At 41.4% G+C, this 72,089-nt stretch overlaps 1 long non-coding RNA gene across 2 annotated transcripts; it reads left to right on the plus strand.

The window, feature by feature from the left end:
* Nucleotides 1–22,518: 22,518 nt before the first annotated feature.
* LOC142072053 (uncharacterized) lies at nt 22,519–50,351 on the plus strand. 2 transcript variants are annotated; one of them, XR_012668326.1, is made up of 5 exons: nt 22,519–22,747; nt 23,263–23,434; nt 28,975–29,019; nt 30,729–30,854; nt 49,858–50,351. It is a non-coding gene; the product is annotated as an uncharacterized LOC142072053 (long non-coding RNA). The 2 variants fall into 2 exon arrangements; XR_012668327.1 differs by lacking the exon at nt 28,975–29,019.
* Nucleotides 50,352–72,089: the final 21,738 nt, after the last annotated feature.

Consider the following 72,089-nt stretch of genomic DNA (forward strand, 5'->3'; position numbering starts at 1 on the left):
CATGGGAGCAGTGCTGCCATGGGCATTGCTGGTCATGCAGCCATTAGTGCCCTATTACGGGCGCCGGGACAGAGGGTTTAGAGGTGATCTGTGCAGACATGGCAGGTGGCGCCATAGTGCTGCTTGGTGCCGAGCACCTCTTTGGCTCCATGGATGCCATGGTAGAGGGCTTTACCGTGCCCTGTGAGGCGTCCTCAGGGCTTGCCTGCTTCTGGTCCCTTGCTCTGTGAGAACTTCCATTGCTAGAGGTACCCAGAGTCTCTGAATCCAATGTGCTCGGTGCCGTTGGTACAGAGGTGGACTTGACCAGTGCGGATTGCTTCTTTTTGGCTGATTCCCTCTGAGAAGTTTGAACTTTCTTCTTAATGGCCTTTTTGGATAAAGGCTCCGGGTGAGGGGCAGTAGGAGCAGGTCTTCTGTCAGAGGCTGCTGATGGAGACCGCTGGTCCAGAGGGGTCCAAGACTTGGGGTGCGAGGCCGGTCGCAATGATTTCTCCATCATGAGCCGTTTCAGTTGGAGATCTCTTGCCTTCCTTGTTCTGGCTGTGAGATTGTGACAATGGGGACACTTTTACGTTATGTGGGTCTCTCCTAGACACCAAACTCACTGAGTGTGTCCATCAGAGACCGGGATAGAAAGTCTGCACATCAGACAACATTTGAAACCCAGTAATCTGGGCATGCCAGATAAGTCTGTCTCTGAAACGTAACAGGAGGACAGACTGTCTATTTAAATCTAATTTTCTACAGGGGGTAGATAAGTAGAGAAAAGGGATTTTTTAAAAAAAAGAAATATAGGGAGGGTAACTATCTAATTATTTGTTATGCTATCACTACACTATAAACTAACGAACTCTGATCTATCTAACGAGAAAGACAGGGCACTGCTGATCACTCTGACTCAAGCCAAAGGTGGTAGAGAAGGAATTGGGGGACGGTTGGCTGCACACTGCTATGTAACCCTCTGAGCAGAAAAACAGTATCAACAGCAACTATGGTCAAACTGTTGCCATTGACTTCAGAGTTGCAGGTTTGTGCCCTTCCATCTGTAGTTTCATGACTGAATTTAAAAAGAAAACACTACAGATGTACCACTCTTTTGCACAATAAAGGCAGGGTTTTTTTTGGGCGGGGGAGGATGTGTGTGTGTGGGAGGGTAGAATTTATATTGTCAAAACTATTTAGCATTATTTATTAATTTGTCTGAGTCTTTTCTGAATCTCCATTTTTATCCTTTGCCTGAATATTGATGAAAAATGAAAACCAAACACCTGCAAAAATGTAATGGCCTTAATAGACGTAATAAACCCTTTGGTTTTCTAGAAAGATGACGGATAGAATTCTAGATAAGTAGGTTTTCTAGTTGGAAGGCATTGCTCTGTAGTGGAAAAAGCATGGGGCTAGAACTTTTGATACCTGGTTTCTATTCCCAGCTCTGACACTGACTTGCTGGTTGACCATGGGCAAGTTTTTTTACATCTCCGGTGCCTGTGCTTCCTCATGTGTCAAATGGGCCTGATGATATCTGACCTCCTTTGTAAAGTGCTTTGAGATCCATTGAGGAAAAGTGCTATATATGACCGGATATTATTTCCTTTGTACTAGTGTGTATTTGAAAACAGACACCTGGTTTATGAAGTGAAGTAAAATTCCAGTGTGTGTAACATAAAGTGTCTTTCTGTAACAGAGTAACTCAAATTACACAAAGTGCTTTTGAATTCTGATGTGCAAAACTAATCGCTACTTTGTACAGACATAGAAACCAAGAGAGCAAAGCTGTCAAAAATTCCACACCATCCCTCTCACAATGGCTCAACACAGCAATCAAACTTCCATTTCCAAGCCATGTCCAAGTGATATCAGATAAGAAAAGACTCAATATGACAAACTGATTTGTTAAGTATCAAGACTCCTTCCCTGACCTCCCCCTCTCCAAATCACTATAGATCAGTCTTAGCAACATCTTTTCCAGTTAAATTCTGTTATCCGCCTCTGGAAACTGCTTGGCTCAGATCCAGAGTAAATGCATCAGTCCATTTGACTTTTATTACCCACAAAATGAATCTGAACAATATGCAGCCTCCAAACACTAAGCTTGTCTTCATCTTTTGTACCTTAAGTTCCTCAGAGAAATACACTGGATATAAAATTTTAAGTGGCGCTCTAGGTTTTCCCTGAGCCCCCAAACTCATACTGCTTTTAAACAAACCTACTGTGCCTACAAGTCTCAGGAGTTTGTTGGTACTAACAAAAACCACTTTGCACCCCACAGCAAAGGAAATTTCCACTACATGCATCTGACAAAGTGGGGAGAGGGATAGCTCAGTGGTTTGAGCATTGGCCTGCTAAACCCAGGGTTGTGAGTTCAATCCTTGAGGGGGCCATTTAGGGATCTGGGGCAAAAATTAGGGATTGGTCCTGCTTTGAGCAGGGGGTTGGATTAGATGACCTCCTGAGGTCCCTTCCAACCCTGATATTCTATGAAAGCTTATGCTCCGTACATCTGTTAGTCTATAAGGTACCACAGGACTCTTTGCTGCTTTTACAGAACCAGACTAACATGGCTACCCCTCTGATACTTTGCACACCACAGTTCACTGGCTTCGTAACAGCCCCTTGTAGTAAGTATGATAATTAATCCTTTCAATAGCCATTTAGACCAAACTGTCCACAGGGAAAGGTTTTTCTTAATCATAGATCATAGAATCATAGAATATCAGGGTTGGAAGGGACCTCAGGAGGTCATCTAGTCCAACCCCCTGCTCAGAGCAGGACCAATCCCCAATTAGCAGGACCAATCCCCAATTCTTACCAGAATACAGAGCATCATTTAGACCCAAAATAGGTTTCATGTACTGAGTGAGTTTCCTTTGAAGGTAGAGACAATATCCTATAAAGCAAGCTTGGGGAAAGAAAGGTTTCCCCTGTACTCAGTTAAGCAAAAATTGACCCAAGCACAGGAGATTGGTGCAGGGCCCTTTGCGTTACTTACACCCTCTTCTGCCCCTGAACTGGAGCTGGTGGTAAGCTACGGACTCTGTAAGGGTTAACTGGCTCAGCAGTGCCAGCATGCTCAGTACGGTGTGATCAGCAGCTCAGCAACTTTAGCTTGTCATTAAGCCAGGGCCCGGGCCTTTGAGTGTTATTGACTTGGCACCTCCAGCTGCATTTACGCACAGGCCTCTGTGAGTTGACTGAAGCAACTGCTAGTTGCTAGGAGACTGCCAGGCACAGGCCTTTGTGAAAGTCCTGGCTCAGCATTGGTACCGTGCTGGGCTGATACAAGAGTGCAGATTTCTGTGGAGCTACAAGCTCATCACCAATGGCCAAAGTAGATCAAAGCAGAAACAAGTAGCCCAACAATTTTGTTGGTTGTATGAAAAGGGGAAGAAGTGTGCCCCAGAAAAGTGACAGCAGCAATAAAAACTAATGCCTACTTCTTGATTTTAGGGAAAGAAACCCACAGTCCTAAAGATGTAGACTTTTTCCCAACATGCACTGGAGATAGCTTGAGCTGGTTCTCTCTCTGATCAGAAAGTGAACTCAATTTTTTATTATTAACAAACCTATACAGAGTTCTTGTAGCAGTGTTGGTCTCGGGATATTGGCAAGACAAGGTGGGTGAGGCAATAACTTCTACTGGATTAATTTCTGTTGGACCTGAAGAAGAGCGCTGTGTAGCTTGAAAGCTCGTCTCTCTCTCACCAACAGAAGGTGGTCCAATAAAAGCTATTACCTCACCCACCTTGCCAAATCTATACGGACACATATTGTACTTTCACCTCAGATTAATCTCTCCATGTGAATCCCAGAGTGTTCGTATGCTGTTAAGTATTTAACAAGGCCCTCTGGAATAATGACTATGTAAACTTCCCTTTCATAACTGAGCTCCAATTCCACTAAATGAATGAAATCTATTATAGTGAAACTTCAGCACTTTAAAACTGCAACAGTGACATTATTTTCTCCCTAAGCACCTCCTTTTGGATAGCCTGTTGCTTATGACAAAAGCACAACACTCACTGCTTAGGTATAATGAAAGCTGGTCCAAATTTCGCCAGCCAAACAGTTTTACGACAGAAAATGCTGTTTTGCCAAAATCAAAGCTTCCCGTGGGAACCTGCTCATTGACAAAATTACATTAAAGAAAAACAAAATGAAAAGCATTTTGGTAAGGTCAAAACATTCCTTTTTGACTTTTTCCACAATGGAAAAAAAAGTCTTCTTTTCAAAATGACTTCATAAAAAAACATTAAACCTCAAAGTTAAAAAATGTTTGGACTTACCCAAAATAATGGATTTTTTTTTTTGGTGGTAATTTTGTTGGGAGAAATTTATAAATTCTGTTTTCAATCTCATTTGGAGTGTGACAAATTTTGAAGTTGCAGAATTTCCCATGAAATGGAAATTTCAGTTCCCACACCTCTCTACTAGTTACATCTAACAACATAAGGTTGCTAATGTAAGATGGTAAGTTATTAACTGCAAAGTCACCCCTTAACATTAACATGTCACTAAGCTGGCTGGCTAATGGACTGATACGACAAGCACCAGGCATCTTTCCACCATCCAGTGAGGAAAGTCTGGTGTGCTTAGTATCAAAAGGGGATAACATTCAGTTTTTTGTGTACTACACCTTTACATGTTGAGGCATTGCCCTGTCTGCTTCCATTTTGTCTTTCAATTCAGATGCAGCATGTTACTGAGTGAGTCATATTCACTCCCATGGTGACTACCTATTTGAGGTAGATTCTGTCATCCTCACTTACTAACTTCAGTGAGAGTAAGATACTGAGGGAGGGTGGAAGAATCTTGTCCTTTTTATTTGCAGTAAAGAAAAATGAACACTACACATTTTCCTGTGTATGGGGATAAAAATCTCAACATTGTTCTTGTTATTAGTGAAGGGAGAACCTCAGAGGGGCCAAAGTTTGGCTCAGTTTGCTGTAGATCAAACAGTGAAGTTTGTCTCTTACTAATTCCATCATTTCAGGAATAGGTGTTTTCAAAAAGATTCTCGGTTTACTCACTAGTTAGCACTTAAAGGGGAAGGACTAGTATTTATAGGCATCTGATAGAAATAGTTTAACAAGAAAAAAGAAGGGTATCATTCTGAGGATATAGCAATGTTCAGTCTTCGGTTGCTCTCTCAATGCTTTCCATTGTGACATCTCCATTCTCCCTTTCACACCAATCTTAACTCAGGTCCACCTGTAGCCCTAGTAGATCCAATGTCTTTATGCAGTTCGCAAAAAGAAAAGGAGTACTTGTGGCACCTTAGTACTCCTTTTCTTTTTGCGAATACAGACTAACACGGCTGTTACTCTGAAACCTGTCATTATGGAGTTCAACAGTAGTGACAGCTTAAAAGGAAAAAATTAAGACATTCTCATTGTGATCATTTGAAAAGATACATAACCCTAGAGGCTCCCTGCTACTTTTTAGAGACTCCATCAACCAGCAAAAACTAAATAAATAGCATTGGGTCATCCAACTTAAATATAATGAAAACTGGCCTAGCTGATTCTACGTTTATGGCTATCAACAGGAACACTCCCATTGACTTCAATGGGAATTGGAGTACATTCATAATAGCAAGGCTATAAAAATATGGCAGAAGTCTTGTGTTGCACCCTTTACCCCACAACTATAGGGAGTCTTATATTGCAAGTGGTCAGGGATTTGTCCAGCATATCTGTTGTTATAGGATCACACACACCTATGGTGCTATATAAATCTTCAGTATTACGTAGGAATTTGGTTGCTTTTTTATAGACTTCAGATGGAAGCAAAAAAAAAAGATACTGACAGCTTTATTGGAACATTAACATTCTCCAGATGGTATCTGATAAGAGAAGGTCACAAATACATTTAGGTAATGATGGCTGATGCCCAGAGGACCATCTGTTAGTAGCCTGCTGCGTGGATTAGTTGGACTCTTAAGCCTGACACTTGTAATGGTAGTTAAATTAACTAAATTCCATTCTGTTGAATGGCCCTAATTCACTGTTAGACAACAAAATACTTCTTCACATTTAAAAACTGGCTACATTTGTTGTGGACATCTATTTGTATTTATGTATGGAAATGCACTTTTTTAAAGGGGATAGGCGGCATTTAAACCTTTATTGCAAGATTGCCTGCAGAATCATTAGTCCATTCCATTGAAATAGCAAGAGTGACAGTTTGCTGACAAAAGATTTTTAAAAAAGTTATTTCAATTTTATCTTCTGTTTTGCACAATCAGCAAACAGGTGATAATCCAGGCACTGTACTGTAAGTAAAGACTAGCAAAACAGCCTTTTCAGAGTGAAGGAAAAACTTCTACTTCATATTGCAAAACAATGAAGTTAATTATTGCCTGGTTAATTGGAAGGTTCAGGGGGACTATTGCTACATATTTTTTATAATGTGTAGAAAGTATTTCTTCCTCAGGCCTTAAGATGGATTTCCTCATTCATCTCATTTTATTAGAGACACTCTTGAAGCATCTTTGACAAAACGGGATTTTTTTTACCATATTATCAAAGTTCATGGAGAGCTCTCTCTTGTTATAGATGACGGGGAGGTGGAGTTTTACTATAGCTAGCTGATTAGTTTTAGTGGGCAAGATCCTTCAGGCTTGAACTGTGAACCTCTGTTCTACTCAAAGTTCTTTTTAAGTATTTATATAGTCCCCATTACCATAGTATCTGAAATCTTCATAGTCTGCATTTATCCATCCTCACACAGATACCCCTGTGATGTAGGGCAGTACTATTTTCTCTACTTTACAGATGGAAAATGGAGTCACCGAGATCATGACTCACCCAAGATCATGCAGGACATCTATGACAGAACAAGTTGAACTTTGTTTCAGCAGCCCAAGCAAGGACTGTTGTATTAATTTAAATGGAATATATGGGCCAAAGATGTTAAGATAAGCCAACCGGTCACTGTCTAGCAGTTTGGTATACAGAGAACTCAACATGCATAGTACACAGCAAAACACCTTTTCATAAAAGGTTAAAAGGGTAGATAAGATACAGAAAAGGGGGAAAAATGTTTACATTTTAAATTTTACATTTAAAATGTAAAATATTAATTAAGGCTTTCATTTCAACATCCCTTGTTCCCTTCCCCTTTATCTGTACAGTCTGTAGAAGCTGTGTGTGTGTGAGTGGGGGGGGGGGGCAGCGGAATTGTCTTTGACATTCTTTTAGATAGTATTAAAGATGATAATAACTGTCCTTTCGGAGAAGAGAGAAAAGAGTTTAGTAGAAATGGGCTGGAGCTGGCATCACAATCTGACCCTGTTTCCTAGAGAAAAAAAACAAACACAGATAGAAAAAGATACAGCACACAGCTTCTGTCTCCACTGCTGATTTCCACTTGCAACTTTACCGCTGGACAAGCAGAGGCACACCTCCCAGTCAAATTAGCCCCTCCAAGACCCAGCAAACTTGTACCAGGATAGGGCAGTTCGGGGCATTTCTGCTCACAGGCTTACAGCAGCATTGCAAAATATGCAGTCTTGGCCAGCTTAAGCCAGACTTATTAGACAGACAGTAACAGGGGATGGATAAGAAAGTGTGGGGAAAGAAAAGAACACATGGGATGAGTGGCAAAGTCTCACATCCCAGGTGGTATCTGAGATTTAGCCAGAACTGATGGAGGTGGGAATGTCATCTGCCTCCCTCTCTCTGGCTTGGCCTGGCCAGGACATCTTTCAGGATCATGAAGAAGGGGGTCCAGATTCCCTTGAGAGAGTGGAGATGGCAGCCATGATGATGAAGCTTGCTCAAGTAGCCAATTTTTCCTCCCAAAGTCTTGCGCAGGGGGAGGTGGTGGTATTTGTTTTTTAAAAGGACCTCAGAAAGGAGTGATGGGTTGAATAACCTCATTGTTTTGTCCACCAGTTTGGTGTCAGATGTGAAGCCTGTTTTGGTTCATTAATTTCCAGTCCCACATTTTTTGTGTTTATGAGGCATGATCTCAACACCATCCTTGAGTTTTATCAGAGGGCCTTTTGGTTTGGACTAATCCAATCTGTCTCTTTTTTTTTTTTTTTGCACCTTTTCTCATCAACATTTGGTATTACAGGTCATCATAACATCTTATGAACTTACACTCATTCTACAGTTGAGCTCACAGCATGGGGTCTATAAATTTACTTCACCATCACAAGAGGACTTTAACCATTGGACTATCCTGTGGTAGTTCAGTATCTTAATACCTAACTCCTATACAGGATTTTTCCTCATTAGATCACAAAATACTTTGGCTCATGGTGTCACCCACCTCCAAACATGTCTTTTCTGAGCCATTCGGTTCTAGCAAGGAAGCAAGCATCTTCTTCAGTATCAGAACACTGGGAACAGATTATAGCTGCTTCCTGCACAAGTACATAGAAGAATGGAGAGGATCTAGGTGCTCAGTCTTCTCGTAATGCAGGGGCTGACACAATTTAACCCTTAGAGTGTCTCAGTTTCTCCACTTGGACCCTAGCACCTTCTGGCTTGATGCAAAGCTGACAGTCAGTGGTAGTGACTCATGTTGACTTGGGGCTGTGAACCAGAAAGAATTCACCTCAAAAGAAGTATGTGGACTCAAGTAAGGACTGTAGGCTATGGCTCATTGTGTCTTCTTTAAGTCCCAGATTCTGCAGCTGCTTAAGTTCCATTTACTTTAATGTTGAATACAAGTGCTATGCCGAGGAAAGATGCTTTCCAGAATCAGGACCCAACCTGGAGAATCCTTTCCTAGTTTGGTTGTTTTTAGAATTACGTCAATGTCTGGCTCCATTCCCTCCTCTTCCTCCCCCCTCCCCCTCAACTTGGCCTTTTTATGGGAAATATTTAAAGATCAGATAACAGGATTTTGCTTTACAAAAAACAAAATGAATAATCTAAGATTGCACTGATGGAAGAGCATTAGAAAATTTAATAAAAAGCACACACTCATCCATTTAACAGAAATTGAAATCATTACCTTTGAAATGTGATGCAGAGAATTTTCTCCAGTTGGCTACACACTTTGGTTCTGATCTATGGAAGTGTTCAGCTATTAAATTAACTACAGTACAGCTCCCCTATTCTTGTCTGACTTCATTAAAAATCATATTGTGTATTAAGGGATAAAATATGAAAGATTAATATTAAAGCTACCTTAATACATAAGGTCTAATTGTATAAAAATTAAGAACTTGATCTGATTTAGTATATTTTGTGTCAAAAGAACTTTATGTATATGATCTTGTTGAATGCATTCTATTTTATGAACCCTAAAGTTTACTGCTGGCTAAGTTCTACCCATATTACCTGACCCTCCCTTATCTCTATAATATCCTGGGTCCAACTTGGCTACCCCATCATCATAAATTCTATAAGAACATACTTGTATGTTAATCCCTTTGACTCCAGTGGGGATTTTGAGTTTATATCACCTGACAGCATATGCCCTTAAATTTTGAAAGTGTGCCGATTCATCTGACATTAAGTCCTTGGTTTTCTAACATGTTCAGTCAGGCTATTGGTTCTGCTCCTGAAGTTTTGGAGGTGTCAGTAATTGCAAGCACATTTAAAAAAAAGTGCATGTGGGGTGGGATTCTCAGAAGTGCTCTTCATTGGGGAAACATTGCTCCCAATGAAGTCAATGGGAATGCATCCGATGAAGTGAGCTGTAGCTCACGAAAGCTCATGCTCAAATAAATTGGTTAGTCTCTAAGGTGCCACAAGTACTCCTTTTCTCTTTGCAAAGACAGACTAACACGGCTGTTACTCTGAAAAATGGGAATTTTATCACTGATGTAAAAAGGGAGGACAGTTAGACCAACACAGAGCCCTTTTCAAAATCCTACCATAAATTCCTACCTCATTTGGGGGCACAGTCATGAATTTAGACACATTAGTACTAAAATCCATGTCTATAGTTATTTGTACTTGTAAAACTGAAGGAACAAAGGTTGCAGGACATTTTTCCAGAACTGGTTACTAATTAGCTTAGATTTCGAGAGGTGTGCACAGGCAAGGTATGTAACTTTTATCCATTCACTGGGCATCCCCTTTCAATTTAGGTCATAGTTACTATTAAACAGATTAATAAAGCAAACTAAAAAGGCAACATCAGTTAAGCAAAGCTTGTTCCTTCTTTCATACGAAGCTTTGTGCAGGCAAAAATGTAATGCACATCAAAGCTAATTTAGTGTGTCCTTGAAGCTCACTTATACAGGTGCAACTCACTAAGAGTCATGAAGTGCATCTGTGCCAGTGAGGGAAAAATTGGGCATTGGGTGTTTTACTTTTTCCAATAAGAAAAAAAGAGAAAGTACAGCATTTTCCTACATTTCAGAGATGGTGGCCGGATTCTCAGTTGCTGCAAAAGGGAACAGAGACAGAGGCTACCCCATTAAGTTTGGTGGTTTAATTATTCTATCCCTACCTTGGTTTGAGATTGTCAGTAGAGTAAATATATTGTTTTCAAATCACTGGTATGTACAAGATCATTGCCTCCCCAATGTACAGATTTGTGGTTTGTTACTATATCATTTTCAAGAGGATTGAGCCTATTATCTGCAAGCTTTCTCTCTCAGTTAAAGAGAAGGATCCGTTCCACATCTGAACTCTGTATATGAGAGACACAGACAGACAAAATGACTCCTGTAGCAATTCAAGTGCTGTAAGTAAAAGCTAAGGCTATGCATCTTAATTAGAAATGGGTCCAACTCAAGGTTCTCCCCCAGGTGTGGATCCAAAACTTTCCCAAAATTGGGGAAAAGTTAAGATCAGATCTCACTGCTAATTCTGTTATGGCTCATATTTGCATTTGGACTTCTTTTGAGTCAGTTTTTTTCCATTAATCAGTGAAATGGCAGATGTCTTTGAGCCAACTCTGCTTATGAATAAAGGCAAGTCAACTTTTTGGTGTGAACATTTTCACAAAAAATTGACCCGCTTTATGGTGAAGTTTGAAACAGGCAAAATTTGACACTGAACCATGTCTACTTGTACTTCCTGTATCACTAAAAATGACCAAGAATGGTGATAGGTAGAAGTGGGAGTGTGCGCGGTGGACAGACCGCCATGTGGAGAAGGTAATGATACCATGTTTGTCGTGACCATGTGGGGGGCTATTAGGATCACTCTGGATCTTGTCTTGTCAAACATGTGGGCTAGGAGGGGGTTAGGAGGGAAGGTGTATATTAGGGGAGCATTCCACTTGATGAGGAAGGCATTGCCCAGAGAGTGTGGACCGAATCCTGGCGTGGAGCAAAACTGAGCGCATTTGGTATTTTTGTGCAGGGCTTGCAAAAAGATCTATTGTTGGAAACCCCGATGTACAAAAAATGTCTAGGAGTACTCATGAATTCAGCTGTCACTTGTGGTCCTAATAGAAGTTCCTGCTCAGGATATCAACTGTGGTATTCTGACAACCATGTAGGTATGGTGCTGTAATATGGACATTGTACTTGATGCACCATTACCAGAGTCTCATGGCTTCCACACAGAGGGAGAGTGGATCAGGCTCCTCCTTGTCTGTTTATATAACACATAAGCCACATTGTTGGTGAGGATCGGCACCATCTTGTCTTTGGTTATTAGTAAGAAGTGAGAGCAAGTGTTCTGAACCTCTTGCAGTTCTAGCAGGTTTATATGAAGATGGGACTCCATTGTGGACCATCAGCACTGTATAGCGTGTGGTTTCAGATGTGCTCCCCAACCTAGAAGGGATGAATCCATGGTCATGGTGAGCAATGGTGTATTCTGTAGGAAGGGCACCTCCCTGCCAATGTTGTCTGGATTGTTCCACCATAAAAGGGAGTCTTTGATTGTACCTGGCATGGTAAGGCATGTGTTTATACTATGCCTATGTGGGACATAATTTGTCTGGAACCAGGCTCATAGACACCACGTATGTAGTCTTGCATGTCAGTTGACAAAGGTCATGGTGGCCATGTTGCTTACAATTTGTAGGCAAGTTCTGACAGACACTTACAGGCTGTTTCACGCCATGGAGATCAAGTTGGTTAAAGTCAAAAATGATTTTGTTGGTAGGGATGCAGTTGCCTCAAGAGAGTTGAGGTCCACCCCAATAAATTACAGATGTTGAACTGGTGTCAGTAGATCTGTGTATGTTGATCTGAAGGCCTAACCTGGTAAATAGAGTTATTGGTTGTTCGGTGGACTCTATGGCTGTCTGCAGTGTTGGTACTTTCAGCAGACAATCGTCCAAGTAGAGAAATATCATGATTCCCTCCTTGCATAGATAGGCAGCTCCTACAGCGAGTACATCTGAGAATAGCCAAGGAGCAGTGGAAAGGCCAAAGGGTAGAACTTTGTATTGGAAATGGTCCTGTCCTATTGCAAGTCATAGGAATTTTCATTCTGAAGGATGGATAGATATATGAAAATACTCATCCTGGAGGTCGAGAGGTGAGAACCAGTCCTTCCTTTCTAACGCTGGGATTATGGTGCCTAGTGTGATCATTTTGAATCACTGTGTTTTCATAAATTTGTTGAGTCACCGTAGATTTCAGATAGGTCTCCAGCCTCCTGTTTTTTTCTGTGAGAGAAAATGGTGGGAATAGAACCCATACCATCCGAGTACAGAAGGAAGGGGTTCTATGGCTCCTAGAGATAGGAGGTGGGTTACCGTTTATCACAGTAGATGCTCATGAGAGGGGTCCCTAAAGAAGTATGGGGAAGGGGGATGGGTTGGGGGTTTGGAGGTAAAGGGATGAAGTAACCACTTTTGATAATTTCTAATACTCATTGGTCTATTGTAATACTCTGCCTGATTCCATTTTTACCTGTTCTGGCAATCTCCAAAGTTCTTGCAAGTGGTAGATGGCTCCAGCATTGAAAGAGATGGGGTTCTCGGGCCCTTGACCAGGACTTCAAATTTGTTGTCTGGAAGTTGATGGCTGAGAGGTAGTATTCGAGGGAGCAGATTGTCATCTCCTTGAGGTTTTCTGTTTCCGCCCCGATGGTCATAGTATCTATGGCATTGTGCATATGGAAGGGGTCAGAATCTTTGAGGGGTTTGATAACTTCCCGGTCTTCTTTTGATCTTAGGTGTGTGAATGCCTAGAGATCACAATGTTACCCTCGAGTCCTTAAGAGTGTGTAACGACTCATCTGTTTTGTCTGCAAAGAGTTTGGATCCTTCGAATGGTAAGTCTTCTTCAGTTGACTATACTGGCTTTGGGAATCCAGATAGATGAAGCCAGGAAGCCCTTCTCAACCATTACAGTCACTATGGATCTCGCTGCAGAATCAAGAGTGGCCTGTAATGCTGTTCTAATTATGAGTTGACCTTCTGTGATGATAGATTTATAGTGTTCATTTTTGTCATCTGGAATAAACTCAGTACATTCAGAAAGACTTGTGTAATTATTGTGGTCATACTTTGCCAGTAAGGTTTCAAAGTTGGGTATTCTTAAATTGTGAGGTTGCAACAGTGTATGCTTTGCATCCAAAAAGGTCGAGCCATTTCCATTCTGTGTCATACGGGGAGTTTCTGGAGTATCATTGTCTACCCTGTTCATTGACTACATGAATCACCTATGAGTTCCGCACTGGATGCAAAAAGAGAAATTCAGTGCCCTTTGCAGGCACGTAGTACTTTTTAATCAGACCTCTTACCGGTCGGTGGAATCATTGCAGGGACTTGCCAGAGCAACTTCACAGGGTCCATAATCGCATCATTCATCAGAAGGGTGATTTTTGGGGAGGTTGATATGTGCGGTATAGCTACTAATTTATGTAGAGACTCCTGGACTTCTTCCAGAGAAAGTGTCCAGTGAGGTGGCAACTCTCTTGTAGAGGTCTTGGAATTGTTTGAAATCATCACGTGTGTTGGAAGGTGGGGGAATAATCATGTCGTCAGATGAGGATGAAGATAAGTGGACTTCAGGTGGACTGGCCTGATCAGAGAATTTCTCCTCCTCTTCATCCTCCTGTTCTGAGATGTTAGGTGGTCCCTGTGGTGTTAACGAAGGTGACTGATGTGTGACAGCTCTGGGAAGACTGACAGATACACATTGTTGTTGTGGTTATGCTGCCCACAGGTTCCAAAATGGCCATTGTGGCAGTAAGGGCATAGTGGGCATCCAGGGTTTCCCGTACCAGGGTTGGTTTGGAGCAGGAGTTCTCAAACTGGAGGTCAGGATGCCTCAGGGGGTCGCAAGGTTATTACATGGGGAGGTCACAAGCTGCCAGCCTTCACCTTAAACACCGCTTTGCATCCAGCCTTTATAATGGTGTTCAACATATATAAAAAAAATGTTTTTAATTTATAAGCTGGGGGGGGGGTCGCACTCAGAGGCTTGCTATGTGAAAGGCATCACCAGTAGAAAAGTTTGAGAACCACTGGGAGGGTTTGTTTGGTAGCCCTTGCATGGAGGAGCATGTGTGATGACAGCAGTCACAGGGAGGAATGTTGTGGAGAGTGCCCGGCATCCTCATATGCATCTTCATCCTCACTGGAGAACTGTGGAGTGGAAAGAGGTGGAGAGCTGGGTTGACTAGGTACCATTGATGCAGAGGATGGGAGACTCTGGTACCGAAGAGACAGAGAAATATTTCTGGTGGAGGAATTCCTGCAAAGCGCATGACATCGGCACTGTTGGTGTGGTAGGAATCGGTACCGTATGCTGAAAACTGCCTGTCAGTACCAGTGTGTGACTGGAGTGCACAATGCCCACACTAGGTGGCAACATTAGCAGCGGGGGTGCCAGGGTGCCCCACCACATGTTTATTTGTGTCCGGCGGTACCGTGGTATGGGGTTTCATCTTCCCCTTGGTGCCTGTATCTGAGCTCGGCTGTTTGGAAGCTTTCATTTTCTTGGTACCGACGTCGCTGGAGCGTCCTGCTGTTTTGGCTGTTGACATGGCCAGTGCGGTCAATACCGGCAACATTTGCCAGTTAGTGGAGTGCTTTTTCTTGGCCAACTCCAAGGTTGGGGACATGATACCCCATTTTTTTGCCACCTACCTGGCTGGTTGATCGGGGGCCTGGGCCTGGGAAGAAGGACCCTTGTCAGAGGCTATGGTCGGTGATTTCTGGCCAGGTGGGGTGCATACCTCAGGCTCAGACGCCAGAGAGACTTCTCCATGAGGAAAAGTTTAAGTTGGAGATCTCTTGCCTTTCTTGTGCAGGCTTTCCGACTGTGACAGTGTGAGCACATATGTGTATTGCGGGGACACCGACACACAGAGTGCCCATCAGAGAGGTACAGAAAGCCTGGACAGTGTTTGGACCCTGCGGAGCCAGGCATGCCCCTCAGGGAGCGTATTCTCCCCATAAGGGCGGTGGGGGAATGAATACAGTGGTTCTGCAGTAAAAAAAAACCTGGAAACCTGCAGTCCTATGAGGAGAAAAACATTTTTTTTTTAAGAACGAAAGGCCGAAGGTAAAGTATTAATGCTAACTATTCTAACTGAACCCTAAAACTAAGGGAAACTATGCCACTCAGAGGCTGTGAGGAGCTGCTATTTGCTCTGACTCAAGCCAAAGATGGTGGAAAAGGAACAGGGAGTGGGCGGGGGGGTTAGTTGCACAGCGTCAGTTAACTGCCTGAAGTGGCGCGAGACGGGGACCGTGCATGTGCGACCCAACCAGGCTCTGCTACTATAGATCTCTGATTACAAGCGCTGGGGTGCACGGACACCTAAAGTGGAGCACCCACAGGGACATCACTCAGAGAAGGACTTTAACGTACACTCTTCATTCTGACAGGTTTCAGAGTAACAGCCGTGTTAGTCTGTATTTGCAAAAAGAAAAGGAGGACTTGTGGCACCTTAGAGACTAACCAATTTATTTGAGCATAAGCTTTCATGAGCTACAGCCGATGAAGTGAGCTGTAGCTCGTGAAAGCTTATGCTCAAATAAATTGGTTAGTCTCTAAGGTGCCACAAGTCCTCTTTTTCTTTTCACTCTTCATTCTGTTCAGTTGTGATGACTACAGTGCAGTGACTTGGTCTTGGACCACATTCCCTTTTCTGATGCTATACACTAGTTTTTTCCACCCTCCAGTGTGCTTTGAGGCAGCACAGAAAAGCTATAGTTTTCTTGGAAGTTACAGAAAACTCCCCCAGAACTTGAAACAGTTTTCCTCCCATCCCCAACATGCAGCTGACACGAAAATTGGGGACACGGAACCATGTATAATAGGATGTTTTTACTTTCTTAATAGATGTTAACAGTGTTTTCTTTTTAATGTTCTACAGTGGGGTAAAAATGCCCTTTAGGAATCACATAATAGTTCTAGAAAGCTGTGCTCAGAGCATTGATAATAGCCTGGTAGGAGTGGGGTGGGCGGGGGGGGGGGAGTTTCGGCTCCCGTACGACCAATTGTTCTGCTTATTAAAAGGTGTCAGTGTTAATGAAAGTTTTTAAACTTAGGAAATATTAAGCAACCTCAATCAGTGGCAGTTTTACAATAAAGACTGAATTGTTTTCTAAAAGATATGATCTAGTTCAAACAGGAATTAATTCAAGTCAATCCAACGTCTTGCGTTATACAGCAGGTCAGACTGCATGATCACAATGTTCCCTTCTGGTTTTATAATCTGTGAGTCTATGGACCCAGAATAGCTTTATCTTCATTTTTTCCCCTTCATGAGTGAATTTTTCTTCACCAGATAAACGATCTTGCAGATTTAGATGCTTTTCTCTGGAGCAGCGTAACAGGCACACTCTTTGCTTTCTCCTTTGAAAAAAAAATCAGATCAATTACAATATGGTCACTTTGAAAGAGACAGGCTTCTTGTTTGCATCATTGACCTTATTCTGAATAAACCAGTCCATTGTGTAATGGCCTTGTAGCTATATATTTGTCTATATATGATACTTTAGAAATGCATAAAGAAAATGTTTGTCTTCACCTATTTGAGAAAGAAATGTATATAATAATGTGGAAATATTCTTATTTGTCTCCAGACCACCTATTTCCAAGGTAATTCTGCAGTCACCAAGTAATGTAGATGTAATTCACACTGATGCACTAAAGGATCGTCATGAACTCAAGTGGTAGGGAATGCCACAAAAACAATTTCACCCTCGGCTCTGTCTGACACAGTGTCCCTGTCAATCATTGGTGTCATAATTGGTAACAGACAATAGCTAAAATGTAATTCTATGAACACTTTAAATGGCACAGAATAGACATGGAAACAGACCATGCGGCAACAGTGATAATTCTCAAATGAACATCCTTCTGCAGCATGAGGAATAGAATAAATTTTGGCTTTAAAAAAAAAATCTCTTGCACTTGAGCTCAGATGACTGTGTGTTGGAGAGCTGGTTGAAATTGAAGACTGGAACTAAAATATTTATATAAAAAGAGCATGACAGGATTCCTCCCCTTTTCCCCAGAAGAAAAATTCAAAATGAAACCATCACTTTTCAAAATGTTTTGAATTCAAGTTTTTTATTTTGGCCTCTCTCTTCCCCCACACTCCCACCCCCACCTTTTCTAGTGGGAAAGCAGGGGATGGGGAGTAAAAAGAGAGAGAGTTTTAAGTTTTTTGGTTAAAAAGTCATTTTACCCAAACACATTTTTCGTACTTTTTTTTTGTTTTGTTTTTGGTGAAAAACCACATTGATGTAAAAAACCTACACCTGTTCAATTGTTTTTTTTTTATAAGCATACCGTAAAAGTAGAGCATGCACTCTTCATAGTCCAGCTCCTATGGGTCATATGCCAATTAGATATTTCAATAATAGTTTTAGCCTGTGGAGGACTGTGACAGAAACACAGAACTTTGACTCTCACACTAAGTACCCCTTTGGTAAATGGATGCAAAGAAATGTTAGTATAAAAGAGTATCAGGCCCATAGGACATATATCCAGACAATTCACTTGCATATCCAAAAGTTGAGCCATTAAAAAAAAATTGCTGATAATTTTGGCCATTTTTAAACAAAACATTGATAACAAGTAGAGTTATGCAGAAACATAAAACCAGTCTGAAATTGTGTTGCACTTTACATAACTCACTAATCAAACTCCTGATTCAAATTCATTGCTAACGATGTAATCAGTAACGGAATGATTGGAAGAGAACTGCAGGAGTCCTACCATTCCCCGTAATACATTTTTCTTCCAGCACATCATCAAGCTCTGAAAATAAGCCCCCAAGTCTCCTCACTCTTGGAAACATCTGTACCCAAATTGAGGTCTTTGTTGAACTACAAGTGCTACATGTCATTTCCAGTAAGCAATCACTACAGAAATTTCTCTGAAACAGCCATGTTGTAAATTCATATCTTGATGAAATTATGAACTTTTTTAGTCTCTTATATAGATTCAGCCAAACATCACAAGAAGAGATGGCCCTACGGTTTGACATCCATCGAATTATCGTATTTGACAGCAGATTATCTCTGAGGTCTACGAAACATGCATTGCTAATTTCAGGTCACCTTAAATTTCAACCAGAATTTTACTAAAAGTCCATGTTCAAAAAAATTACCATTTCACCTCTGCTTAAAGAGGAGCAAAATGTAACTATATAATGAAAAATACTTTTTGGAAAACAAGAATTACATCCAGTGGCAGCTAGAAAATAGGATATCAGTGTATTAATGTTTTCTTCGTAGCAATAAATAGATTCCTGCCATTATTATTATTAGCAGCAGTAAGTGCCAACACAGTATGCCTGGGGTTGTACAAGACAGTTACTACAACACAATCCCCTACCTAGAGAGCTTGCAATATATACACACTTAACAGAAAATATTAATCCCTATTAAAAGAGTGGAACAAAATTAATCAAATAAGTTGACGGTAAAACACCATGTCTCTAAGAAACAAGACGCCAAAGTTGTCATAAATATCTGACCCTAAATACCTTTGAACATTTTTAAAGTCATATACATTGCTTTTAAAATCAATTGCTTTCATTCTCCTCCGCCAAAAAACCCTGCAACTTTAACACAGATAAGTGTAATTAAACATTAACAAGTTATTGCCAACATTTTGGATCAGAGTTTGATTTATATTGAAGATGCATAGGACAATTTACTCGCATTGGCAAATAGCCCCAGTGGAATTACACAAGGACACACAGAGACTCAGTAGTAAAGTTGAGAAGAGAACCCAGATATCCTGATTTGTGAGAATTTTCTCTCAGCATTGGACAACACTTGCTGCACAGAAGTATGAACCCACTAATGAGGGCAGATGTATTTTCACCAGATCATAATAGAATTACCACTGCTGAACCCATCTTCCTATGTTTTAGCCATGACACAAATCTGCCAACAATACCGGATTTGGGGCAACTTTCTGCAGCCTTGACTTCAATGGGACTACTTGGGTGAATAAGTGAGAGTAAAGGAGATATATAGATATAGATATATGGCTATGCGGTTTAGTTTCTGGACACAATTTTTCATCCCAGCAGCTCTCCTCAGAAAGATCTTTCACACTAAATAAGAAACTCTAGAACAAATAAGCGCAGGGCTATTACAGCAGCATCTCAGTACTGGGTGGGAGATTTAAAGCTAAATTAAGTTTTGTAGTTAGAGAGCACGCTTAGAAAGTCACATCAAAATAGCGACAGATTTTTTTCCACTCACCGGGTTCCATGTTTGCAGCTAGCAGCAGTATAAAGAGCTCCCTCCAATGTACCACTTGTTAAATGGAGGGTTTTTTTTTATTATTGTTGCATGCTCAGTGTAAGGGAATGCAGAGGCAAATAACTCATCTCTAAACCCCTCACACTTACTTTATTTTTTTTATAGACAACGTTCAGTAGCTTAGCTCTCCTTGAAGCTATACATCTTTACCGCATCTCACTACACTATTTGCTCCTTCTAGGCTGGGTTCTGTGTTCACTGAAGTTAACAGGTGTTGTGCTGATAGGCAAGATCACTCAGCTTGTGTAAATCAGTTAATTGACATTCATGGAACTATGCTTATTTGCAGCAACTTAGAATCTGTCCCATTGACTTCAGTGATTGCAGAACACGCTTCAACTTCTTCATTTTGGGCCAGATTCTGGTCTTAGCTGTACCTATGTAAACACATTAAGACTACCTTCCCAGAAGTCAATGGAGCACAGTTTCCAAAATATATTCCATTTCAAGAGATTGTAGCTCTTCCAAAGACATGATGTTAACCAGGTTACACATTCAAAACCTAGCTATATATTATTCATCTTTTTAAATATGAGCTTTGTAGTTCCCCAGAATGCTAACACTGTGACTTTGTAAAGACCTGTTCAGCAGAAACTGAGCTAACACTGCAACCCATAAGTCATAAAAGTTAGCTATATATTTGATTACCATCAATATGGCCTGAAATTGAACCAGTGACTTTAACGAAAGGCCCCATATTCCATTACCAACACTGTCAGGCATCCCCCAAACAAAGTTTAAAAAAAGTTGTCATGTCACAAAATCTAATTTTGAAAACTGAAGAATTTAGTGAATCTGAGGTTAAGCTCTAAATACAAAAACGGCGCTCAGTATTTGAAGCTTAAGCCTTCGTAATGTCATTTTTTTTTATTACATCTATTTTTATGTAGAAAAAGTTTTTACAGAGAGCCTTTATGACTCACTTTTTTGTGCCTGTTCTTTAGCTGTCATGAAGTGTCACATCAATGCAATACACATTTTCTGTTCCCTAGTGCAGCAGTTATACCACAGAAAAATATGCTGGTGATAGCTGCAAAAAACTTTCTGAGAGTCACACTTCTGCTAAATTCTGTAGAAAAACTGCAGTAAATTGAAGCACTTGGGGCCTTTGTTGGCACCCTGAGGCCTTGTCTATGCTTCCAGTTAAGTTGACATAAGTTATGTCACTCAAGGCTATAACACACACACATACCCGAGTGATGTAACTTACATCGACTTAACGTGGTGTCTACACCGTGCTATGTTAGCAGGAGACACCCTCTTCAGACCAGAATAGTACTCTGATAATAGTGCCGTCTGCACGCCCACATCACTCTGATTTTATGTTGCTGCATTACTACTCTCAGTGAAGTTACGTGGGTATAAAGCTGGACTATCACAGATGTGAATCAGGCCCATGTGCACTTCTAGAACTGTTCATGGAGGATAAGCTTCCTTTTAACACTGTCTAATGGATATTATTTTATATCTTACAGTTATTTGGTCACGTTATCTAATAGAGTTCATTTGTCAACTTATTTTATCATTAACATGAATGAACTTTCAATACAACTGTTAGTAAATCTTATTCATAACTACACCACATATGTAGCCTTTCCAGTCGACAGGAAATTCCACTCTTGCCAAAGTTTGGTTTCATTCTGAATTGGAATGAAAAGCTGAAATTTCAGAATTTCCCATGGAATGACATTTCTGAAAAAAATGGATTCAGGACCATTGAACTGTTGTTGTTTTTTTTATAATGTTGAAATGTGTTCTTCCAGTAAGGTTAAAACATTCCTTTCAACTTCATCATTTTGATGAATTTCATTTTAATTTGTACAATATATAAAATTATGCCTAATATTAAATGTTTTAAAATATTGTAATTCAACAAAAGTTGAAATGAAATGAATCAAAAATGATAGCTGAAATGAAACATTTCAGTATTATCAGAGTTAAATGCTTTGACCTTATCAAAATAAAACAATAAAGTTGAAACAATCCATCGCAACTTTTCCCCATCAAATATTTAGCTGAATTCTACATGTTCCCGTGAAACCTTTTGATTTCAACAAAATGTGGAAAAAGGTTCTGTCAAAATGTTTTTCAACAAGCACTATTGCTAACCCATATTTGTTAACCATGAGTTAACATTGAGATCCATTTGTATTTGGATAACCCCCTGCCATTATCTGTGTGAATTTATTTTGTTCAAATTCAAGGAATGGAAACTAAATATTACAAAATCTGTTAGATCTGATTTAAGGCTATTTTTTCTGTGGATAGGATTCCCTATATATCTTTTGTCCAGGCCACTAATATTGGAGGAATATGTCCTTTTATCAAAACATATCACACTTATAGGTGCCAGTAGTCATTGTGCTCTTGTGTGGCCCCATCACCATATTGGCTCAGACCCTGATCCAAAGAATATTAAAATAAATTGAAAGCTTCATATTGATCTCAGTGGGCTTTGGATTTGACCCTTATTCCTTGATCATCAAACGTATTACTCCCACTGAAATCAATGGCAGATAGGCACATAAATACCTTGAGGATCTGGGAGTCATTGCCTCTCTCATGCAAAAGATTTGTATTTGTGTCCCATGTGTGTAAGACATGGCATGTACATGAAAAAAGTTATTTTTAAAGACAAAACAAAACCTGTTCCTGAGTACACAATAGTGATTTATTTTTTTTCATTTGGAGATACCAGTCCTGTCATTTTTTCAACTCCCCACTGAACAGCTGGCAGGGCAATATTTGCATTCCCCCCCCCCCCTTATTTCTTTTCTACATTTATATTCATTTGCTAGAGTTTTGTAATCCAGGGAGGATGTGTTAAATTGCTCTATACTTTCAGCATCTGCTTCTTTCCTCTGATCAATAAATGCCAGATTTCTGTGTGCGCTTAGTTAATATGGCTTGCATCGCTAAAATGCATGGCATGAGATGCATTAATTAGAATATTTCCATTTTCACCTTTTGGGCAAATGAATATATGAATTAGTATGCTAAATGTTCCAGATGCAGTCTATTAACAAAATAATAATTCTTCCCACATCGGTGACTCATAAATAACAAGAAAAGGAGTACAATACAGACTAAAACGGCTCCTACTCTGAAAACTATAAATAACAAGGTAAGCAATGTTAATTTAAAGGATTTCACTGCAATATGTTTATATTAATTAGCAAAAATGTCTGTCTCATCTGTAAAAGAAACAAAGGGGTCAGCAATCCTGGTTTGTTTGTTTTTTAGTGTTATGGATTTTAACTTGGCACCCCAATTATTACCCACAGCAATAAATAAAGAATGAAGCATTTAGATGTTCTGCTTTTTGACATTGTTTAAATCGTGGCTTTATGTTTGCTGCTCGTTATGGGCTACTTTGTGCCACTTAGGCACGGCACAGAAATAACAAATAGTGTGGAAGGCACACTGTCCTAACGGCCACACTGGAGGTATCCTGCATCTGAGGGTGTCTTCACTGAAGAGTTAGCCCAAAGGATTGGCACCCAGGTCTGAGCATCTGGGTTGTCTTAGCACACTGCCTCACTGTGTCTTCACTGTTTCTGAACTTGCACAGACTTGTGTGTGTGTCTGGGGGCACATCCCATGGTTCTTTTCTTGAGACGCTCTGTGATTCTTTTTCAGTGACTTTTGTGTCAATTTGGGGAGAATGTGTCTGTCATTTGGGGAGAATTGTGGGAAAACAGTGGAAGACTATCAACACTCAAATGATTTAACCTACATCCTCACTGCAAAGTCGGGGGGTTCCAGTCCAAGTTAAAGCAGAACTCAGGCTTTAACCCACATCTCCAGCCAGGTAAGCTAGCCTGATCTGAAAGCATCTCCAAACCCTGATCAGGGTGGATTGGGGAGGATGGTGGGCTAAAATCCAGGTAAGAGCCCAGGTTAACTATACACATACTAATAGAGGCAAAATACCTCCCGGTTGCACTGAGAGGGAATAATTTGCAACACTCCTTAATGGTCTGCAGCATATTCTCCCCATTCCCATGTGGCCAGTCAGCTGAACTGGCTGGAACAGAAGGGAGGGTGGAACCATGGCTATACCGATTCCCTGAATCATAGAATCATAGAATATCAGGGTTGGAAGGGACCCCAGAAGGTCATCTAGTCCAACCCCCTGCTCGAAGCAGGACCAATTCCCAGTTAAATCATCCCAGCCAGGGCTTTGTCAAGCCTGACCTTAAAAACCTCTAAGGAAGGAGATTCTACCACCTCCCTAGGTAACGCATTCCAGTGTTTCACCACCCTCTTAGTGAAAAAGTTTTTCCTAATATCCAATCTAAACCTCCCCCACTGCAACTTGAGACCACTACTCCTCGTTCTGTCATCTGCTACCATTGAGAACAGTCTAGAGCCATCCTCTTTGGAACCCCCTTTCAGGTAGTTGAAAGCAGCTATCAAATCCCCCCTCATTCTTCTCTTCTGCAGGCTAAACAATCCCAGCTCCCTCAGCCTCTCCTCATAAGTCATGTGTTCTAGACCCCAAATCATTTTTGTTGCCCTTCGCTGGACTCTCTCCAATTTATCCACATCCTTCTTGTAGTGTGGGGCCCAAAACTGGACACAGTACTCCAGATGAGGCCTCACCAATGTCGAATAGAGGGGAACGATCACGTCCCTCGATCTGCTCGCTATGCCCCTACTTATACATCCCAAAATGCCATTGGCCTTCTTGGCAACAAGGGCACACTGCTGACTCATATCCAGCTTCTCGTCCACTGTCACCCCTAGGTCCTTTTCCGCAGAACTGCTGCCTAGCCATTCGGTCCCTAGTCTGTAGCGGTGCGTTGGGTTCTTCCATCCTAAGTGCAGGACCCTGCACTTATCCTTATTGAACCTCATCAGATTTCTTTTGGCCCAATCCTCCAATTTGTCTAGGTCCTTCTGTATCCTATCCCTCCCCTCCAGCGTATCTACCACTCCTCCCAGTTTAGTATCATCCACAAATTTGCTGAGAGTGCAATCTACACCATCCTCCAGATCATTTATGAAGATACTGAACAAAACCGGCCCCAGGACCGACCCTTGGGGCACTCCACTTGATACCGGCTGCCAACTAGACTTGGAGCCATTGATCACTACCCCTTGAGCCCGACAATCTAGCCAGCTTTCTACCCACCTTATAGTGCCTTCATCCAGCCCATACTTCCTTAACTTGCTGACAAGAATACTGTGGGAGACCGTGTCAAAAGCTTTGCTAAAGTCAAGAAACAATACATCCACTGCTTTCCCTTCATCCACAGAACCAGTAATCTCATCATAAAAGGCGATTAGATTAGTCAGGCATGACCTTCCCTTGGTGAATCCATGCTGGCTGTTCCTGATCACTTTCCTCTCATGCAAGTGCTTCAGGATTGATTCTTTGAGGACCTGCTCCATGATTTTTCCAGGGACTGAGGTGAGGCTGACTGGCCTGTAGTTCCCAGGATCCTCCTTCTTCCCTTTTTTAAAGATTGGCACTACATTAGCCTTTTTCCAGTCATCCGGGACTTCCCCCGTTCGCCACGAGTTTTCAAAGATAATGGCCAATGGCTCTGCAATCACAGCCGCCAAATCCTTCAGCACTCTCGGATGCAACTCGTCCGGCCCCATGGACTTGTGCACATCCAGCTTTTCTAAATAGTCCCTAACCACCTCTATCTCCACAGAGGGCTGGCCATCTCTTCCCCATTTTGTGATGCCCAGCGCAGCAGTCTGGGAGCTGACCTTGTTAGTGAAAACAGAGGCAAAAAAAGCATTGAGTACATTAGCTTTTTCCACATCCTCTGTCACTAGGTTGCCTCCCTCATTCAGTAAGGGGCCCACACTTTCCTTGGCTTTCTTCTTGTTGCCAACATACCTGAAAAAACCCTTCTTGTTACTCTTGACATCTCTTGCTAGCTGCAGCTCCAGGTGCGATTTGGCCCTCCTGATATCATTCCTACATGCCCGAGCAATATTTTTATACTCTTCCCTGGTCATATGTCCAACCTTCCACTTCTTGTAAGCTTCTTTTTTATGTTTAAGATCCTCTAGGATTTCACCATTAAGCCAAGCTGGTCGCCTGCCATATTTACTGTTCTTTTGACTCATTGGGATGGTTTGTCCCTGTAACCTCAACAGGGATTCCTTGAAATACAGCCAGCTCTCCTGGACTCCTTTCCCCTTCAAGTTAGTCCCCCAGAATCCTCCCTATCCCCTCAGTCCCAGGGGAAGCAGCTGGGGCTGTGATTGTGAGGATCCCTTACTGTTGCACAAGTGGGAGGGTAATGCAGTCATGGTCCCTTCCAGCTCCCCTGCCAGACAAGAGCTCACTCGAGCTCCATGTAAACCTGAGCACTTCCACTGTTTGTAGCTTAATTCTGGCCTTGAGTCATTATTTATTAAAGGCTTTAAAAAAAAAAGGAACACCTAAAATTTGGGTCTCACCGACATCCTTCACACTTAAGCAAGTGGCTTGATTTTCAAAGGTTGTGATCACTCACAGCTCCCTGTGGTTTCACCTCAGAGGGACAACCTCTCTGTGTCTCTGAGGTATATTTTATATTACGCACAACAATCATTAACAGCACATTATTACGGTTGAAAAATCAGGCATTCAGAAAGTGAGGAAGTGTCAGGATTAAGTGGTTCAGTCTCATTCAGTGCACAGGATAGATGGGAGTCGCTTAACAAGCTCCTGTGCACCATTTTTTTCTCCCCATGCCTTATTGCCTGCCCATTATTCAAATCCTGCTCTGAAGACAGAGTTATTAATTTCCTCATAGGCTTTTCTCTGGCAGTCATCACTATAGTATCTGTGGGCTTCCCAATCATTACTTTATGTTCACACCACCTTGTGTGATGACTGGGTTTTATTATCCCCATTTTACAGGTGGGAAACTGAGGTAAAGAGAGATTAAGGTGAAAAGTCACCACTAATTTTGAGTGCCCAGTTTGAAATACTTAGGACCTGATTTTACAGTTATCATCATGGTTAATCCCAAAGGGATGCAGCTTCCTTGCAGACTGAGTGTCACCTGGATCGCTTGTAAGGCAACTTTTACGATAAAAATTCTGTACCACTAAGAATTATTAGCAGATCCCCTGTTTCTTTTTATAGAAATGAGTGAGCATGAAAATAGTCTCTTAAATTAGAGCTATCTAGGTTGGGATTTTGCAAACTCTCTGGTGAACACAGCATTAAGTAACATGGGATGACATCATCAGACCTGTTGTATAGGGCGGGGGAGCATAAAAGCATCATTGCCTTGCTCCCATGTTTTGGATGTTGGCTCCACACCAGCCTGACACACGCTAAGGATGATTAGATCCAGTGCCGGTGGAGATAGAAGGGGCTTCATTACTGTGCCAAGGGAGCAAGGTGCAGTAACCTTCAATGAGCACCCATTGGTTAGATGGGGGTTGTGTTCTCTCTCCCCCACCATGTATATGCAGTTCCCTGCAAGCAGTATTTTGCAGCTGTTCATGGGAGAGTAGTGAAAAGGCACTGGAAGGACGTGCAAGGGGGGAGGTTGGCAGAGCTCAAAGGACGTAAGGGCTCAGGAGTGGAGAAAGGGCTCAGGAGTAGAGAAAGCTGCAGACAGAGCTGCTGCACAGGAGAGTGGCAGTGGTTTGGTGAAGGTAATACAGTATATATATATAAAACGCAGAGGTGCTAACAAACAGAAGGCATCCAAGGCTGTTTGTGGGGGATCTCAGGACAAGAATGTTAGAATTGTCTATAATCCTAAAGCTGCTTGACCTTCACATTTACAGGCTATCCTGCAGTACTGCCATAGCAAAATAAAGAAAGTAATTCCATATTGCATACTGTGTACAGAGGCAGGTTAAACCAGCCAGGGTCGAGGAAATCTGAAGACTAGAAACTGGATGACATTTTTCGTTACTTTTCCGATCCACAAATTACCTTTTTTTCAAAAATGACTTTTTTGGATTAAAAATTGTTGACATTTTTCATTTTTAACAAAGTTTAATTAGTTCCATTTCTCTGGACTGGAAACTTTAGCTAAATGATTATTGAAATTTCCATAGAGATTATCATTTTAGACAGCTTTCTTTTATCTAGATTACAATTGGGTTACATAGCTCCATTTGAGTCACTACAAATACAATTTAAAAGGCATTTATCAAACTATATTTTATCATTATGAATCAAATATTTTAATTTACTGCCTGATTGGTTTTATGTAAAGTAAGAGGGAAAAAATCAATATGAAACTACAGATTTTAGCCTGGATTTTTGGTTGGTTGTCAGTTGCTAGAGTAAACCATCAATTATGGAAGTGCAGCAGTAATTATGTTATAAGCAAGATATTAGAATGCTTTCAGCCAAATTCTTCAACTTCCCTTTCCACCAATTCAATGATTGCCTGAAACCTTATATGTCTGGTCTCTAGTCACGGGCAACTTTTTATTGATTTTCAAATTTCATGTTAATTGGATATGGATTTTATCAGATGCAGGAGTACGAAAAATAAGCAGCTCATCATTTATTTAAAATCTCTTATAAAATATTTGTGGAATGTCAGAACCTTAGACATGGCTTAATGTAGAAATTCCATATTTTTATCATTTATATTCCTCAGTATTTACTACAAATACTTGACCTGAGAATGGCACGGTTTCAGACATATCATTTATAAACCCTATATATTCCAATCAAAATCCAGACCTGAAACCACCAGCTCATCTAAACGTTGGAGTGAGTTCCATACCATAGCACGTGCCAGAAAGTCATGGTCTCTTGCTAGAGATATAAAATCTTGATGGTGGGATCTTAACAGACATAACATGTGTAAATGCGAACAAGACTGAAAGAGGAGGACTTCAGTACCACCAGCTTCGGCCCAGGATGCCATTCTCCATCACCTTCTTGTCAACTTCTCAAACAAGCAATTTTATTGATTTAGTTGGGGATTGGTCCTGCTTTGAGCAGGGGGTTGGACTAGATGACCTCCTGAGGTCCCTTCCAACCCTGATATTCTATGATTCTATGATTCTTACTCCCATGCATCACATCATGCTTAGGAGGAGCTCCACATAAACATCCATAAAGCCACGTCATTATCCTTCTTCAAACTCTCCATAACATCTACGAAAAAGTAGACGAGGGTTAGATGGCTGGTGTCTTGTTTCCATCTACTCCTTTGTTGGTCTGTCTATATCCATCTGTTGTATTGTGTGTTATACTTAGATTGTAAGCTCTTTGGGGCAGGGACCATCTGTCTTTTTGTTCCCCACCTTGCACAGTGCAGTCCTGGTCTATAACTCCTACTCCTACCTAAAAAAAATCTGTGTCAAATTATGCAAGTGCTTATGACTGCTCAGAATGTGCTTGTGTGTTTTTTCAAGGCGGCTAGAGGCAGAGGATTAAATCCAAAGGAAAGAAAATGTCAGGTCAGTTACTGTATGTGTTTATCATAATTATCATCCACTGGGAGCTAAGCAGCTTAGAGTAAAATATTTACATTATGTTGATATAAAAAGGTATAAAAAGACTGTTGAACAATACATTACATTATTCTGGGGAAATATTTGCTTAAAACCACTGATGTAAGACACAGTGGAGTAGATATTGCCATATTGACACATCCCATGATCGGGATGGTTGATTGCACACTGCATAAGTGATTAAAATGGTGCAAAACTCCCTAGTAATGGGAGGTTGCACTTCCTGTATGAGAGGGGGTAGATCTTTCTACATCCTGCCTTCATCCCACTTTCTGCGGGGCACCACGTACCACCATGGGACAGGGATGGACTAGAATTCTGTCTGGCGCTTATGCAGGCCACACAAAAGGAAAGAGAACCTTCAAACCCTGCCCGCATCTTGTGTCCCCATGTAAAGGCCAAGTAGAATCCAGTCCATTATTAATATCTACTTTGTTATAGGCAAGATAATGTATCTAGGCTGTCATTTACAATCATGGGGCCTTCCATTTTGGCTCAGATTCTTAGCTTTTAAGGCCAGAAGAGACCATTGAATCATCCAATCTGACCTACTGTGTATCACAGGCAATAGAATGTCACCCAGTTACTCCTGCACTGAGCCCCCAAACTTGTGTTTGACTAAGTCATGCCTCTCCTTACCTAAAAGGCCTGATTTTCAAAAGAGCAGAGCACTCAGCATCTCCCGCAGAAACCAGTGGTTATTGATAGGTGCTCATTACTTTTCAAAACAGGCCACTTATTCGGGGACCTAATTATGGATTTAGGAGTCTAATTTTAAGCCCCTGTTTTTATAAATCTTGGTCCTACAGAGTAGACTTGAAACTATTAAAATAGCTAGTTGGTTTCTTTTTGCACTGATCTTCATGGTCACCTGCCAAGTAAGTTTTAAGCTTCATTAGCTTCCATGCTGGCTGAAATTGACAACATACAGCCATCCCCATGCCACACACATTCATGTGAGACAGGCAATACTTCTGGCAGCTGACTCCACTTTAGTAACACCTAGCTCTAAGTCTCCGGAAAGGATGAAAACATTCAGGAATCATCAGTTCAGACTGGCACCTAGGCTTAGATATATATTCCAAATCAAAGTCAGTGAGGAGTTATGATTGCACATAATGTAGATCAGACACTATATTCAGCAATTTAGAACATGCAGGCAAACCGTTGTACCCCCACAGAGCCCTGTTGACTTCAAGAGAGCTCTGTGCAGCTACAGCTGTGCATGCCCCCATTTTAAATGGGGTGATTGGATCCCAATACCAACGAGGCCAATCAGTACTCCAACAGTCCCCATAGCAATGACATTGGTGAAATAGATATGTTGCCCAAGAAAGAGACAAGTGATTGAATATGCTGAACACCATCTCTCTGAAAAACAAACCCGTTTAAGGTCTCAAGTTAGGTACCTAATAACTGAGACACTCAAAATCATGAGCAGCTTTTGAAAATCTTTTTTTCTTTCAAAAGATCTCAGCCCCCAAGAACTCCAATTTAGGCACCTAAAGGCAGCACCCAGTAGCTCCTGTTGAGAGAAAGGGGGGTGGCTTGTTGCGGTGCATTTTTGAAAATCTGGCCACTTCCTTTAGGTGCCTAAATGGGAACTAAGCTCTTGAAAATCAGTGTCCTCATTCTTTTTTTTTTTTTTTTTTTAGGTACCTGAATGAGTGGTGTAATTTTCAGAAGCGCTGAGTACACAGCAGCATGAAGTCAAGGGGATTTATGGGTCTTTGGAACCTCTCAGAAGCCAGCTGCTTTCATTTAGATACCTATATTTCGAGGTAGGAGCCTAAATCTAGCCACTCATGTTTGAAAATTCTGCACAAAACCGACACAGTGAAATAGACTAATGACCACCTTGATAGTGGGTTATTCCCTCCATTATCCTGGCCAATCCAGGCGGTTCAGAATTGCGTTTAACCCACCCTAAATAACCAGCCTACATTGATAATAGTAGATGATGGAGTGTAGGAGTATTTTTTCCTGGCCCCATCTGTTGGTTCATATAATTTTTCAGAAAAGATTAATTCTCCTCATGGAAATCTTGCCAAGAACTGTTGGGTTGTGGAAGACCTTCTCCAATGTTCCCCCGCCACAGTATGAGTCATACTAACTATTATGCATCACATATGGAGTGGGGATCTCCTGACACATGTCTTATTAGAGACAGGAACTCTTCTCTGTGATGATATTTACTTACCTCAAGTTAGTAATTGGGAAAGATATTCCCTATATATTATTCTGACTTTTATAATACCACTCTAAGATAGTTTGCATGGTTTTCCCCACAGGCAATGCTACTAAAAAAGCGAGCACACACTCTCTCTTTTTAAAAATAAATAAAAAAGCAGCCCCCGAAACTTGCTATGATTTATTTGGGTTTAGGCAGTGATTATAAATTAAATAAAAACACATACAGCAAAACCAAATAGGCAATTAAAATATATATTACAATCCCACCTGAAGAGTCTTTATTAGGTTTTTTACTAGAGCTATGAGCTTAGAAAGTGTTGGATGTTGGTGTTAACTTTGCTTTCAATTTCATGATTCCTCTGGTGGTACTTCAAACTCATGAGCTGACTGGAGATGTTAATGAAAATCAAATGGGGAAGAAAAAACTATTAAACAGGAACTTTATCATTTTAGTCTTACAAATTCTTATTCCAATTCGCTGCTAAAATATGGCACCCCTTTTGCAAACCAAAAACCACATCAGCTAACAAGCAAATGTATCCAGAAATTACACAGAAAGAAAAGAGGAACCCAATGGCATGAATTTTCAGAAGTACTCAGCATTGAAAACTGGAGTCAGATTTTTTGAAAGAGCTGACATTCTACTTATGCACCAAAATAATATTGTTTGAAAAATTGAATTTTCTTTTTGTGGTACATTTTGATACTTTGAAATGTCTTCCTATTGCAAATTGGAAAAATATGGAAAGATTCACGTTGGACTTTTGATATTTTCTCATTTTGAAATGACACTGCAAAATGAAAAATGTAGTTTCAAAATGTTGTTTTAAAATAAAGAAGTTTTGTTTAGACATTTCTGATTTTAAGCTGTTCAGCATTTTTCATTTTTTGAAAAAGTTCAATATTTTGACTTTTCATTACAATTTGGAATGAAGGTAATTTCCAAATGTCTTAATGTACTGCATTTTTCCCATTGCTGAACATAATATATTGTTGGGAGATTGGCTCCTTTGAAAATCTAGCATTTCAAGTCACTGTTTTGGAAATTTAAACTGTCATTTTCCCACACAAAATTTGATTTAAATGAAATTACATTTTGTGACTGGATTTTTTTTCATGCAGAGAATTGCAATGAGCACACATCAAAACAAGTGGGCAGATTTTCAAAAGGGATGTTGGGTCATGATGTTATAGAGGAAGCTTCTAGAGAGCACTTCTAAAAAAAATTGGCCATTTCATTTAGATGCCTAAATGGGAGCGGAACCCTTTGGAAAATGTGGCCTCCACTGTAGGTGCTAAGCACTTGAAAATCTGGCCCCCACGAATGTTATCCTCCAAAAAGTTAACTTGTAACCAGTGTAAAGTAGACCACCTAAGGTGAAAGGGAGGGAGAAAGCACTGTTATAAAAGCACTGTCACATTCATGGCTTGAAGCAGCAATGGAACAAAAATAAGAAGACCCACCATGCCATAGAGGCCAGTAGAAGATGTGAAAGAAGAAGAGGTGATGGTGCTATTTTGCAGCAAAGTGTTCAAGGTATCCTCCAGATTCCACTGAGACCTCACCACAAGTCTAGAAGAGTCCATGCTTTGGTGGAAACAAGGTATGCCAGAGGAAGAGGAACATCCCTGGAAGTGGTAACATGGCCAAATGCTGCACTATCTTTAACACAGAGCCTTCCCCACTTGGGTTTCTCAAGGGGAGTGCCTGGTAGAGTGCTTCCAATAGAGTCACATTTATGCCACTGGGGGCATATAATTTTCTTAAGAATTATTCTAGCGAATAGCTGGCACTGATAGCTAGTCCCTACTGATATACAAATTTATTTATCCCCTTCTTTGTATATCTGATCAAAGCAGTTTGCCTCTTTTTTCCCCTAATTTTTTCAGAGCAGACTTCTCTGAAAGTGTCTTTACCACAGACAAGAATTGCTTCTGGCACCTCTATAACTGTCCTTTTCTGTTGCCAAAGGATAAAAAAACTCTTGGAATAATCTCATTTCATTAAGTGGCATGGGGAAGTGTACGTGCCAGGATTCAATGAATGACAATTTGTGCCTCGGGCAGACAGAAGCTAGAACTGGATGACAGGGGATGGATCACTCAATAATTGCCCTGTTCTGTCCACTTCCTCTGAAGCATCTAGCATGGGCCACTGTCAGAAGACAGGAAACTGGGGTATATATGGGCCATTGATTTTACCCAGGATGGCCATTCTTATGTGACGTTCAGCCTAATTTCAAAGATGCTTGTTCCACTTTAGAATCATAGACTTTAAGGTCAGAAGGGACCATTATGATGGTCTAGTCTGACCTCCTGCACAATGCAGGCCACAGAATCTCACCCACTCACTCCCGCTCCAGGCCAATGGGGGCTGCAGGAAGGGCGGCCAGCACATCCCTCTGCCCACGCCGCTTCCCGCAGCCCCCATTGGCCTGGAGCGGCAAACCGTGGCCAGTGGGAGCCACAATCGGCCGAACCTGCAGATGCGGCAGGTAAACAAACCGGTCTGGCCCCGCAGGGGCTTTCCCTGAACAAGCGGTGGACCAGCTTTGAGAACCACTGCTGTAACCTATGTCTGAGCTATTGAAGTCCTCAGATCGTGGTTTAAAGATTTCAAGGTGCAGAGAATCCTCCAGCAAGTGACCTGTGCCCCACGCTGCAGAGGAAGGCGAAAAACCCCCAGGGCCTTTGCCAATCTGCCCTGGAGGAAAATTCCTTCCCGACCCCAAATCTGGCTATCAGCTAAATCCAGAGCATGTGGGCAAGACTCACCAGCCAGACACCCAGGAAAGAATTCTCTGTAGTAACTCAGATCCCACCCCATCTAACTTACAGTTCCCTATTGTAAGAACAGCTCTCGGGTTTTGTTCACTGACTGGACTTTTGAATGGCATTTTGTTCTGATTTTTAGAAGTGTTGTCCCTGGTTATAATAACTGCTTAAAAATGGAAAAATATCCATCTCTCCAGCTGCCAAAAGTATCATACCAGTACAGGAAATTAAAAACAATAACAAAAGTATCATAGTTTTGCAGATTGTAGTGCATCCCTCAAAAGGCATCACAAGAAGCTTTATAGCTATAGACTAGCACAATACTACATAACACAAAGTGATGAATGTAATTTCTGCCCTAATGTGATCTGCACTCCAGAATTCCTTTTTTTATTTTTCTTCTTGAGTACAATGAATACATGGCACTGGTTAGGTGGGCATCAGCTATTGCAACCCCCTGGTCTTTGGGGACCATTGTATTACATTTATGAATGATTGCATTCTACTCCATGGGGGAAGGATACCACAGCTCTTAGAGGAACTCAAAAGAGTAGGGGATGATTACTTCAGAGATTGTAAACAGTTCCAGAGAAATTCTGCCCCCTGGGGTGGTTTGCATATACTGGTTCAGGCTCAGTTCTCTGGAGTCTGGGAAACAAAGATAGTGCTTTTGGTATAAAAGGATGAGCTGGAGCTAATTTGTGGGTCTTCCTTTTGATTCAGCAAAAGAGACAGGATTGTTCCCCAACCATTGCTGAAAGATTGGAAGGGACATTGGCTTATTGAACTCCGCTTATGGAAGATGGGTGGTTTCTGGTATGTTTATTAGTAAGCATATAGGATCTTTTATTATTTTGTATGTGTTTTCCTCATAATGCTTTTGCCCTAAGAGTAAATGTGCTTGCTTTGGAAGAAATGTGTGGTCACTCACTGGTAAAAACAGTCATTGTCCTCTGAGAGAAAGCAAAGCACAGACCTGGCTTTTGGGCAGACTGGCTTGCCAGGAATATCAGAATGTGTAACAGGGACTGTGCAGCCTTTCAACCTAGGTCAGAAGAGAATAGGACAAGAGTCTCTGCCCAGAGACCAGTGATGGCTGAAGGCCTGAGACTTGCCCAGGCACTCCTGGAGTGGGCCGTGGAAGAGGAATACAGGAGCAGTTACCCTGAAACTTTGACAGTGTATTGAACAGATAAGTTGTCCACAGTCAGAAGCAGATTTAAAGATAGCGATGTGCTAGATAAAATGTGTCTGACTGTGGTGTATCTGGGCACCTTTGATTTGATTTATTAGATGGGAAACTTGTATAAAGTTATTTGTGGTCCTCAGAAGGATTGATAACATCCTGTTATACATGTCTCAGGCCTAGGGTTGCCAGCAATCCCTTGTTACAAGGGACGTTCCTTGTTTCTTCCTCTTTGTATAACAAGATTGGGGTTGCTGAGTACTGAAAAAAGCAGCAAGACATACCCCTGGTGAATGTAGATGAGTACTGCTTATTATATTATCATCATCAGCATCAGCATCAATAAAATAAATACATAAATAAAAATATCAGCAGAAGGGTGGGGTGGGGGTGCTAAGAAAACAGTCCCTTATTTTTGAAATACAATGTTGACCCTACTCCTTAGCTGGTATAAATCTGCATTGCTCAATAAATTTAAGTGTAGCTCTGGTGATTTACACCAGCTAAGGATCTAGCCGTCCCTGTTTCCTTCCTTAGCTTACCTAGATTTTTTATTTTTATCTTAAGATGTGGGCCTGTTCATTTTTTGGAATTCAAGCGCTGTGCAAGTAACTGATTTTCCAGTTTCCTGGCAATTAAAAATTTTGGGTTTGAAATTTTTTTTTACTGTAAATATATTTTTTAATGAAATGGAATGAAAAGGCATTTCAAATATCAAAATAAAGCAATTTTTTTCTCCCCTCAATACAAACAATTTGTTGAAACCGGTACAAATTTGCACAACATTTTGGTGTCACCCAATCTGCATTTTTCACCCAGAAAAAGTTTTGGCCAAAATTGTTTAGCCTGTTCTAAATGGAATAACCCATAGTTACTAAAGATTTCCAATAAACTGTCTCTTTCACCAGCAGAAGTTGGTCCAATCAAAGATATTACTTCACCCACCTTGTCTCTAATGAACTTTGGTATTTAATTGCATTAATGCTTTTATATTACTTCTTTTCTTCCCTAAAATGAAATTTCAGACAGTTTGGATAGTCAGAATAATTTTTTTCAGCAACATCATCACATCTACATGTTTACAGTAGTTCTCCATAAAAAAGCTATGGAAAATGTTACACCTTATGATTTAGGTACAGAAGAATACTGGGATAGATATGGCATCATCATTAGTTCCTCTAACCTTCAAACAAGTGGTGTTCTACCCTTTTAGCTACCATAAGGAATCTATGAAGGAATTCAGGTGCTACAGGTAGGCTCTGCGGGGCAAGCTACAAAGGTCATCTTTAGACATAAAATCCACCCACCACCCAAGAGCTGATCCTAACTTCAGCATTCCTGCAAAACAGATCCCAGAGCAACATAATCAGGAATTCCCTCAACACAAATCCTCTTGCTCCATTAGGTTCTAACACCCCAAAGGATCTACATAAGAGACAGAACAGACATCTTCCCCATGACACTGGCTAACATCTTTCTCATGCAATATATAAACCAGAATATCAGCTGTCACTAGATGTTATTAAAATATATTTTGAAATACAGAGGTAAAATCTTCAACAGCACTTAAGTGACAAACCCACGTCCAATTGACTTTCAGAGGAACTTAGGCTCTTAAGTGTAGTGAAAGTCAATAGAAATTGAACTCCTAAAGCACTTAGGCTCTTTTAAAAGTTTCACCCAGGCACCACAAATTTAATATCCCATATTTTCCAAAAAGATGATCATGAGGACACATGAAAATCTATTCCAATACCACAAACTAAGACACAGTCCAAGGTAGCTGCGTTGGATAGAGCAATAAAGGCAACAGAGCATTGATCCAATTTTGGCTTGATTTACCTTACCTGGAAATTTATATCTTTGGATTGCAGTGGGTATTACACATACATGTTCCAGCTCAAGTCTTTTATATAAACTTTTGTATCATGAAGACAAGCAAGACTGATTGCATTAAGAGCTTTTGGCAATGTCAATATCAAATGTTATCTGTAAAATGTACATTGTGAAGTGCTGACCATACAGGAGAGTATGTCACAGGAAAGGTCAATTGCAGGAAAAGTGGCACACACTTGCCATTTCCCTTGAAAATATATGGCCTTTTGTAGTTTGTGTCCTTCCTTCCTTCTTCTTCTTCTTTTTTTTTTTTTTGTAAATGGCATCATGAAAAGTGAGACAACTGCATATCATTGCTACTCCCTTGGAGGGGTGCTCACGGTTTTCTTCATTTTGTAAATATTGTGATGCATGCCAGTATATTGTTCATAAGCTAATGGAACTCAAAATGAATGTCTATTCAGAAGCAAGGCTAAGCTTTGATTTTATAAAAGTGTATACAAATGGTAGAAGTCAAAATACTAGGATGGATGAACTTGAGTGCTTGGTATTAAACAGAGGATATTGATATAATAGGGATCACAGAAACTTGGTGGAATGATGATAATGAATGGGACATGGTAATACCAGGGTATATATTATATAAGAATGACAGAGAAGGTCATGTGGAGGGGTGACACTATATGCGAAAGAAAGCAGTAGATATAGTGTACTTGGACTTTCAGAAAGCCTTTGACAAGGTCCCTCACCAAAGGCTCTTAAGCAAAGTAAGCCGTCCTGGGATAAGAGGGAAGGTTCTCTCATGGATCAGTAACTGGTTAAGACAGGAAATAAAGAGCAGGAATAAAGGGTCAGTTTTCAGAATGGAGAGCAGCAAATAGCGGGGTCCTCCAGGGATCTGTACTGGGACCAGTGCTGTTCAACATATTCATAAATGATCGGGAAAAAAGTGAGGTGGCAAAGTTTACAGATGATACAGAATTACTCAAGATAGTTAAGTACAAAGCAGATCGTGAAGAATTACAAAGGGTTCTCACAAAAGTGGGTGATTTGGCAACAAAATGGCAGGTGAAATTCACTGTTGATAAATGCAAAGTAATGCATATTGGAAAATATAATCCCAACTACACATACAAAATGATGAAGTCTCAATTAGCTGCTCCACTCAAGAAAGAGATATTGGAGTCATTGTGGATCATTGTCTGAAACCATCCACACAATGTGCAGCACCAGTCAAAACAGCTAACAGAACCATTAGGAAAGGCATAGATACTAAGACAGAAAATATCATAATGCCACTCTATAAATTCATGGTATACCACACACGGAATAGTGTGTGCAGTTCTGGTCACCCCATCGCAAAAAAGATACATTAAAATTGGAAAAAGATATAGAGAAGGGCAACAAAAATGTTTAGGAGTATGGAACAGCTTACACATGAGAAGAGACTAAAGAGACTAGGACTGGTCAGCTTGGAAAAGAGAAGACTAAGGGGCAATATGATAGAAGGCTATAAAATCATGAATGGTTTAGAGAAAACTTGTTCTTTACTTCTTCGAACAACACAAGAACTGGGGGTCACCCAATGAATTTAATAGACAGTAGGCTTAAAACAAGCCTAAGGAAGTACTTCACACAATATACAGTCAACCTGTGGAACTCATTGCCAGGGTATGTTGTGAAGGCCAAAGGAAGTACTTCACACAATACACAGTCAACCTATGGAACTCATTGTCAGGGTATGTTGTGAAGGCCAAAACTATAACTGGATTCAAAAAAGAATTTGATAAGTTCATGGAGGATAGGTCCATCAGTGGCTATTAGCCAAGATGGTCAGCGATGCAACCCCATGCTCTGGGTGTCCTAAGCCTGTTACTGCCAGAAGCCGGGAGTGAATGACATGGAATAGATCACTCAATAAGTGCACTGTTCTCCTCATTCCCTTTGAAGCACCTGGCATCAGCCACTGTTGGAAGAGAAGATACTGGGCTAGATGGACCATTGTTCTGACCCGGGCCCAGTTTGGCCATTCTCATGATTCTTGTAGCACAAATAATGGTAACCCTATAATGTCATCTTTCTGAGGGAAAAAAAAACAAACAAACCACACTTCAGGAGAAATAAGGTATTGCTCTTGCAGAGTATATTAAGCAAGCTCCTCAGGAATTTTTTGGTGGATTGCTTTTAATCAAAAAATGTTAAGTCAAATTTAATCTGTTTGTGAAACAGGGTTGGGTTTGATGAATTTCCTGTCTCAAAACATATGGAGAAAAAAGTGTTGAATTTGTCAAAATGTTTTGTTTTCACTTTTTCTAAATGAAAAATTCCAGTTTTCTCATTCAAAAAAGTTTTGATTTGACATTAAGCTAATTAGACTAAAAATATTTACAGAGGAAAGTTGAAATCTAAATATATCAAAACAAAATGTTTCAACTGAGGCAAAATTAAAGAAATGTTTTTTCTCTTTGTGAATATTTTTGAGATCTCCCTGAAGAATTCTGTCAGTGAGAATTTCGCCTGTGGTATAGGGAACACATGCTGGAGTTGCAGCACCGATGTCCTTCAGAAGAGTGCACTATTTACTTCCCCAGCACCAGCTAAGCTCCATGAGTTAGTAAAGAGGGAGGTGAGGACTCCATTCTGTCTCTCTGTTTTGGCTAATCTGGAGCAAACTTTGCATTCATGCAAATAAAGACTGAAATTGTGGCCTGTCATTGCACAGTGGCATTAAGGGCAGTAAATCTCCTTATGTTCTTGACTTCCCCTTGTGCAGCCAGCCACAACTTGACCCACAGGGCCTAGTTTTCAAAAAACATCCTCCTTTGGCAGAATAAGTACTACACATGGAAACTGAATTTTCTCTGAGTACAGGCATGGGAATCTGACAGGTGCATAGCAGACATTCGTGCATGCCAATATTCATGTTCACAGGGACACTTGCACACAAATCAAGGTCATGCTGGGGACCTTTTGTAAACTGGGAACAAAGATTTTAGTGTCCCTTGAGAAAGGATCTGGGGTAACAAATACTGATTGCCTGAAGAGCTCCTCTGTGTGATTTCTCTTATTTTTTTTTCCTATGACAGATATTGCTCACTTGTATATAAACAAAGCCCACTCTGCTTTTCTATACTGCTCATTCTGTCCTGCCTTCTTATTTGTTGCCCCGTCAATGATAAGAGAAGGTTACTCACCTTGTGCAGTAACTGAGGTGCTTCGAGATGTGTGTCCCTGTGGGGGCTCCCCTTCAGGTGTCAGTGCATCCTGGCGCCATAAACCGGAGATTTACGGTAGCGGCGTCCACGCAGGTCACATGTGCACAGTAGGCGTCTCGTGGTGCCTTTGGTGCCACGTCTAGCACGCGCACAACCTGAGCCCTCCAGTTCCTTCTCTACCGCAGAGTCCCAACTGTGAACTTCAAAGCAGAGGGAAGGAGGATGGGTAGTGAAGCATCCGCAAGGACACACATCTCAAAGAACCTCAGTTACTGCACAAGGTGAGTAACCCTCTCTTCTTCTTCGAGTGCTGTCCCTGTGGGTGCTCCACTTCACGTGACTGTAGAGCAGTGCCTCTCAGAAGGCAGGAGGGACTTCGGGTTCATCTGAGTCGCAGAGGCAAGTACGGTTAGGCCAACTATGGCGTCAGCCCTGGAGTCATGAGTGATTGCACAGCGCTCAGTAAATGTGTGGACAGAGGCCCAAGAGACCGCCTTACAAATCTCTAATAGTGGAACATTGTGTAGAAACGCTATTGAGGTTGAAACAGATCATGTAGAATGTGCTCTGATGTGCACAGGCGGGTCCAAATATGGTAACGTTGTTGAATGCATCTGGAGATCCATTTAGACAAGCTCTGAGTGGAGAGATTTCTCCATTAAGATAATTTTGAGTCTGAGATCCGCCCTTCACTTTGCAGCAGTGGGCCAATTTTTGTGGGATATGTGCCTCACCGAGACATTGTACACACAAGGAGTACCCATCAGAAATGGGCATTGCTTTGCTGCAGGACCCGCAACGCTTAAAGCCTGGGGAACCAGGCATCATAACCGTTAACCACCCCCGGTCGGGGAGGGTAAACTGGAGAAAGTAAACTTTTTTTTGTAAACAATGACTAACACTAACTATAACTTTCTATATGACTAACTAACTATTTAATCTAGGATTTCAAAAGGTTTGGGAAGAGTGATAAACACTGCCCCAGAGCTCTGTCTTCAGCCCAGAACGGTTGAGAAGGAACTGGAGGGCTCGGGTTGTGCGTGCACTTGATGTGGCACCAACGGCACCACGAGACACCTACTGTGCACACACGGACTCTGCTACCGTAAATCTCCAATCAAGGGTGCCAGGACATACCAATACCTGAACTGGAGCACCCACAGGGACAGCACTGGGAAAAGAAAGTACAATTCCCATTAGACCATAATTCTAGAAAACTCACAAATCGGATATGTTCTTTCTGAACTAAATCACTTAATGGATCAGATTAGGAATCTAATTTTGCATTACTGCTATCATTTGAAAAGGGACAAAAGCTTCCTGAGCCAGTCAATGAATTTTGAATTTGGATCAGTAGTAATACTCCCTACTGAATAATAGCACAATTAAAATTTCCACTTGTAATCAATGTCACTAAATATCTCCCAAATTAAATATTAAATATTAAATATCTCTCAAGTTTATTAACAATCAATATTCAGTTGTCTACAGATGTTGTACACACTTATTTGGCTCATACAGGACCTGAGGAGCACATCTAAGGATCAAGCCTTTAGCTTCCTTACATATAATCTATATCATCATAGATGGAAATACATTCTGATGTTTGTTCTACTTCTCTGTAAGAAATACTACTTTTCTTTATAAGTAGTCCACAGATAGTTGCTCTAACTGTGGTCCTGTAAAAGGATAATATGAACTTTATTTTCAAATGTAAGAGATTGCCAAATGTCTTCATGATGGGTGATCCTGGAGGGGCCATAGCAGGAAGAGAGATTACAATTTAGATAGAAAAGGAGTACTTGTGGCACCTTAGAGACTAACAAATTTATTTGAGCATCAGCTTTCATGAGCTACAGCTCACTTCATCGGATGCATTCAGTGGAAAATACAGTGGGGAGATTTATATACACAGAGAACATGAAACAATGGATGTTACCATACACACTGTAACGAGAGTGATCAGGTAAGGTGAGCTATTACCAGCAGGAGTGGGGAGGGGACCTTTTGCAGTGATAATCAAGGTGGGCCATTTCCAGCAGCTGACAAGAACATCTGAGGAGCAGTGGGGGAGGGGAAGGGGAGGAATAAACATGGGGAAGTAGTTTTACTTTGTGTAATGACCCATCCACTCCCAGTCTTTATTCAAGCCTAAGTTAATGGTATCCAGTTTGCAAGTTAATTCCAATTCAGCAGTCTCTCATTGGAGTCTGTTTTTGAAGTTTTTTTGTTGAAGAATTGCCACTTTTAGGTCTGTAATCGATTTAGATAGAGGAATTTGACAAAAAGGAACTCCTTTTATAGCAATTTTTGACATTTCAAAATAATTTTGTTCCAAATTGGAACAGATATGTTGACAAAATGGTTCAACACTATTGAAAAGAAAGGCTTAGATGGTCCTGAACAAAAATGTTTGAAAGATTTATTTCATGGGGAATTTCTAAATTTTGGTTTTTTGTTCTCATTTGGAACATTTTTCCAAAATGTCAACATTTCTTGAGAGACGGATATTTTAGTTTCCAATCAGCTCTGGTATGTGGCTGGGAGAGCAAAATTAAAGCTATTACTCAGGAGATCATTAAAGACCCCAGCCGGTCAGGACCTCAGTTTCACATGTCAGTTAAAATATAACACTACAAACAAACGTATCATTTGTTGTAACACTTGAAAACAAAAGCATGCTAGTACCCCACCTTAGAAAATAAATGCAATCCCCACCCCCCAAAAATCACAAAACCTTTCATTGTCTCTTCAGATATAGCGTATCGAAAGTAAAGTTGCCCTGCTCCAAGCACTACCAATATAATCCAAATGATAGTGTCTTTCCATGGTCAATGTCTTCTGCTATTTAACTACTGTGTACTACAGAATCTACCATCCTATACTTCTGGCATGTCTTCAGATTTTATACCCTTTTCTGTGTCCAAGATGAATAAGTGACCCTCTTTGTGACCACCATTTTGAATGAGTCAGCTACGCTACCGCATCACTGATGTCTGTACGTATTTTCATCTTTGGCAAAAGTGCGAAGTTCTGCCTCCACTCAACAATTTCTATCATCAATTTTGTTTCTTCTTCCATTCACTGGTTTATTTTCCCTTGCTGAGAATCTCATCGCTGGCTCATTTGGTACTAATTTAACCACTTCAGCAAATGAAATTTGTTTTACAGTGTCTATCTCTTCTATTTCACCAGCTCGCTTATTTTCTAAGTGGCACTGATTTGCCTTTGGAGAACATTTAATGTTACCTATCACAATGAACCATGCTATACTTTGTACAATATATATCAAGGGCCAGATTTTCAAAGGGAGGTGCACACATTTATGACACCTAACTCATAGCTCGTGTTGAGTCAAGCTCAGGGTTTCCTGTACTAATCTTCAAAATATCAATGGTCTGAGCCCAGAATACTTAAAAGATTGCCTGGAGCTCTAGGACAATGACTGTAGTCAACAACTCCACCCCTCAGGTATAATGCAGGTGTCCAGGACATGGATGAAATTTATCAGGGCAAGACATAGAACTCTGGGTCTGCAGAACAAGCTCCTACAGCAGGGATGGGCAAACGTTTTGGCCGGAGGGCCACATTTGGGTATGGAAATTGTATGGAGGGCCATGAATGCTCACAAAATTGGGGTTGGCATGCTGGAGGGAGTGAGGGCTCTGGGGTCAGAAATGAGGAGTTCAGGGTGTGGGAGGGGGCTCCAGGCTGGGCAGGGGGATGGGGGGAGGAGGGAGGGCTCTGGCTGGAGGTTCGGGCTCTGAGGTGGGGCTGAAGATGAGGGATTTGGGGTGTAGGAGGTTGGTCCAGGTTGGGACCAAGGGGTTCAGATGGTGGAAGGGGGATCAGAGCTGGGGGATGGGCATGGGGGTGAGGGCTCTGGGATGGGGCTGCGGATGAGAGGTTTGGGGTGCAGGAGGGTGCTCTGGGCTGGGATCGAGGGGTTCAGAGGGTGGGAGGGGGATCAGGGCTGGGGATGGGGTAGGGGGTGGGGCACAGGAGGGCCTCGGGGGTGGGCTCCAGGCGACGCTTACCGCAAGCAGCTCCCGGAAGCAGCAGCATGTCCCTCCTCCAGCTCCTATGCCCCGTCTGCAGGTGCCGCCATAGTTTGCCCACCCGTCCTACAGGAATTAAGAACCTCAGACATCACTCTCCATTCCAAGCGCAAGGCACATTACTTTGACCTTGCCTTCAATGACACATTTAGCACAGCAGACAGAAAACGAATTAAAAAATAAAAGACAAAAAGCCTCACATAATGGTTCACTTCGGGGAAAACTGGGAGTGGGAGACATACACACACCCCACCTGTGGCAGGTATTAGTCATATCACTATACTCTTCTGGAAGGTATTTAGCTACTTGGTGAGGAGGACAGCAAGAGACCCTGAACAGAATAGAATACCTGATGTCTGTGAACAGCGTTAGTTATTTGAAGATACATGGAAAATATCAGCCTGGAACATGAATGACTGAAAATGACTTTAGCATGAAACAACTATGTATCCTTAATTCTAGCTGTCACTATCTCATCTAGTATAATGATCTCACATTATGCAGTGCATAGCATGAAAGAAAAAACAGCTCTGTGAAATATTCCTTCATATTTTCCATGTTATAGTCTCTCATTCATTCTTTTCTGAATTCTATGACTATACTAGCTTAGAACACTTTCATTGCTTTGTGTTTTCTTTCCGCTTGCTCAGGTTATTTCTGGAGATGATACAGTAGGAGTGGCTCCTACTAAAAGAAGAAGATGGAAATGAGTGTGTGGGTGGCATGAGAAAATGAGGATGTTAAGAAATCCCATGGCAGGGACTCCCTCTATGCCTGTTTGTTTAGCACCTAATACAATGATGCCGCCATCCTGACTGAGACCTTAGGTTCCACTGTAATATATATTTACTAGTAATACTGTATTAGAGCCCCAATAATGTAAAGACTATATATGCAGATTTATGGCCGCAATATTTTATCACGGTGTATTGGAGAAGCAGAGGGAAGCTCTTCCTAATATTTTTGGGAGATGATTTATTTTTAGAAACCTATTATATCCATATATCAGTATCAACAGAATACAGCCCAGCATATAGTGGATATGTCAGATGTTAAATGGATACTATTCTCAATCTTGGCTACGAAAAGTCTAATCTTCGTCCAGACGCTATTAGATTAAAGCTATTACTGGTGTTGCATTATTCTAATGCTTCCTCTGACACACTCTGTAGATGTGTTTCTTCTCTTCCTAGCTTCCTTCAGGAAATGGGAGATTTAACCTGTTATACTTAAAAAAGGTTTAGAAAGATACAAACTTGATTTCAGTATATGAACAGCACTCCCCTTTTTGGATAAACAGTAAGTGATGAGAAAGGTGAATTGAATGATGGTGAGAGATTCAACTTCATGCCTTCCAACATGGCCAAAGGCTTTAAAGACATATGAAATGAACAGTTAGTGTCTGGAACTCATATTTATGTTAATGTTTAAGGTTAATACTTTCTCCATAAGCCATTAAACTTAATGGAGCATATATGACACATTATCATCTATCAGAGACTGCAGGGAAGATGTGTTATCTGTCACACCCACCTTGAGGCACTGATGTAACTTTCAAAGTCTTAATATCATTGAGAGCATTTTTAACACCACTGGTTTTCAGAGCTTTCAGCAGTTTGGTGGAAAACACCATCTGACCCATTGGAGGAAGAATTCAAAATGAAATGGGATGGCTTGAGACTGCTTCTAGTAAATTAATTCTAGATAGCAAAATGGTTGTTTTGAAAGTCCAGTATAAAACAAAGAATAAGCCTAATATTAACCATAAAGCAAAATGTAAACTGCTCTCCGTTAAACACATCTTCTGAAGGAATCTCCAACAGAACCACAAGTGTCACAATATCAAATCTAGTAAAGGCAGACCTAATGCAGATCACTTGTGAAAACTTATATGGAAAGATAATCTGCAGGTGACGGGTCTGACACAGCAGAAAAGATGTTTTCCATCAATCAAGAGCTTTGAGAAATGAACTGCTTGTAGTTTAAGAAAAGGACGTTAATGAGAATAACTGTTCTGTAGACTGCATCAGTATTAACTCTTTATGCTTGCCAGAGAGTCAGATGAGGCTTGATTTGCAATCAAACTTTGTTGCCAAGTACAAAAATATACATATGGTCTTGTGTAGTTTTATGCTCAACTCCTCTAGTTTTATGCTTAGCTCCAAAGAGACATTTGTCATTATATAAAAACAGTTACTAATCTTTCATAACTGTTGTTCTTTAAAATGTGACACATGTCCATTTCACTCTAGGTGCACACGCAACCCATGTGCGGTCACCAGAAATGTTTCCTTCAGAGGTACCTGTCAGGGTGGCTTGAGCACCCTCTGCTGCCATCCACCATTAGCACCAGTATAAAGTGCCACTTGTGATTCCTCATTTCCTTCCTTCTGGAAAATTTCGATGTGGAGGGGTAGGAGTGGCTCGTGGAATGGACATGTGCAACACATCTTGAAGAGCAACAGTTCTAAAAGTTTAGTAACTTTTTTTCATGAGTGATGGCACATAAGTATTCCACTCTAAGTGACTACTCTCCAAGAAGTTGAATAGGTGGAGGGATTGGAGTTTACAGACAGAGACTGTAGTACAGCTTGACCAAATTTGGCATCATCTATTGAATGCTGAGAGAGGGTGTCATGGGAGGAGAAAGTGTGCACCAGTGACCAGATCACTGCTTTACAAATGTCCTGAATAGGGATCTGTACTAAGAATGCTGCTGAGGATACTTCCAATATTGTGGAATGAGCAGTCAGGTTAGTTGGCAGCAAAACACCTAGTTTTTGATTGTAACAAGTGTGAATATATGATATTATTCAGGATGAAAATCTGAAGCAACTGGGACACCTTTCATCCTATCCGCTGCAACCACAAACAGTAGGGTTGATTGCCAAAGTGGTTTAGTTCTTTCTATGCAGAAAGCTAGAGCCTGTTTAATATCCTCATTTAGATAAGAGACTGGCAGGTAAATTGCCTGATTGCTATGAAATTGCAAAACCACTTTTGGGAGAAAACTGGGGTGAGGATGTAAATACATCTCATCTTTAAAAAAAACTATATATAGCCGTTCCAATATGAGGGCCTGGAGTTCAGAGACTCTTCTGGTTGAAGTGACGGCAACTCAGAAAACCACCTTCCAGGAGAGATATCATAAGGAACTCATTGCTAAAGGCTTATACGGTGGTCCTGTAAGTTTTGGAAAGACCAGGTTGATGTTTCAAGAAAGAATGGGCTCCCTTACTTCAGGGTATAACCTTTTAAAGCCTTTGAGGAATATGACTGACATGTCATTTGGAAAAACAAAACAAAAACAGACCGGTTACCCACCCAAGGGTGGAAAGTTGATGTTGCTGCTAGGTGGACCTTGATAAAAGGAAATTGCTAAGCCTTGCTGTTTCAGTATGTTTTGTATGAACACATGGGCGAGGCTCTGCATTGGGATACCTAGACTGAGAACTGCTTCCATTTTGAGATGTAAGTAGCCCTGGTGGAGGGCTTTCTACTACCCAGGAAGACCTAACAAACTTGCTCTGAGCAAGCTTGCTCTCTGGAATTTAGCCATGGAGCTTCCAAGCCATTAGGTGAAGTGAGCTCATGTTCTGATGGAGCAACCAACCATGGTCTCGGGAGATCAGGTCTGGGTGCAACGGAAGTGGAATTGGAGTTGCCACTGAGTGATCTAGCGGAGTGGAGAGCCAAAGTTGGCAGGGCCATGGTGGGGCTATCAGAATAACCCAGGACTGGTCCTGCTTGATGTTTAGCAGCACTCTGTGCACAAGTTGGATAGGGGAGAAAAGCATAATAAAGTTATCCTCTCCAAGGTAGTAAGAAGGCATCTGTGATGGAACCCACACTGTGGCCTTCCAGGGAGAAGAAGTGGTGATATTTGGTTGTACCTATTTGCAAACATGTCTATTGAGGGAGTCCCCTACTGCTGGAAAATGTCTCTTGCCACATCTGGATGAAAATACTTCTCGTGGTGATTGGAGAAAGACCTGATGTAGTGATCTGTCAGCTCCTTCTGCAACTCTAGAAGGTATGCGGCCTCAAGATTCATTGAGTGGGCTATGCAAAATTCCACTAGCTGAATTGCTTCCTGACAAAGGACGGAAGAGCGAGCTCCTCCTTGCCTGTTGAGATAAAACATAGCTATAGTGTTGTCTGTGGGAACAAACAAGTTTATGCCCCTGATGTGGGGTAGAAAGGCCTGACAGGCAAGGTGATATGAAATGAAAGTTCTGCCAGAGACCAACCACCTTGAGTTCTGAGGGGCCACAGGTGAGGTCCCCGCCAGAGCACTTATGCATCTGAGACCAGTGTCATTGATGGTTGAGGGCATATAAAGGGAATGCACACACAAATGGTGAGAGGATCCAAACACAAATTTTGAGATGAGAACCTGTGGAGGTATCGTAAATACAGTGTCCTGATGGAGACAGCTTGGTGAGTACACTGAGGCCAGCCACATCTGGAGGGGTCTGAGGTGTAGTCTTGTGTACTGTGTTGTACCACGTATGTGCATGAAGCCATGTGACCTAAGAGCCTCGTACAATTTCGATTCATGATTGGAGGACCTTTGAGGTGTGTTGCCAGGGATCAGATTAATTGGAAACGTATGTCTGGGAGGTAGGCCTTGGCCTGGGTAGAGTCTAGCACTGCTGCAGTGAACTCTATCCTGTGCACCAGAGAAAGGGTAGACTTGTCTGCATTTACAAAAGGCCTATGGCTTTGAATATCAACTGGATGAGTCAAATGATGGACACTACCTGAGTCCTGGCTAGTCAAGGCTGGTCCAGTCATCCAGATAAGGGTAGACCAGCACACCTAACCTCCTCAGGAAAGCCGCTACTACAGCCATACATTCTGTGAACACCCGAGGAGCCATAGACAGGCTCAACAGGAGTACTGTGTCTTTGTAGGATAAGTGTTTCACTATGAATCTGAGGAACCTTCTGTGTCCTTGGTATATTGAAACATGAAAATAGCTGTCTCCTAAATAGAGGGTGGTGTACCATTGTCTGGGATCCAGAGAGGGGATAATGGATGCCAGGGTGACCATGCAGAACTTTGAGATAGTTGTTGAGTTCACACAGGTCTAAAATAGATCAGAGACCTCCCTTGGTTTTTGGGATTAGGAAATAACAGGAGTAGAATTCCTTCCCCTCTTAAATTCTATAGAATCTCTTCCACAGCTTCCACCAGAAGAAGAGATTGAATCTCCCGGACCAGAAGTTCTTCAAGAGAGGGGTCCCTGAAGAGGAATGGAGGGGTGGTGGTGGTGGTGAGAAGGAGGGATAGAAAAACTGGAGGGTGTATCTGATTTCTACAGTGTCCAACAGTCCATGGTAATATGGGACCAAGCACTGAGGTAGTGGGAAAGGCATCATGGGAACTGGTACAGTGTCCTTGAGCATCCCATCAAAACATCTGCTTTGAACCCCTGAATGTCTGCATGGGGCATACATTGATGTTGCAGTAGAAGTGGGTGGCAGCCTACACCAATAACCTCTCTTTTCCTTTTCAGGTCCTGATGAGCAGCCAGGGTAGAGTAGTGAAGGGGCTGTTGAGGCTTGCAGTGCTTCTTTGAGGGAGCTGAGCTTTACAACCCAATGGACCTACGGGTCACTCTCACGTCTTTTAGGCCATGAAGTTTCAAGTCCATCATCTCTGAAAAGAGTGAAGTTCCTTTGAAAGGCAGGACCTGAACAGTCTGTTGGACTTCCTCAGGAAGACCAGAGGACTGTAGCCATGAACTCCTGCACATGGCCACTGCCAAAGCCATGGACCTGGCAACTGAGTCAACCACATCCAGAGCAGCTTATAAATGGGCCTTGTCACCAATTTTCCCTCATCCACTGGTGACGAGAACTCTTGCTTGGCCTATTGTGAGAGCAAGTCTTTGATTTTTTGCATGAAATCCCACATTTTAAAATCATACCTGGCCAATAGCGCCTGCTGGTTTGCAATTCTAAGTTGTAACCCTCGGGTAAAATAAACTTTCCTACCAAACAAGTCTAATTTCTTTGAGTCCCTTGATTTTGATGACCCTGTCTCTCTCTATCTCATTGGCAACAGTTACCACCAGGGATCCTGGAGGAGGATGGGAGTAAAGGAACTCAACCTTGGGTGGGAACATAATATTTCTCTTCAGCCCTTTTGGAGTTGGGGGAGGGATGTGGGGTTTTGCCACAGAGTTAAGTGCATCCATAATGGCCTCATTGAGAGACAAGGCTACTTTTGAAGGGGCTGCTGTGGCTAAAATGTCAACCAGGCTGTGGGAGGTCCATCTGTATGCACAGATTTAAGGCCATCCTCTTTAATAAATCTTGGTGCACCTTATAGTCATCCAGAGGAGGCGACATGCCCCCTCCCGAGGCTGCCTCATCAAAGGAGGAGGAAGGAGGCCAACAGCAGTGGTGTAGATGCTCTTCCTCCCTTTCTGCATCAGGAGGATCCTGTGGAGCTGGCTCTTGGAGTCCAGTACCAGGCTTGGTACTGGAGTCTGGACTGAGTGCTGCCAGGGGGGACAGTGCTGCTCGTCCTTCTGAGGCTACCAAATAGGAACACCTGGAATAAGTCCTGGAAATGTTGGGAAAACCCCCACAAGTTCCAAAAGGGCCACTGGACCAGCATAGATCCCCGGTGATCTCCTAGCCAATCACTCAATGGAACTCCATTGCCCAGATCCATGGAAGGCCTTGAGAAGTAACAAAAACGTTTCTAGGATGGGAAAAGTAAAACCCAATCTCCAATTCCGAAGAGGGCAAGTCTCTCCCGGTGACTACAGGGGTGCTGTTCCCAACACTTCCAGAGATCAATGCCATGGTGGAGAGGTCTGCACTGTGGCAAGCTTTGCAGGTTTCTCTTTCGATGGTACTGAAAGGCATGGTACCCAACACTGAAATGACCCAGCGGGTTCTCTCATATCCACTGCCACCAATAATTCCAATTTTTATACTGCTGGCGATACCTGTACCCACAGTGAGAAAAGGTCCCTGGCAGCCGCAAATGCGGCTGGTGTAGTCGGAGCTGATATATACCAGAAAATGTATCTGACTGACAATCGTGGCTTTCCCAGAAAGTCTTCGTAGGAAGAGTAGACTTCCCAGAAAATCAGTTTGATGGCATTATCTTCAAAGAAATCAATTTGCTTGACAATTCTGATGATACATGAGGCAAATGTTATTGGCGGTCTGAGAGACCCTGCAGACCCTTTTGATACTAATGCCACAACCCGTATGCAGACAAAACCAATTTTAACAGGTCATCCTCATCATAGTTTGAGAATAATTTAAAGAATGAAGAGGCAGTGGTTTGTCTATCATACCTTATTTACATTTTTATACATGTTTGGGGTCCAAGAGACACCTGCCCCCCCCCCCCCCCACACACACACACAGGAGAACTTGCAAATGTAATAGTTTCATTTTCCCCTTTGACTAATATTGAGGAGTTTAACTGACCTCATTAGCTTTTTAGTGAATTTTTTCCTACACAAAACCCACTACAGGTACAGCTAAAACTAATGGGGAAATATTGAACTCATCCTAGTTTCAGAATACTTTGTATAGGAAGAGGCACAGTTCTGGCATAATTTTTATTTAGATTTGTGTGTGCATTGGGTCAGACAGACCCCAAAACATTAGGAAGTTTAAAGTTCATTCTGGTTCTGAAGATATTGACAGTTGAGTTGAATTGGGAATATTGTTGCAACTGGTAATACACATTAAAATTAGTATGTACTTCTTATGTGTTCCTACTGTGAGCTGATGGTTACTAGTAAGCTAAGAAACAAATCTACAGCCGCACTTGCTAGCGATGTGTTATCAGATGCACTGGTGGGATTTTATGCCTTCCTCTGTAGCAGAAATAATGAGTGCTACACTAGCAAGTTTTATTCTGCACAACAGAACCCTAATGTGCACTGCCCTTACCCAGAAGAGAATGCAATTTAAATAGACAAGACAAAGTGTACAAGGAAAAACAAGAGTGGAGTGACTTGCCCAGAGTCACATATCAGGTAAGTAGCAGAGGTGGGAATACAATCCAGATCTCTTTTTACCCACTCCAGTGTGCTATCCGTTGAACTATATTGTCTGTCCCCAAAGCATTAGTAGAATACCAGACTACCTGAAGTACCAGTCTGCTACAAGAGCTCAATTCTACATTCGGCTGAGCATCCTTAACTCCCACTGACTTCAGTGGAAGTCAAGTGTATACAGCAGCTTGCAGGATCAGGCCCTGTGTTCTTTCCCTCTGATTTTTAAACCATTAGGGAGTTAATGTCTGATGTAATTACGATACTGTATTAAAGAAATTCTAGCCCATTACCCTTCTCTACCATGTGTCAAGGGAAAGATACATTGTTACTATTAAAACAACCACAACGTTCTAAAATAATTACTTCTTCGGATATCCACATTGATCCCACTAGAAACATGTTGAAATATAAGTAGATGCTGTTGTTTGGAAGACAATATTTAGCTAACATCGCAATAATAATAAAAAGTAATAAAATTAGAAGATAGCGTGTGCCCCCCATACTGCTTCATCTCTCTCCAAACAAATGGCAAGATTTTGTTTCCTTCTGGGTGGGTACAAGAGCCCTCTTCCCCCACCCCTTTAGACACCTATACCCCCTTGAAAACAGACGTAAGGACATATTGCTTAATGCACTACTGGAAGGTGCTCAGATACTATGGCAGTGTAATAACCTATGTACAACAGGGTTGTGGAAATCATAGTTTTGCCAATGTCATGGGGAACTAGATACCCCCAAAGTGAAGGTGACTGTATAAGATGTGGGGTATCTCTGACTCCATCCTCTTCTTCACCGGAAAGACCAGAGTCAGAGAGAGTATGTGCTGTACCTCTGAAAAGGAAGTTTATGACTTGCTTCTCAATGCATTTCCTCAACACCGAGGAGTACTGTGCTTGTAGGGTTCTAAAATAGGCAGATTTTCAACAGCGTTCACTGATCTGATGATGATTTGATTCACAAAAAGGTTTCATTTAGAGACAGCACCAATTAGGTTCTCAGGTAAATTGGCTAATTTACCTAAATTCCTAATACCTATCTTAAGTTTCTAGTTTTAAAGAAAAAAACAGTTCTGCTTACTTTTTATGAGTCTAATTAGAAATTACTAAACAAGCAAGACTCAAAGCCAAATATATTGCTAAAACTAAATTACTAAAGAATTTAATCTAAGAATTAAACAATGTCGTTATCAAACCAAGTTCACAATTGAAATTAAATAAATAGTTTAGCAAAAGATATTGAATTAAATCGTTAGTAAGCTCATGAAATTAATAGAGCCAATATCAAATCATTAGGTTAATACAGCATATAGTCAATTATTATACATTCTAATCTAGGAATTTAAGGATTGTCCTTTGGTTGTCCTTTTAGTTCTAAACCCTAATTAAAGGATGTTGCCCACTGCAGGGAAAAATCAACCAAAGTGACTGAACATTTTAGTATCCAAATTAATTTACTTCTCACCCCACAAAGTCAAGTCAATTGACCCCACCCTGAAATTCCTATATGTATTGTGGCGATCCTTCTCTCTCCTCATACACTGAACACAAACAGAGAGGAGTTCGCAGCTCTCACTGCCTCTCATAGCTCTCAGATTGGTTTCTCTGACACACATCAAAACTCAGGAAACTCATATTGTTTTTACAAGACAAGACTTCCTTGTTGTTTTTAGGTTTAGGAAATTATGCCTGCCACCTCCCCAATCTGAACTTTTACTGATGCTCATACACACCTCTGCTCTTTATCATTTACATATGCACATTGACATTCACTCTCACACCCTGAAATAATTCAAGAAAAAAATTGGAAAATCTTCTCTATCAAAATAAGAGGCAAAAATAGAGAAAAAGGCAAGAAGAGAGACAAAGGTCTGAACTCTGCAGGTTGCATGGTCTGCAGACTCATGAGTAAGAGACAGGTCTCCAGTCAAGGAGACCAAGTAATGGCGTATTAGGCAGTACCTTTCACTGGCAGGATCTTTTGGTTACCTGGCTGGTCAGGCTGGCATGGTTTGTGGTTCTTGGTCTCCTCTTTCCATAGGACCAACCTCAGAAAGCAGGTTGTCTGCCTTTCTTGATGGCCCAAAAGAACAGTCTGCCTTATTCATGTTGAACCTTTATGGTTGTGATTCAACTCCATATCATGGTACCTCCCAAGAAGTCTTCCAAGCAAATCAAATGGACCAGCCACATTGGATGCCAAAACATGGTTGAATCCTCATCAAAGTTAGTAAACTGTGGTTAGTTTGGAAAGTCCTCCTTAAAGTGGCAGTCTTTGCAATCTCTGTCATTGCAACCACATGCAGTGTTGGCTCCAAAATGTTAAAGTGTGGGACAAACAGGAGACAATTTTGTTGAAACGACTTCAGCCTCTACCTTTTGGGTAATGGCTGGAGGGTACCAGGTGGCACTAGCCTCTAGTGAAAGGCCTTCACATGTGCATGAATATAACTAATTGCCTAACAAATGGTCCTTGGCATTCACCCACACTCATACATCATCTCAGTATTCCTTAAATGAAATTTGGGTGCCTCCTGGCTGCTGTCATATCACCCTCTCACCAGACACAAAATGGGGAGCTAGCTATTGTGGCTTAACTGTGTTAAGAGTCATGTCTTTCTCATGGAACATTCTACTTAGAAGCAGAAGTAATTTACATTTTGTCAGTATCAATTGCATTTGAGACAAAGACAATTAACGTTGATACCAAGTCTGTATCCTCATATAGGCTATTTCTCTCATAATGGGTGCATCAAATTTTGGGCATCCATCTTGAGATTTTTTTCAGGGGTGCCGAGCACCCACAGCTCCCATTTACAACAGCGGGAGATGGGTGTGCTCCATACTTCTGAAAAACAGCCTCAGTGTCTGTAATTGGATACCAAAATTAGTGAACTCTTTGGGGTGGAGGGGGGGCAAATGAACACAAGTGTCTCCAGTACTGCTCTGGTGTTTCCCCATCATCCTCTTATGCACGGATAATTCTTCAAGGGTTTCCTTCTTTCCAAACTTTTGATGAGGTTTGCTGCACTGTAGGCAATATTCCCAAGGAGTTTTACATAGTATATCCCCAAATGCTGTAGTATATACCTTTTCATAATTGGGCCAGCATTCTAACATTGTATCAGCCTTGTGATTTACCAGCTTGATTCATCTGAGCTTTATGTGGCTCCCTGAGACATGAATGCAGAGACCATCTCTTCTGTCATTCCATTAGCCTATTAGTCCAACTGGGATTCATGGGCCTCAGAACCTTTAAGACAAGTCAACAACAAGAGACAGAAATAAACATTTTCTAATATAAGCAGTGATCAGTTTTGAAGAAAAAAAACATCCTTCCTGGAGAGGTTTATTGTGATCATGACAAGTCAAAGTGTTGAGCACTGAAATCTATCATTAAGTGCAAAGTAAAACACCAAATAAAAGGACATGCTATAAATGATGCATGAGATATCACTCCCGTTGGTGTTAAAATTAGAGCTGGTCTTTAAAATTTCATAAAGGACAAAAGGAATATGCTTATGTAGCTGAATTCTGGTTGAAACTGGTGGCCATTACAGGGTAATCATTAACTCCTTCTGATGGATGGATAGCACTTTGTAAGGAAACAAAAAGGAGCCACTTTTTCATTCTAGTAAATGCTCTTGTCGTTTGTAGCAAACAGAGTCGTCAGCTTTTTGTCCTCTCTGCTTTCCACATTTGTATGAGATGCATACAGACTGCTCTACACTCTCTGCTGCATCACAAACGTCAAATGCCAATGATCGCTGTGAACATTTATATTTGTGCAAGACAACTACTCAGAAAAGAGGACAAGTTCAGAAGTTAACACTTAATTTGCCTCACGTTTTCCTTACGATCTGGAGGAAGTGAGTCCTCCCTTGAATAAAGCTTACAATGCTCACTTTAATATAACGCCTGAGGACCAGCTATTCAACTGGTATAAATCAACAAGGTATTATTTCTACTGGGGTAGTGTCTAGAGGTCCCCAAAGGTCTGGGCCTCATTGTGCTCAATGATTTACACACATCTAGTGAAAAGTCAAGAAAACAATTCTGTTGTTTTGGGAGAACCAGCACAGAGTTTTTCAGCTTGCACCCCATGAGTTGAGCAGTCAGCAGCCTGTGGAACCTGGGAGCCCTGCAGGGTGGGTTGAAGGAGGGCAGGCAGCCAGGGAGCCAGTCCAGCAGCTGGCTTGTATGAAAGTGGGAGAGCAGCCTGTCTAACCAGCATGCCTCCATGGTTTCCATTTAAAGTTCTGATGGAATCTACACACTCATTTAGAACATTTCAGTTCTGTCTGATGAACCTTTTCCAAGAGAAAACTGATGCATCACAAGATTTTTGACCAGCTCTACTTAGAATCCTGAGACTACTGCCTGTCAATGCAATTCAGATACCTAAGCACTCAAGTGACTTTTGAAAAAAAACCAAAAGAACAATAGGACTTAGGTACTGTGACAGGGTCAGGCCAGATGGCTAGCGGAGAGTTTAAGAAGGCAGATACATTAGTCCCAGATTAAACAGGTCCATTTCCCCTGGGAAAGGTAACAGGGGCAGTTCCAGAAGAAGAAGGAACTTGCTGGAACAAATTCAGGCAGGCAGGCTAATTAGGACTCCTGGAGCCAATTAAGAAGCTGCTAGAATCAATTAGGGCAGGCTGGCTAATCAGGGCACCTGAGTTCCAAAAGGACCTCACTTCAGTTTGTGGCATGTGTGTGTGAGGAGCTGGGAGCAAGAGGCACTAAGAGCTGAGAGTGAGAATGCGGACTGTTGGAGGACTGAGGAGTACCAGCATTATCAGAGATCAGGAGAAAGGTCCTGTGGTGAGGATAAAGAAGGTGTTGGGAGGAGGCCATGGGGAAGTAGCCCAGGGAGTTGTAGCTGTCACACAGCTGTTCCAGGAGGCACTCTAGACAGCTGCAGTCCACAGGGCCCTCGGCTGGAACCCAGAGTAGAGGGCGGGCCCGGGTTCTCCCCAAACCTCCCAACTTCTGATCAGACACAGGAGGAGTTGACCTGGTCTGTGGGGAAGGTCCCTGGCCTGTCCCCCTGCCCACTAGGTGGATCAGCAGAGACTGCAGGGATTGTTCTCCTTCCTTTTTCCCATGCTGGCCAGCGATGAGGTTAGCTGAGTGAACAGCAGGTTTGAGCCACTAGCAAAAGTGGCCAAACTGAGGGCTGCCGTGAATCTCTGAGGCAAGCAAATCTGCCAATAAGCGCAGGACCCACCAAGGCAAAGGAGGAACTTTGTCACAGTACATAAGTCATTTTATTTTCAAAAGCAATTGTTACCCTAACTGCATAAACAGACTTTGTTCACAAGGTATCAGGTACTCTGGATAAAGATGGATGTGAAATGAACTATGTAATATCTACTGCTCAGCTGGTGGATATGATGGTAATTCCCCCATTGACCTAGTATGGTTTACTCTGGGGGTTAGATTGTTATGGCTAAATATAAGTATTCAGTGTAGACCATCCCTCAGGTCTACATCTGTAAGAGGAGAATAGCAGCACTTAGGACCTCATTAAGAATTTGGTGAGGATAATTACCCCAAAGAGTGTGGGGTGCTCAGATACTCTTACCAGGGTTGATGTAAGTACCTATAATAGAAATAATACCACCTAGCTCTTACAAAGCATTTTTCATCAGTAGATCTTAAAGCACTTCACAGTAGAGGTAAGTGCCATTACCCTCATTTTACAGATGCGGTTGATTTGAGTCCTGAAGAATAAGGGAACATTTCTATTATTTAACTGTGGATGTTCCCCTTTTCCCTATAAATGTCTAATCCATCTTTTAATTTTACTCAATTTTTTGCCTCTTCAGTAACCAGGATGTGGATGGTCATGTCTTGTGGCTTGAGTAGGAACCAGGAAGGGCAGGTCCAGGAGCAAAGCCAAAGGTCAGAGCCAGCAGTCAGAAACCAAAGCTGAAGTCAAAGGCTAAATCAGGGTTGCATTTTCTGTAATCAGCTATCAAATCAAAACTAATTCTATATTGTATCTTAGAAAATGAATAGCTCTTAGCTGAAAAAACTCAGTCAAACTGTGTGGGATGTTTTGCAGTATGTTATAGCTCGTTAAAATTATTCACATGGGCATTTATTTGCCAATGTATCGAGCAACTCTTATACGATGGTGTTACTTGAAATTAATAGGGTTACTGTTAGGCAAACATGCAAAGCTGGTTTCCAATTACTTAAGCTAAAGCCAATGAAGTGTGTGGCAGCTGGAATGTATTTTCACATGAAAAATGGTAGTTCTATATTAGCAATACAGAGATAGGCCCAACACTAAAGAACTTGGGGATAGGATGGTCAAAATATGGACCATTACAGCTAGTTTAATTTGTCATAGAGCCACTGACGTTAATGATCATCTGCCTCAAGCTTTTATACAGAATCTTCTCAGCAGATCAGATGTTGGTGAGAAATTTTCACAGGTGAGAGAATTTAGAATTGTCAGTGCTATTCTTATGGGCCAAGATTTTCAAGTGACTAGCCATTTTCGGTGCCCAATCTGAGGTACCTTAAAAGGGCCTGATTTTGATAGGTTTGTGATCTGTACTTTCAGATCAATCAGGCCTCTTTCAGGTGTCTTGAGATGGGCACCTAATAAATGAAGGCATCCAAAAAAAAAATCACTAGTCACTTTTTAAAAATCATTCACTTAGAGTTCTTAGCTCTCTTTTGGGTCACTTGAGATATACATCATTGCTTCACTTAATAAAATGGTTTCTCCCAGCTAATAAAAAGAACCAGCTGAAATTCCTACATGAAAGTGTGGAAACTGTCCTTTGAATGCCGTAGTTCTATCATCTGAACTGCAAGAGTGATGTTTCTAATTTACAATTAAGGCAAATTTTCCACTGATTGTCTTTGAAGATAGCAAGCTCTTTGCAGAAATCAGATATGCAGATATAAAAGCACTGATGGGGGAAAAACGAAACAATCATTTTAATTATGCCACTTCAATAGGTTTCAGCCACTGATAACTAGGAACTTAATCCTGCAGATGTCACCCATGCAAGTAATCCTGGCTCACATTAGCTCCATTCATTCAATTGAATTACTGGCATGAGTAATTCTTACTCATGCAATTAAAAGTTTGCAGGATCAGGCCCCGTATAGCAATAAAAAACACAAAGCAGGAGAAAAATAAGTTTCCCAAATGCATTAAAGCTTTAACAGTGAAAGGCTTTAAAGAATGCTCTGTTCTTGGTCAAACTTGTTGTCATAGTAATTTAAATTAATGCATTAAGGTTATTCAGTATGTTATTCTGTACCTAAATTCTACCTTGTCTCCTTACAAGATTTTTGTCAAGTGATTCTTGGCAGCTGAGCTCAGATGAGTTTTAACAGAATCGCATGGCATTTTATTTTATATACTTGATTTCCATTAACAATTGTAGTTGCAGATGGTTTGATAGCATTTGTGTAGAAGACTCTTTAAAGCCATAATAGATGTGCAGTATGACTTTTATAGCCGTCCTGTCTCCCGATTCCTTTACACTTTAGCACCCACTGCTGATATGAATCGGTGTAGCAGTGTATTTCAACCCTGACATCTTATGTCAGCGCTCTGGGTCCCAGCATCAAGGCTATAGCCCTGCATAGCATCAGAATTCCTTCTGGAGTGTGTTGACTTGTCTGCCAACCTCCTGAGCTGCACTCTCCTCTCCATTCCTTCTCCTTTGCAGTGTTCTGGCAGCACAAAAGGCTGAAAACTGTCTGTAACTAGTCAGATAAGAATTTTATTACTCAGAAGGACCTCTCAGCTGGCGCATCCTGCTCCTCCACAACTGGCTTCCTACCTTTTCACAGGTTGTATCAAGGATGTGGTGGAGCACAGATCCACCCTGTCAATTCTCAACTGGCACCTGGTCCCTTATGGAATCTATGCCAATGAAGCACCTGAGAACAGCCCCAGGCTCTCTAATTTATCCCTGTGCCAAAGCAGCTACAAGCTTCAGAATCAAAACAGGCTCCCTGATGCCCTCTCTCATCTCCCCGTCTTCTTGTGCCATTCAGAACTCTGTACAGAAGAGCATCCAGCTCACTGCTTTTGAGGAGCAACCCTGGAAGAGACAACTTGAAGCAAAACAATGAACAGATCGCCTTCAGTGTGTGATTATTTGTCCAAGAGCAAGTATATTTGGCGACACCGTGATAAAGGCTTCAGACTGTGGTGGATGGAACGAAGCTGAGATGATATTGATACTTTACCATGGTCACACTGTAGCTCTGTGCAATAGGTTGTTTATGAAACCTGCAGTAAACAACGAAAACAGAAAAATATTTTCCTTGGAGGGGTTGGGATGGCAATTGGATTTCTTAGATTGTATTCTCTTAGGGACAGGGACTGTATTTTTATAATGTGTGGTTGTATCAGGGTGGTCACCCGCTTCTGCCTTAAAAGGCTTAAAATAGCCCGGGGAGAGGGCTGTGGCAGGAAAGGAAAAGCGGGGCTGATTGGGAGAAGCAGCCTGAGCTGGGGGCCATGCCCCAATCAGGCCATGGCTGGCTTAATGGGGGCTCAGCTGGCCCTCATAAGAGGGCAGTGGGCCAGAAGCAGACACTCTCTCTCTCTCTCTCTCTCTTTGCCTTTAGAGAGAGAAGGGCCTGCCTGCTGGGGAGCGTACCTGAGTACCTGGGGGAAGGCCAGAGGAGCTGGGGAGCTGTGGCCTGGAAACCCCCCAAGCTGCAGGCCTAGTGTAAGGCCAGAAAGGGTACTGGAGTTGCAGGGGGCAGCCCACGGGTAGGCAGAGGCAGCAGGTCCAAACCCCCCTGGCCTATGATGACTGGCTTATACAAACTGCAGTCAGCCCCAGTGAAAGGGGGCTAGATGGTGACTGGCAGTAGCCCATAGGCTGAAGCAAGGTGGAGATAGAGGGTGGGGGGGGGAGACCCAGATCTGCGGGGTATTGCCTGGGGGGGCAGCACCCCAGGTATAAGGGCACCAGGGTGCAGGAGGGTCATGGGGGCCAGTGGCAAGTGGGACACCAGCCTGCAGAGGGCGCTCCGGAGGCTGGAAACACTAATTCCCTTAGACGACCAGCAGGAGGCGCTGCACCGGTGAGTCATCGCCCCGTTCCAGTGGTCATACAATGCCTAATACAGTGGGGATTCTATACTTATTGGAGTTTCTTGATGCTATTGTAATGTAAATATAAAATACCACCACCACAGTAAGCAAACACTCCTCCTGCCAACATTTTGCATTAACATTGTTGGTTGTCTCCAGACTATCTCAACATACATTTTTAGGTCAGTATTCTCCACAGAAGTAGCACATTAAGAGAGAGGGATGGTAACCACTCAAAAGAATGACAGACAAATAGAGCTAGGAGAGCAATAGCAAAACAGAGCCAATATAGTGATGGGTTTTACTGGATCAAATGTCCAGTGCAGCGTTCAGACTGAATTTCACTTTGAACTCTTCAGCTCTAGCCTTTATCTCTGCGTATATGTGGTTAGAAAATGAGGATTTATGGAATATGTCAATTATTCAGCAAAAAATAAAAGATGAAATATTTCAGTTGAAAATTTTGGTATTTCAATTTGAAAAAGGTTCCATAGTGCTTCAGGCGGCTGTAATTTGGTTGCCTCATACTCTGAGTATCCTTTCCAGGCCGGGGTCCTTGATCACACTACATCTTTCATCATGCAGCACAGTCTCCCCTCATGATGAGGTGAGGTGGTTGCTAGGGACTTCCAAGATGCAAAGAGGCATCGTGGCAAATGTAGTCTGTCTGGGCAGCCCAGCCCATAGAGAATGGGGTTGTGAAGTGGGAGGGATAGCTCAGTGATTTGAGCATTGGCCTGCTAAACCCAGGGTTGTGAGTTCAATCCTTGAGGGGGCCATTTAGGGATCTGGGACAAAAATGGGAGATTGGCCCTGCTTTGAGCAGGGGGTTAGACTAGATGACCTCCTGAAGTTCCTTCCAACCCTGGTATTCTATGATTCAAACTACAACGCCCAGGAAGCATGTCAGGACAATCACATGAAGAAAAAAAGTCAGATATTTGGTTATGGAAAGCAGGAAACTTTGGCCAAAAAAATGGTAGTTTAGTCAAAAATAGTGCTTGACAGAAAATTGACAGAATTTTTTCAACCACTGCTAATAAAAGGGATCTCCCATTCAAACTTGCAAGGAGTCCCTGCTTGGCATACAGCCAGTGTAATTAGCAGTTATGCCAACCCATTTGCAGTCCTTGGCACTGGGCTATTGCTGTGAGTGTCAGGATGAAGTGCTTTGGCATACTCTACATTCTCAGCTAGCACACCGAGGCTTGGGGATAGGGTTTTTCCTTGGAGTCTCCAGGAATTAAAGACTAACCTTTACTTAAAGGTTATGTCATGTGATGAAACCTCCAGGAATGGCTCCAGCCAAAACTGGCAACCCTACTTGGGGGTCATAGCCATCTAGAATATATCACAATAGCCCCCAGGTTGGTCTAAACTACACTAGTCTGGTGGAGAAATGAACTCAAATACAACCAGATCCTGGGTGGTTCTTTCTTCTCCCTCCCAAATCTACTCCCAGTTGATATCCACCTCTGCAGATAACCTGTATTTATTTACAGTTTGTCCTGTCCTTGGAACAATTAGTTTTGATGATCTTGGATAATTTAGTACTACTAACCAATACAGACTTCAAAAATTGTGTCATGAATGCAGCCTGTCATCTAGTGCATGGATACTTTTTGAATGTGTGGGTTAGGAACTGGGAGATTTATTTCTTTGATGCTACGTTTCATCCACAAAGTACTTCAACATTTACTCCAAGCCTGTGTTTTCCTCAGTATGAATTGCCTTTAGGGTTCTGTTAACATTGTTTTAATTTTATGGCTCTAGCAAAACATTAAGACTAACTCATTCAGGGGGAAAAAAAAGTGTTCATTCTTCAAACTTAGATTGTTGCCATGTGTCACAGTTATTTAGGGTAGATCAGTTCCAGAGCTTTATTCTATATCGTCTAACATTTCTGTAAACTAACGACAAGTATTCCCCTCCCTTTTATTGTTCTTAGATCACAGTACTACTCTGTGGATAGAATTTCCCCCTTTCTTTACTCAAATGTCTTCTTACTGAAGATGCCTGATAGTTTCAGTGAGCTACTGTCAGTAGAATATTATCTAGGAAGTCATGGCACTATACATTTTAAAAAAGGAGACACTATAGTTTCTGCTGTACCCTTACTGGGCAAAAGGCCCCAAATGCGCAAATACAGAATGGAGGATAACTGGGTTGGCAGCTGCACTAGTGAGAAGGAGCTGGGAGTTGTCAGGGATCACAGCATCAACATGAGAGTCAACAATGCAACCCCTCCTCTGCCAAAGTGGGGCAGCTGCCCCATTACACAGAGGCTTAAAAATCTTGAAATCAATACAGTGCCAATATTCCTGTATTGATCATATCTTAGAAATGCTCTAGGATGCAAAACAAAGAAATATACCAGAGCAAATATCTCCAACCAAACTGGTTGCTGTATTAAAGGACAGACTTTGATCCAGTTAATGTCTTTAGAGAAATCTGCTTCAAGGGCAGCAGAAATCTGAACTAGATTTACTAAATATGCTGTTAGATTCTGGCCACTTTCTGTATATTTAAAGCAGATTAGGATAGTAATCAGTAAAATTAACAATGCTTGTGACACAAAGATAAGAAAGGTTTCAGAGTAGCAGCCGTGTTAGTCTGTACTCACAAAAAGAAAAGGAGGACTTGTGACACCTTAGAGACTAACACGTTTATTTGAGCATAAGCTTTCGTGAGCATCCGATGAAGTGAGCTGTAGCTCACGAAAGCTTACGCTCGAATAAATTTGTTAGTCTCTAAGGTGCCACAAGTCCTCCTTTTCTTTTTTTAAAGATAAGAAAGGAGATCTTAAATCAGTTTCCAGGACTTTTCCCAAATGCAAGGATACCTCGGGAGGGGCAAAAATATTAACAGGATGAAAGGAAAACTAAAAACCACAAAAATTAGCATGGAACATGAAAATTTAAAGGTTCAAACAGGACTGCATTCTTTTGCTCCCAGTTCTGGAGAAACAGAAAAGAGCCTTTATTGCTCTACGACGTCCTGCAGCAGTCCATATTTAACGCCATGGGAAACTGTTAGAAAAGACTCTCTTCCCCCTTGGTATGGATTTCTGTATTTAAAGACTACCTCGATATTTGGCAGTGGCCTCTATTTCACAAGAAAGGATGAACTTTTTCTAAAGACAGAAGGTTATTGTCCAGATCCACACCTGGTGTAAATCAGCCTAATTTTCTACCCACTCTCACTGATTTTTACACTGTCAACTTCAGTGGAAATTAGTATTGATTTACCCTGACGTGTGTAAGGGGATCATTGATTTATAACAGCTGAGGATCTGGCCGGAGACTTCAAGTGGCACATTCATGGACACATAATGGAGATAAAATTTGCAAAACAAAGAGAGAAAACGCAATGCATTCATTTAAGTGCAATTTATACCCTGAGTGCTCCCCCCCAACCCACCCAGTGAGTCAGACTCTGCAAAGACGACTCCAATTTTGAAAAGCTGTTAAATAATTTTTTTTTAAATATGTGCTTGTAACAGGGTGTACTGGCCCTTTAATACTAAAGGGGGCCAGAAGACCCTGATACAGAGACATTAGAATAAAAAAAGGCTCCAGAAATGTTCTTGTAGGAGGAGGAGAGGCAGCAGCCCCCATCCAACACTAACTCTCTAGAAGACCAAGACTCGGTCCCTTTAAAGACCTAGAACTAGGAGCCCTATAGCTTTGGTGGGGCAGGGCTCCCCTCTCTCCCAATAAATTGAGGGAAAGTTCTTTGAAGGAGGGCAGTAAATACCCTGTCTTTGGCATCAGAACAGGGAGTGTGCTGCCAGCGAGAAGTAAGCCAGGGCACGTCTACTAGGAAGTAAATAGGGTGACCAGATAGCAAGGGTGAAAAATCGGGACAGGGAGTGGGGGTAATAGGCACTTATATAAGACAAAGCCCCAAATATTGGGACTGTCCCTATAAAATCGGGACATCTGGTCACCCTAGAAGTAAGGATCAGCAGCTCAATGAACAGTCCGGGGCAAAACATGAGCTCAGTATGAATTATTGTGTTGCTATGATGGACTACATCTGGAACCTTAAGGACTATTTTGAACTGCTTTTGACGACTAACCCAGCCCCAGGTGGTGGTTATTGGTGATCCCAAGAAACACTGTGTGGAGTTCCTAAGGGGATCCGAAGATGGTGAGGCCCCATCTGGAGTACTGTGTCCAGTTTTGGGCCCCACACTTCAAGAAGGATGTGGATAAATTGGAGAGAGTCCAGCGAAGGGCAACAAAAATGATTAGGGGTCTGGAACACATGAGTTATGAGGAGAGGCTGAGGGAGCTGGGATTGTTTAGCCTGCAGAAGAGAAGAATGAGGGGGGATTTGATAGCTGCTTTCAACTACCTGAAAGGGGGTTCCAAAGAGGATGGCTCTAGACTGTTCTCAATGGTATCAGATGACAGAACGAGGAGTAATGGTCTCAAGCTGCAGTGGGGGAGGTTTAGATTGGATATTAGGAAAAACTTTTTCACTAAGAGGGTGGTGAAACACTGGAATGCGTTACCTAGGGAGGTGGTAGAATCTCCTTCCTTAGAGGTTTTTAAGGTCAGGCTTGACAAAGCCCTGGCTGGGATGATTTAACTGGGAATTGGTCCTGCTTCGAGCAGGGGGTTGGACTAGATGACCTTCTGGGGTCCCTTCCAACCCTTATATTCTATGATTCTATGATTCTATGATTCTAGGGGGAGCAAAGGGAGACTGATGCAGAGCCATGAGGGGGAGCTCAGTAAATGTGAGCCCCTTTACAGTAATCCAGAAAGCTAATCACTACAATTATATTAAGTATGAAACTAAGGTCCCAATCTTGCATTTACTAGTGCAATGCTTTAATTGCACGTGTGTGAGTGATTCTATTGGAGTCAGGCATGGGCACAAGTGTTTTCAGGATTGGGGACTGAATGTCTGCCTATCAGGACAGAAACGGAATGCTATTTTCATAGGGGTGCATTTCTAATTAAAAATATGGTCCTACTATGGACTTGTGCCTCTGTAAAAGTGGCATCATGTTTATGTCCTTCAGTGGGTTCTGGATAGTGGATCCCTGCACCCATGCCAAACTCCACTGAAGACATAGGCCCCGTGCCTACAGGGAGCTAATTGTAGACTTGGGACCTGAATATTTTTCCAGAAATATGCTTAGGTTACAAGTCAAATACCCCCACCCCCAATGCCCAGCCCTATAAACTCAGTCTGGGATCTGAAAGTCAAGCTGGCATCTCTCCTACTTATGAAGTATCATCAGTAACAAGAATTCTGCAGGTGAAGTTATGTCTTAGTTATACCTATGTAACACCATCATCTTCAAATGATGCTATCAGTAATGTACGCACAACTTCCACTGGAAAACAATGAGAATTTGTGGATGTGAATATGGGTAGAACTTGGTCCGGCATTTGGAATGTGGTCAACCATTGTTTTCAAGTGCATGAGTTGCAAATAGGATCCAGAAGAGTCTTTCACATCTGTGTGGGTTCTGCAAAGCTGGCAAGCAGTACAAATCTATTTTTGCCACTGCAGTCAGCGAGTTTGCCAGTGTTTCCACTGTCCTGCTGTGTGCCTCTTCTTCCCCTGCCACCTGTCTTTTCTATTTGGGCTGAAAGCTCTTCAGACTGGAGACTGTATCTTATGTGTTTGTAGAGCACCTAGCACTGTTTGGACATCTAGATGCTATTATAATAATCTAAGGAAAATTATATGGCCCTCCATGGCCACAGTATCTGAGCACTTCAATCTTTAATGTATTTATCCTCCATTTCACAGAAAAAAACTGAAGCATGGAGTGGCTAAGTGACTTGCCCAAGGTCATATGGGATGTCTGTGGTGAGGCAGGAAATTGAACCTAGGTCTCCCAAATTGCAGGCTAGAGGCCTAATTACTGGACCATCCTTCCACTTTTCCGCTGTAATAATAATTTGCTTCTGCTAACACCCAAGATACATTGAATAAGATCTTGACATTTACATAGTTACCATTGTCACATCAGAATCAGACTTTAATACATATATTTTAGGGAACATAAGAATGGCCATACTGGGTCAAACCAATAGTCCATCTGGCCCAGTATCCTGTATTCCAGCAGTGGCTGGTGCCAGATGCTTCACAGGGAATAAAAAAAACAAGACAATTTATCACATGATCCATACTCTGTTGTTCACTCCCAGCTTCTGGCAGCCAGAGATTTATTGACACACAGAGCATGAGGTTCCATCTCTGACATCTTGGCTAATACCACTGATGGGCCTATCCTTCATGATATTAATTATTTTAAGCCTAGTTCTAACTCGGGCCTTCATAACCTCCCCTGGAAATGAGTTCCACAGACTGATTGTGAGTTGTGTGAAGTAGTGTTTCCTTAGGTTTGTTTTAAGCCTGCTGCCTGTTAATTTCATTGAGTGACCCCTGGTTCATATGTTCTGTGAAGGGCTGAATACTTTTCACTTCCTCCACACTGCTCATGGTTTTATAGACTTCTATCAGATTCCCCAGTCCCCATAGTCTTTTTCTAAACTGACCAGTCTCTTTCATATCTCCTCGTATGGAACCTGTTCTATACCCCTATTCATTTTTGTTACCCTTCTCTGTACATTTTCCAGTTCTAATAGATATTTTTTAGAGGGGTCAATCAGAACTGCATATGATATTCAAGGTATGGGAATTCCATGGATTTATATAGTGGCATTGTGATCAATTCTGTCTTATTATCTTTTCCTTTTCTAAGGTTCCTAACATTATGTTCCTAAAATTCTTTTAAGAACATATGACAATGGTGAATTAATTGTAATGTGGCTGTAAAGACCCATGTCTGATATATATTATCTCAGCTGATCTGAGCCTAGAAAATGTGCATCAAGGAAAGAGAAATCTAAGAAACCAAACCCTGAAAGTGCCAGGTGCCCTCAAATCCCACTGGACCCAATGGGAATTAAGGATGTGCAACACCTTTCAGGATTAGATCCTAACCCGTTAGAAGAGTCCAAGTGTGTGGTGCAGCTGGTGTAACTGCAAAGGCTGGGATCCCTGGGTCAATTTGTGTTCACAAATCAATATACTCAAAAAGGAACTTTTTAAAATACATTCTCAAATCTTAAGTGCAATAGGTAAACTTTGCAAACTTGGTGCCTTAACTTATTTATTTATTCCCAGATTGGAGTGCTCATGTGTTGGGTGCTATACATATGCATAATTAGTCTCTCTCCTGAAGATCTGACAGCCTAAACAAAGGGTGAAGAAAGTAATTAACTCCATTTTATAGAACGGGATTTGAGGCATGGAGAGATTAAGAGCCAGGTTTTGAGAAGTATTTAGTACCTAACTCCCATAAGTGACTTGCTTAAAATCACACAGAAATCTGCGGCAGAACCAGGAATAGAATAGAAAGCTCTGGAGTTCCAGTCCAGAGCATCCTTCTCCTCTAAAGAAAAGCACCTAAATAAAAGCAGCTTGTATTTTCCAGAGGTGTTGAGTGCTGTTGTATATTAAAACTTCTTGTCTAACACTAATGCTTTGCATCCATTTTCAAAGAATAAAACTTGAAAATGTTCGACACTGAATATTAAAAAACAAACCCCCAAGATTTATTCATTAAATACACTCTGCCTACTCAACAGGCAAAGTCAATCTATTCTATGTTCTACGTAGACATGGCTTTAAAAAGCTTGCAGTAAAAGACTTTGTCTTTTAAGAGAACATCATTCTAAAATAATCATACAGCAAGTCTCACACTAGTTTGTAATCTGTTCAAGTCAAGAATCAAACTAATTTTCTGAAGGGCTTTTGGCCATCCCTCAGATATTACCAGCACCAGGAGATGAAATGCAGTCATTGCTTTGCAATCACCTAGTTTGAGAAAGCTTTCTCCATTAAAAAAGGTTTAGGTTCTGACATTATAAATCTCTTATCCTGGCTCATGTCGTTCTAAAGAATCCCATTTTTGTGCCAGAGCACAATTCAATTTAATTCTTGGATGGATAATTCTAACTTTTAGCAACTCACTAAAGCTTATGTTAAACTTTTCCCAAAATAATGAGAATGTATTCAAGGCAATTTTCATTAAGAAATACAGTAACATATGCTAGTTTCAAATGATCTACTGTGGTGAAGATGATGAATTACAACATGTGCTTCTATAGCCTGAGTAGAGCTAGGTTTGGGTGAAAAATTTCTCCCAAACCTTTTACATGAAACATGTACTGAAACATTAATGAATGTGCCAATTTTGCCAAATTGTTTGAGAGGAAAAAAAAAACATTTCAACATTTTTTCAGCTGAAAGCTACTTTGTTTCAAAATTAACTGTAATTTAATTTTTAAAATGTTTTAAAAACTTTTCATTTGACCTGAATATTTTTTTTCACTAATAACGTTTGGCTTTAGTCCAACCTGAAACTATTTCCCTCCACCAACTTCTCAGAATTGCCAGACTGAAAATTTCCCTAGCTCTAAATCTTGAGGGTACATCCTCAACTTGGGGTGTAGCTTCCACCATGGTTTCTGGGTAGAATTTCTTAAAATTAAATGAATGCCACATTAAAAGCAGACATTTTTCTAAACAAACAGGTGCTTTAGAGTCCAGGGGTTCCCAAACTTAGTTTGCGGCTTGTTCAGGGTAAGCCTCTGGCGGGACACAGGACGCTTTGTTTACCTGAGCGTCTGCAGGTATGGCTGCTCGCAGCTCCCAGTGGCTGCAGTTCGCCATTCCCGGCCAATGGGAGCCGCAGGAAGCGGCACGAGCCTTATCCTGAACAAGCCACAAACCAAGTTTGGGAACTCCTGCATTTAGATCATGAAAATTAGGTACCTGAACAATCTTTCATTTGTGTGAAGGTTGGAAAGACTTTCCAAATAATCTTTTCATAACCTCAGTCTCTGCTGTAACAGACATATCTTACAAGACTATAGAGCTTCAGACTATTCAGTGAACCTAGTCAAAAGCATGGTCAGTTTCCAGTCTTACCACATCTTTAAAAAAAGTATGGGTGGGGGGAAGGAATCATGTGATCTGTAGAGAAGATGGCTATCTGACTTGTGGTCTCCTCAATCCCAATCCACTAATCCTCAATTAAGTATGTCTGAGGTATCTAAACCATAACCTTTTGTACAAAAATTATTAATTAAATGAGGGGACCTTTTTGTTGTGTTATATTGGTCCTGCTGGGAGACAAAGAGAACACCAGACAACCCAATCCTGAGTCTCCAAAGAAAGGTAGGCCGAGGAAACCCAGTAGTCTGGCACAGGACTTTGCAGGTATGAAGGACTTTCTAACTACAAATTTGATATTTTTATCTCAAGATATACATGAGCTCTAGAGATGTGGGAGAAGTCAATGCTCATTTGACCTATTTAGACAATGAATTACAAAAACACTGCCACAGACATGAAGGAGGTTAAAACCAGAAAATGCTTCCTTAAGGCAACGGCTAAGGACTCTTGGAGAAATAAGACCTCCTTGAAAACAGATCACATGGGAATAATTTGCGGTTACTGGGGATCTTCAGAACATGCACTCTAAAGTACTGGGATTGGATCCTGGTTTTCTCCCCTGGAGATTGAAAGGGCTTGTCGAATGGCAGAGACCAGAAGAGAAAACTGCCAACAACCCAGATCTATCATCTTCAAATTGCTAAGATTTAGTGACCGAGTGAAGCTGATGCCTGCTGCTAGGCCAAAAAGAACTCATAAGTATAAGGATTTTAAATTTTCTTTTGTCTCCAAGCTTCTGTAAATTTAAGCAAGAAGAGAGCAGCATTTAATGGCATCAAACAAACTCTCAGGAGATCAGATATCGAAGACAGCCTCAAATTGCCTGCTATCTTCATAATGAAGATGAGACTGAAATACTTCAATTCCACATTGGATGTTTGGCAAGCACTATAGGAACTGAGATCAGATCTCACGAAGCATGATCTTCTCAAAAAGGAAAAGAAAATGGTGAGTATAAGTCCTGAAGAAAAAGAAACTGATTGGGAAAACCAGGCAAATCAAGTACATATTTTATAGTATTATAGGGTGTAATTAATACTGTTTGACAAAATATTTAGTATTATTTGATAATTAATATATTGAGAAGCCAACATAAGTGTGTATGTATATATATATATGTATTCAAAACAACGATATTACACTTATTTCCCTAATTTCTGCATCTATTTATATAATATACACCTGATGCTAATAGATTCATAACTATTTATTTTGTGTCTATCACTTTATATGGGCACTTGATATTTTTATTTTTTCTCCATAAACTGTATCTATTTATGAGGTGTATGGAAACAATATACTCAGATTTATTTGCACACATAAATGGCACTTCACATTTACCTTTTTGTTCTATGGGTATAAATAGTTATATACCATATGCTTATCATTTATATACTATATACTCTTATTTATGCATTCATAACCATGAAGCAATAGGATTCATTCATTTATATACCTTGGTATGTGTACGCATTTTGGTAAATATAGGTATATTTCTGGCATATTCTGAAGTAATTCACATTGTGCATGGCAGGAGAGAGGGTAGGTGCAGGCATATGGCATCTAGGATCTGAATGTTCCTGTACTGAAAGTCAAGGATGTTAAGGGTAAAGTGGGTGGTGTACGATGTTTTC

This window comes from Caretta caretta, chromosome 5, assembly GCF_965140235.1.
Source record: "Caretta caretta isolate rCarCar2 chromosome 5, rCarCar1.hap1, whole genome shotgun sequence".
Lineage (NCBI taxonomy): Eukaryota > Metazoa > Chordata > Testudines > Cheloniidae > Caretta > Caretta caretta.